The 72089-nt window shown below is 42.4% G+C and overlaps 1 long non-coding RNA gene across 1 annotated transcript; it reads right to left on the bottom strand.

Moving 5' to 3' along the window:
* Positions 1–18447: 18447 nt before the first annotated feature.
* LOC132762141 (uncharacterized) lies at positions 18448–56930 on the bottom strand. Its single transcript, XR_010909020.1, has 4 exons — positions 56774–56930; positions 24060–24201; positions 21091–21222; positions 18448–18604 (listed from the first exon to the last, which is right to left on the bottom strand). It is a non-coding gene; the product is annotated as an uncharacterized lncRNA (long non-coding RNA).
* Positions 56931–72089: the final 15159 nt, after the last annotated feature.

The raw sequence follows: 72089 nt of genomic DNA, 5'->3' as shown, positions 1-72089 counted from the left end.
AGCAAGATAGCCAGATCCTTGTTCAGAATGCCCAGAATTTGTGGCATGCTTTGTTTAAATTGTATTGAACATTCCCAGGATAGTTTTGAAAGCAATTGCTACAGTGCAAGTTGTACTGTGAGAAACAACTGCTGACTTACTGCAGCATAAAGACACTGTGGTGACATTTGTTATGCATACTGGATCTGCAGTGTTTCCAGTTTCCATAGTCTTACTTCAACCATGTTATCTATAAAAATGCAGCATTTTTAATTCACCTTCTTCAAAACCCAAGAACCACCAATAGCAACACTACTGGATAGCTGAGTGGAAAAAAATTCAATAATGAAGGCCATTTGGTTTCTTTATCCTATAGTCTCCTGGCTGCTTCTGGTTCCTACAGGTAAGTGGTAGGAATAGAAATGACTGAGTAATCAGGGAGCATATTTAATAGGATGAGATTCATCCACTGAGGTAAATTCTCTCAAGTTTCAAAGGAAATCAAGGGCAACTACCCACCAACAAATCTTACTGCATTGCATTGCATTGCATTGCATTGCATTGCATTGCTTTGCTTTGCTTTGCTTTGCTTTGCTTTGCTTTGCTTTGCTTTGCTTTGCGTTGCTTTGCGTTGCTTTGCGTTGCTTTGCGTTGCTTTGCGTTGCGTTGTTGTGTGGTGTTGCATTACTTTGCATTGTATTTTTTGTTTGGCTACTTTACTATACTTTACTTTATTTTGTCCTGTCTTTCCTCCAATATAGGGACTCAAGGAGGCTAGCAATAAACATATAAATGTAGGATACTACAGGTAGGCAGGAAAAAAATGAAATGCACAGATACAGAATCAAGATTTGGAAATCTAAAATCAAGAATTGGAACAGCTTTACTTTGCTTGATTGTGCCATGTTAATTTACTTTTAAATAAGAACTAATTACTTACTCAGAGGGAGATTTACTTTTATACTGTCAGGTAAAAGGAAGGAAGGAAGGAAGGAAGGAAGGAAGGAAGGAAGGAAGGAAGGAAGGAAAGATGGAAGGAAAGACAGAAAGAAGGAAGGAAGGAGGAAAGAAAAAAAGAAAGAAAGAAAGAAAGAAAGAAAGAAAGAAAGAAAGAAAGACGTGTGTGTGGAGGGGTTGTGTGTGTGTGTGTGTGTGTGTGTACACATTCCCCAGGATGGAAAAAATGTGTAAAGGTTATTTCATTATAACTGAGAGGTTTTTTTCATGTCACGAGCAATTTGAGAAACCGCAAGTCTCTTCTGGTGTGAGAGAATTGGCCATCTATAAGGACGTTGCTCAGGGGACACCCGGATGTTTTACCATCCTATGAGAAGCTTCTCTCATGTCACTGCATGGGAAGCTGGACCTGACAGATGGGAGCTCACCCCACTCCCCAGATTCAAACCCAGCCGGCACAAGGGTTTAACCCATTGTGGCACCAGGGTCCTAGAATGGCCTCAGACTATGATATTGGATTGCATGGTTTTAATAATTGGTTTGAATGTTTGAGATGCTTTACTGACTGGTTTTAATTAATATGTTTACTTGCTGAATGTATGTTTGTGTGGCATCGAATTGTTGCCTATATAGGTGTGAGCCACTCTGAGTCCCCTTTGGGTGAGAAGGGCAGGGTGTTAATATGTTAAATAAATAAATGTTGTTAAGATAACCACATATAGGTTCTCCTCGGGGTCACCATAAGTCTGAAAGCACACAACGACACTGCAAGGACATCTAATCACCTCCAGGCACTGTCAGGCCATTATATGCTAATCAAGGTGGTCAGCTGAAACATTCACACCTAGCTCCAGCAGATAAGAGTCCTTTGTCCCACCCTGGTCATTCCACAGATATATAAACCCTTTTCCTAGTTCCAACAGACCTCACTGCCTCTGAGGATGCTTGCCATAGATGCAGGCGAAACGTCAGGAGATGCCTCTAGACCAGTGTTTCTCAACCTGGGGGTCGGGACCCCTGGAGGGGTCGCAAGGGGCTGTCAGAGGGGTCACCTAAGACCATCAGAAAACACAGTATTTTCTGTTTGTCATGGGGGTTCTGTGTGGAAAGTTTGGCCCAATTCTATCTTTGGTGGGGTTCATAATACTCTTTGATTGTAAGTGAACTATAAACCCCAGCAGCTACAACTCCGAAATGTCAAGTATCATTTCCTCAAACTCCACTAGTGTTCACATTTGGGCATATTGAGGATCTGTGCCAAGTTTGGTCCAGACCCATCATTGTTTGAGTCCACAGTGCTCTCTAGATGTAGGTGAACTACAACTCCCAGACTCAAGGTCAATGCCCACCAAACTCTTCCAATATTTTCTATTGGTCATGGGAGTTCGGTATGCCAAGTTTGGTTCAATTCCATTGTTGGTGGAGTTCAGAATGCTTTTGATTGTAGGTGAAGCCCAGTCACTATAACTCCCAAATGACAAAATCAACCCCATCAGTATTCAAATTTGGGCATATTAGGTATTTGTGCCAAATTTGCTCCAGTGAATGAAAACACATCCTGCATACTGGATTCATAACAGGAGCATACATTCTGATTCATAACAGGAGCAAAATTACAGTTATGAAGTAGCAACGAAATTAATGTTATGGTTGGGGGTCAACACAACATGAGGAACTGTATTTATGGGTCGCAGCATTAGGAAGATTGAGAAACACTGCTCTAGACCATGGCCATATAAACCCGAAAAAACCTACAACAACCCAGACACTGCATTAGTTCTCAAAAACCTGTTCCCAGAGCCAAGTCTTTACTCTCCTTCTGAAGGTTAGGAGGGAGGGGACTGATCTAATATTGCTCGGGAGGGAGTTCCACAGCAGAGAGACCACCACTTATAATAATGTTTTGAATGTATTTTAGAATGCTTTAACCATGACTTTAAAAATATCACACTATTGCTAAATAAGATTTAAAGATAATTTTGTTTGAGATTGCTGTACTCTGCCTTGGATACCAATACATAAATATAATAAGACAAATTGGGGGCTCTGATTGGCTAAGGAGCAGTAGAAAAATGATTTAAATAAATGAAAACCCCACTTTTATCCTAGAGTAGCCCCCAGTCTTGCTTTGATTGTTCATGCAAGTCATTTCCTTTGTTTCTCTCTCTAGCGTACTGCTCAGTGTCAAATAACGTTGAGTGCTCAGCCAGGTTTGGGACCTGCAGAGTGTCATCATGCAAAACAGATGAAAAAAGAATTGGGAAGTGCAGCAATTACAGAAAATGTTGCTTAAAAGGTAATGGGAAGGGAAGCTTATTTCCAAAGTTTAGAGAAAATTGATGCGCAGGGTTTTGCTACAAGGCTACATTTTCGTCCTTTTCTTACCTTACCATGATCAGAACAGAATTGTTCAACAGGATCATAGAATCATAGAATCAAAGAGTTGGAAGAGACCTCATGGGCCATCCAGTCCAACCCCCTGCCAAGAAGCAGGAATATTGCATTCAAATCACCCCTGACAGATGGCCATCCAGCCTCTGTTTAAAAGTTTCCAAAGAAGGAGCCTCCACCACACTCCGGGGCAGAGAGTTCCACTGCTGAACGGCTCTCACAGTCAGGAAGTTCTTCCTCATGTTCAGATGGAATCTCCTCTCTTGTAGTTTGAAGCCATTGTTCCGCGTCCTAGTCTCCAGGGAAGCAGAAAACAAGCTTGCTCCCTCCTCCCTGTGGCTTCCTCTCACATATTTATACATGGCTATCATATCCCCTCTCAGCCTTCTCTTCTTCAGGCTAAACATGCCCAGCTCCTTTAGCCGCTCCTCATAGGGCTTGTTCTCCAGACCTTTTATCATTTTAGTCGCCCTCCTCTGGATACATTCCAGCTTGTCAATATCTCTCTTGAATTGTGGTGCCCAGAATTGGACACAATATTCCAGGTGTGGTCTAACCAAAGCGGAATAGAGGGGTAGCATGACTTCCCTAGATCTAGACACTATGCTCCAACTTCAAAATTAGCTCATTACAAGTACTGGTGTTTTCTCCAAGAACCTGTCCACACTGGCAAAAAACCTAAACAAACCCAAAACACTCGTATCACTACAGAAAAGGGCCTTTGGTTGCCCTTACAATATCATGGCTTGAGGGCAGTCTGGACAGTTGGAACAGATCAGATTGATTCAGCTCAGTCTTCTCTCCAGACCGAACATTGGTTTCATCACCATCTCCCCTCCTTCTTGCTGGTGGTCTAGGCATTCCTTGTTGTGATGAGCATAATCAACTGGGACATCTTGGAGCTAAGCTATAATGCCATGGTTAGATAGGGGCTTGGAAAAAGTCTAGTGGCCAGCGAAGAGCTTGGATAGAGCTCCATCATTGGCTAGGCATAGCAGAGATATGGAGTGGATGAGATGTAGGTCGCCCCAGTGGAACAGATGTACTCACAAGCCATTTAGCTAATGGTTCTAAATTTGGCACAAACATGCTAAATCCAGAGCTGCTGCAGAGCAGATTTTACACTGAGATATTTATTTATTTATTTATTTATTTATTTATTTATTTATTTTCGACATTTACATGCCACCCTTCTCACCCCGAAGGGGATTCAAAGCGTCTTACAAGATATATATATATATATATATATATATATATATACACACACACATACAATATATTATTAGCATAATACAATATCAGTATTATATATTACTATATCATACTATACCTTTATATTGTAATATTATTAGTAATATTACAAGTAATTTATATAAATAAAAATGTAATGTTTGTTTGTGGGATTAACTGAACTCAAAAACCATTGGATGAATTGACACCAAATTTGGACACAAGACACCTAACAACCCAATATGTATCCTTCACTCAAAAAATTGATTTTGTCATTTGGGAGTTGTAGTTGCTGGGATTTATAGTTCAACTACAATCAAAGAGCATTCTTAACTCCACCAATGATGAAATTGAACCAATCTTGGCACACAGAACTCCCATGACCAACAGAGAATACTGGAAGAGTTTGGTGGACATTGACTTTGAGTTTTGGAGTTGTAGTTCACCTACATCCAGAGAGCACTGTGGACTCAAACAATGATGGATCTGGACCAAACTCTACACAAATACTCAATATGCCCAAATGTGAACACTGGTGGAGTTTGAGGAAATAGAATCTTGACATTTGCGAGTTGTTGTTGCTGGGATTTGTAGTTCACCTACAATCACAGAGCATTCTGAACCCCACCAATGATAGAATTGAGCCAAACCTTCTTTGAGAGAGGTAAATACACAGAACCCCCATGACCACCAGAGTGGGCCACAGCAACATGTGGCAGGGGATGGCTAGTATAAAACATATTATAATATCATATTATTAGTAATATTATAATATTATATATATTATATGTATATACAATATATTATTTTATATATTATATTATGTTATGTTATGTTATATTATTAGCATAGCACAGGAGACAAGGTGGAACTGTCCCCTGGCCCCCTCTCTCTTCACTCTGGCCCAGAGCAGCAGGTAAACTGCCCAATGAGGATGAGTTCTTTTGTAGTGGCTGGACACCTATTAGTTCATCCCAACTATTGTAGACTGACTGAACCAATTGCTGAATGGTGGTTCAACAATATATCAACCAACTGACTCAATAGTTCTACTCAAGTTTAGCCGAGCCCCCAGTAGCGCAGTGGGTTAAACCACTGAGCTGCTGAACTTGCTGACCGAAAGGTCACGGGTTCAAATCCAGGGAGCGGGGTGAGCAAATGTGAGCAGAGTGGGAAGGTAATGACACTCCATGCAGTCATGCCGGCCACAATGTGGTGTGGCGGCAAAAAAAGCCAATGGGATTTTGGCCTGTATCAATAGGAGCATAGTGTCTAGATCTAGGGAAGTCATGCTACCCCTCTATTCTGCTTTGGTTAGACCATATCTGGAATATTGTGTCCAATTCTGGGCACCACAATTCAAGAGAGATATTGACAAGCTGGAATGTGTCCAGAGGAGGGCGACTAAAATGATCAAGGGTCTGGAGAACAAGCCCTATGAGGAGCGGCTTAGGGAACTGGGCATGTTTAGCCTGAAGAAGAGAAGGCTGAGAGGAGATATGATAGCCATGTATAAATATGTGAGAGGAAGCCACAGGGAGGAGGGAGCAAGCTTGTTTTCTGCTTCCTTGGAGACTAGGACGCGGAATAATGGCTTCAAACTACAAGAGAGGAGATTCCATCTGAACATGAGGAAGAACTTCCTGACTGTGAGAGCTGTTCAGCAGTGGCACTCTCTGCCCCGGAGTCTGGTGGAGGCTCCTTCTTTGGAAGCTTTTAAGCAGAGGCTGGATGGCCATCTGTCAGGGGTGATTTGAATGCAATATTCCTGCTTCTTGGCAGAATGGGGTTGGACTGGATGGCCCATGAGGTCTCTTCCAACTCTTTGATTCTATGATTCTATGAGGTGTCTACGGACAACGCTGGCTCTCTGGCTTCTGAAATGGAGATGAGCACCAACCCCCAGATTTGGACACGACTGGACTTAATGTCAATGGAAAACCTTTACCTATTCTAGTTTGGACAGCTTACAAATTTGTACTGTTACTTTTGGGAGTAATGATGAAAGAATCATTGTCCTCATTACCATTGACATTACTTTTTCTCTCTTCTTTCTTTGAGGTGTAAAATGTTTTGAGGGATCTTTTACACAATGATTCTTTTTCAAGTCTTTGTCTACAAATGTGGGGAGGAATAGGGGAGAAAAACCTTACAGAGTTCCTTCCCTTCATGCCCTTGCTTAGCTGTCCCATGTGCACTCTGAAAGTTTCCTGCCTCTTTTTGTTGTTGTTGTTGTTGTTTTGTAATTTGTGTAGCTTTCTACATTGTTCTCCTGGTTATTTGTTTCTCTGTCCGTTTCCTTACTGATCCCAAATTCTTTCTTGTTTTTTTTTCCAGAGGTTCTTATACCCAAAGACAAGAAGGGTTAATCTCCTTTGTGAACACTGGAGCATCTCGTGTCTTTTGTTGAATCTTTTGCGGTTTGAGAATAAACTTTCTTGTGTATAAAAGAATCCAGCACGTGTGATAAATTGGGTTTTTTAAATTAATATCACTCAAATGCACATAAATATCTGAATATTTGTGCCAGTGTCCATATATCCCAAAGATCCCATATCCTGTCTGATTTTCAAAGCTAAGCAGAGGCAGTCATGGTTAGTACCTAGATGGAAGACTGCTAATGAGTACAAGGTGCTGTAGACTCAGAAGAAGTAATTGGCAGAATCAGCTCTGAATATTCCTAGCCAAAGGAAACTCTGTGAAAGGTGCAGGGTTGCCATAAGTTAGCAAGCAACTTGAAGAAACCTACACAGATATACAAGATGTAAGTGTAGTAGTATACATGAGGAGTGGCTTAAAGAGCTGGGCATGTTTAGTCTGCAGAAGAGAAGGCTGAGAGGAGACATGATGACCATGTATAAATATGTAAGAGGAAGTAATAGGGAGGAGAGAGCAAGCTTGTTTTCTGCTGCTCTGGAGACTAGGATGCGGAACAATGGCTTCAAACTACAGGAAAGGAGAGTCCACATAAACATTAAGAAGAACTTACTGATTATGAGAGCTGTTCAGCAGTGGAACTCTTTGCCTCAGAGTGTAGTGGAGGCTCCTTCATGGGAGGCTTTTAAACAGAGGCTGGATGACCATCTGTCAGGGAAGCTTTGAATGTGACTTGAAGAAGTAAATAAATGCTTCTTGGCAGGGGGTTGGACTGGATGGCCCATGAGGTCTCTTTCAACTCTATGATTCTATGACATGTGGACCTCATCCCTCTATTTAATCACTCTTATCGTTCCTTCAGTTGTTTATGTGGAATCTGCTTTCTTACAATTCAAATCCATTGGTTCATATTCACCAGTGTGGAGCCCCCGGTGGCGCAGTGGGTTAAAGCCCTGTGCTGGCAGGACTGAAGACCGACAGGTCGCAGGTTCAAATCCGGGGAGAGGCGGATGAGCTCCCTCTGTCAGCTCCAGCTCCTCATGCGGGGACATGAGAGAAACCTCCCACAAGGATGATAAAAACATCAAATCATCTGGGCATCCCCTGGGCAACGTCCTTGCAGACGGCCAATTCTCTCACACCAGAAGCGACTTGCAGTTTCTCAAGTCACTCCTGACACGACAAAAAAAAAATGTTCACCAGTTTCTACATGACATCACTTCAGGTATTTAAGATGGCTATCACGTCACTTCTCCATCTTTTTTCCTGCAAGTTAAACATAACCAGCTGTCTAAAGGTTGGGTTGTTGTAGGTTTTTTGGGCTATATGACCATGTTCTAGAAGCATTCTCTCCTGATGTTTCACCTGCATCTACGGCAAGCTTCTAGAACATGGCCATATAGCCCAAAAAACCACAACAACCCAGTGATTCCAGCCATGAAAGCCTTCGACAATATATCTAAGGCTTGCTTTCCATACCTTTCATCAAGGATTAAAGGAGTAAGTGTACACACACCAGCTTTGATATAGTGCCCAGGCTACTTAGGATGTTACCCATGACGTACACAGCCAACACACAGATTTTCATCTTATATTTTCATGAGGCCAGGGATGTCCAAAGAGACGAAAACATTTAGTAATGAAGAGTAATGTCTTAAAGTTTGCTTGAAGAATTAGATATAAAGCCTTTATTATGAATGACAAAAGACAGGAATGGTTGCTTCAAAATACTTTTGGAGATGAGTTCTCCAGTGTCACATTTTGTAGTTGTAAGGAAGATATGGAACTGAGACTTCTTATTTGCTGCAAAACAAAATTAAGTCGTCAGTTGATGACCAACTCTGAAATAACAAGAACCAACATGAAATTGGATGAAACATTGGCCACTGTGTTTAACTTGTTATCTATTTAAGATCAAAACCTGAAAAACTTGCCAGATGGGGAGAGCAACCTGGTTGGAGACTTGGTTGGGGTATGTGTAGACCTGAAACAAAACTGTCCCAGCCTGCCCTTGAGCAAGAACATCTGACCATGAGGACAATCCAAATTACTTTGGTATTGCTTCTCTTACGGTGTTGTATTTTGGAAGGCAGACCTAGAAATTCAGCTCCCCAAGCTCCAGAACTCAAAACAGAAGAGCCTTGGCTGCCTTGCCTGCCCCAAGCTCCTTCCCAGTTTAAAAACAGGACCCTTTAAAGATGTCAGTTCTCTGTTCCCTGAGATTCCTATTCAGTTCCAATTATCAACCAGATGAAACTCATACTGCACCAAAGGAGAGAGTGTGGATCGAAAAGAGCAGAAAGAAGGTCAGAGGAGGACAGGCAAAGCTGATAATATCTAAAGCCCTGGTTTCCCCATGTGACTTGGTCTCTTCCTAGGGATGCCATGAAATGTGCTCCTTCACTGGCAGCTGCCACAGCTGTATGGTTTGGGGTGTGAAAATCCTTCTGCACCAAAAAATGTTGTATATTTCCAGTTTCTTTCAACCTACTCCTTTATACTCATATAAGTCTTTATATGATATTAAAAATAGTTCATAGACAGCATTTGTCCACAACATGGTGCAAAATTAATAGGGACTTATCTGAAAGATTTCGGGGGGGGGGGGTTGTCATGTCAGGAGCAACTTGAGAAACTGCAAGTCGCTTCTGGTGTGAGAGAATTGGCCGTCTGCAAGGACGTTGCCCAGGGGACGCCTGGATGATTTGATGTTTTTATCATCCTTGTGGGAGGCTTCTCTCATGTCCCCGCATGAGGAGCTGGAGCTGATAGAGGGAGCTCATCCGCCTCTCCCCGGATTTGAACCTGCGACCTATCGGTCTTCAGCCCTGCCAGCACAGGGGTTTTGCCCACTGCACCACCGGGAGCTCCGGGGGGGGGGGGGGTGAATAGCAAGAATCTAAATGGCCTGAAAGCACCAAATTATTATTATTATTATTATTATTATTATTATTATTATTATTTCAAATATTTGTACCCTCCCCTTTCCTACCCCTGAAGGGGGACTCAGTGCGGCTTACATCTGGCAGCAATTCGATGCCTTCCATATACACACAGATAAAACAGGAATTACCAAATAGAAAAAAAAACATTAATATAAATTAAAACCATTTAAAATAGTGCAAATTCAGTTGGTCAAATCTAATCTGAGTTCTACAATCAACGACTTGGTCCAAAGCCTGTCCATAGTCCATTTACCATAGCATTGTCATCATTTATCAACCTACTATCCAAATGCCTGGTCCCATAGTCACATTTTCAATTTTTTCCTGAAGGACAGGAGGGAAGCAGTTACTTACTTACTTTACTTTATTTATATACCTCTTTTCTCAGCCCTCAGGCGACTCAAAGCGGTGAACAACATCAATACAAAACATCACGAGACAAGTATAGGGCAATTAAAAACAATTGTAACACCTATTGACCTATTTTCACTGGGGAGCGGGTTCCACCACCGAGAAGGCCCTGTCTCTCATCCCCACCAAGCACTTTTGCGACAGAGGCGGGATCGAGAGCAGGGCCTCCCTGGAAGATCATAAGCTTTGAGGTGGGTCGTAGGGGGAAATGCATTCGGACAAGTAAGCAAATCTCATCTGATCTTGAAAGTTAAGAGTGATGATTGGTCACTACTTGCATAGTGTCAAAAAGGAATGCTGGGTGTTGTAGGACAACTCAGAGGAGGGGAGGAAGACATATTTCAAAGGAGGAGGGATGCTAACAAACACTCAGACTTTATACTAATGGAATCTGGGCTCATAAGTGATTGATCAAAAGGTTCTTGAGCTTATGGCCAGATGCTAACTCCTGCTTCTCCCCATAAGTGGGATCCACATCCCTGAGGAGAGGGAATAGGGAAGATGGTGGTGGAAGAAGAAGCCGCAGCAGTGTATGAGGGCTTGTAACCATCTGCCCTCCCCTTCCTTCCCATGTTGTCCCCACATCTCAGCTTAGTGGTCTGATCAGATGTGTCTTATTTTTCAGCTCTCACCACTGAGAAGGCCCTCTCCCTCATCCCCACCAACCACGCTTGTGACGGAGGTGGAAGCGAGAGAAGGGCCTCCCCAGAAGATCTTAGAGCTTGCATAGGTTCATAGGGGAAGATGTCATCACAAAGATAGGCAGGTCCCGAACCGTTTAGGGCTTTGTAGGTGATAACCTGCACTTTGAATTGAGACCGGAAACTAAGTGTGGTCTACACACCCCTGCACTCCTCTAGTGATGCCAATGCATTTTGCATTCTTCTGCCAGCACATCTTTGCCAACAGTGTTGATTTACAAGGAAATGTCTCTTTCAACTGATTTTTGATATCTGATGGCAGAAGGTACTTCTGTCTACTCTTAACTGACATATCTAAGTTTGACTTCTGTGGACATTAGAAATACAGGATTTAGAAGTATGTTACTTACTATAAACAGCATGGAAAGCCCATATCACATTCTCCACGATGAAATGCGTTAGGAGGACACTCTCCAATTCCACAACCACCTCCATATGTGAAACAAACACTTGCATGATTTATCGTACTAAAGAAAAAAAAGGGGGAATGAAGGCATGAAAGAACATACCACTAAGGAAAAAAGAGAACTAAAAAGAAATATCAATTCACATTCATAGCCTGCTACCTGTGATATTTGTCTCATAGTCTTGAAAACAATATCATTGTGGAATATGTATATTCATTTGCTCAAGGTGTCAGTACAAAATCTTCATTAATTGTTGGATATGAGTGAATAATCTCAGATATGATTGTAATTCTCGTTAAGTTTCTTTTCATTGTTAGCAATGAATATTTTCATCCATTTTCTTCCTTTTGTGAGAAAGTAATACAATTCCTCTTGGGAGAAACACACAATTTTTTTAAGCTATTCATATTTCTGCACAAAATTCTCAGGTGGTTGGATTGCAGAGGAAACGGTTTCTGTGCAGGTAACAACTTTTTCTGCATGGAAAATAATATTAATTTCTACCCACAAAACCAACCATGTGCTCATTTTAGGCAGAACAATTTAATTCCAAAATGCTGGAAAACTGCTTGTGCGCTAATTAAAATGTCTGTATTGTCATGCTATATTCCATGTAGAAAATGCTGTTTTCTATGAAGATCAGTAATATGTTAGCTTTAAACAGAAGAAATACACATTTTAAAATAGAACAAATGCCCAGTACTTCCGAGAGCAACTATTTTTGTGTAGAAATTAATGTTTTTATATTTAAATATTATTTTCTATGGAGAAAATGTTTTTTCTGCACAGAAAGTGCTCTTTTCTGCACAAAGCAACTACAGGATCTGAACTTCAGAAGTTCTTGTCTTGATTTCTTGACACTTGAAACCATTTTTCAAACTTTTAAAAATATATTTTGCATCCCTACTCCCATTGTCCTACTGTGGACAAACAACGCTATGAACATTGCGCACACAAATAAATAAGATGAACGCATGCAGCAACAACTCTTTCTTAAACTCTTTGCTCTCACTGTTTTTATTATTATCCTCTCTTAAATCAATGCTATTGAAGCCATGAATAGTACATTTTGGCATCATCAGTGGACTGATATCACACTGCCCCAGATTATCTCTTTCAGTGGTTTCAATTCCATCATTTGTGGAGATCAGAATGCTCTTTGACTGTAGATGAACTATAAATCCCAGCAACTACAACTCCCAAATGACAAAATTAACCCCCCCCCCCCCCACATCCCATCAGTATTCAAATTTGGGCATATCGGGCATTTGTGCCAAATTCCGTTCAGAGAATGAAAATACGTCCTGCATATCCGATATTTACATTACGAGCAAAATGACAGTTATGAGTAAAGGTAAAGGTAGTCCCCTGACATTAAGTCCAGTCATGTCTGACTCTGGGGTGTGGTGCTCATCTCCATTTCTAAGCTGAAGAGCCAGCGTTGTCCGTAGACACCTCCAAGGTCATGTGGCCGGCATGACTGCATGGAGCGCCGTTACCTTCCCGCCGGAGCGGTACCTACTGATCTACTCACATTTTGCATGTTTTCGAACTGCTAGGTTGGCAGAAGCTAGGGCTGACAGCGGAAGCTCACGCCGCTCCCTGGAATCGAACCTGCGACCTTTCGATCAACAAGCTCAGCAGCTCAGTGCTTTAACCCACTGCGCCACCGGGACAGTTATGAAGTAGCAATGAAAACAATGTTATGGTTGGAGGTCACCACAACATGAGGAACTGTATGAAGGGGTCACATCATTGGGATAGTTGAGAACCTTTGGTTTAGACAAACAATAGGATTCAGGCCAATGTATAGGGTGGGATCCCAATAAAGCTGGACAATGGCAGTTGATACAGAAACTTTGAGCACATGGCTACTTAACTAGAAAACATGAGGTAAATCTAATATCTCACTGGGGCATAACCATCTATGACTCCATGAAGGTGCTGTGATTATTTCTCCAGTACAGAACCACACTTAATCTTCTTGAAACAAAAGAAGGAAACATTGCTCCGTTTAGTTGTTGGTGTTGTTGTTTTCTACCCTTGAGTTATCTACAGTATATGACAAACCTTCCAACCCTGTATTATTCAGAAGGAGATTTGCCTTTATCTCACTCTGAGACTGAGAGAATGTTAACCTTGGCCAAGTGAGAATTCAGACCTTGGTCTTCAGACTCCCAGTCCAATATTCGATCAATTAAGATACCTGCTTCCTTTGAGTTAATAATAGTTAGACACACTACTAAAGGATGCATAGAAATGGCAAGGAAGCCAGACTGGCAAGTAAGCAAGATGTAACTTGACTCTGGGGACTTCTTATTTCCAACTCCATAAACACAGCCTAGCATGTCAGGGTACATAAGTCAAACAGGCAGCACAACCCCCCCTACCTTTCACAGCAGGACATTTTTGGGTTGCAGCGTCCAACTTGGACTGCGTACGGAGGACAGGGCCCACGATGGCAAAAACCATCAAAATAAACCAAACACTTAAATGAATTAGATATGAGTGGGAACCCTAAAGGAATAAAGAAAACAAGTCAGCATTTGTGGTAAAGAAGAAAAACAGACAAAATAACATTCGAATTGACATTTCAGGATTTCTTATTTTGAATGACCTCAAGATTAGCATTTTTTTTCTACCAAGCTCTTGCCTTGTGCATAACAAAATAACTTTTCCTGATCATCAATCTGATTATTAAAAGCCCAGCTAAAACCAAGTAATGTCCTTTCCATTTCACTAGACAAATTCTGGCAATGGTCAAGGCATGGCCTTTATTCTTTTATTATTTATTTATTTAAAAGTTTTCTATACCGATCTTCTCACCTCCAGGAGGGACTCAGATCCGGTTCACAACATGTGTTCATATACAAAATACATACCACACAATGCATTATCATTACACGTTAAAACATATTACAATACAACATCATCATCATCACAATTACACAGCCAGTCGTCAAAAACATTCATGGTCATAATACACAGTTAATCATTCTCCTTCCATGTGGACCAAAGTTGACTCAGTTGTCAAAGGCCGCATTCCATAGCCAAGTCTTTGTTAATTTCCTGAACGTCAGGAGGGAGGGAGCCATTCTAATCTCCTGTGGGAGGGAGTTCCAAAGCTGGGGAGTCACCATCGAGAAGGCTCTGTCTCTCGTCCCCACCAACCGCGATTGTGACAGTGGTGGGATCGAGAGCAGCCCCCCCCCAGAAGATCTTAAAGACCTTGATGGTTCATAGGGGAGAATCCGTTCGGACAGGTAAACAGGGCCAGAGTCGTTTAGGGCTTTGTAGGTCAAAACCAGCACTTTGAATTGTGCTCAGAAGCTAATCGGCAGCCGGTGGAGCTGGCGTAACACAGGGGTTGTATGCTCCCTGTACCCAGCACCCATTAGAAATATGGCTGCCGAGCGTTGGACTAGCTGCAGATTCCGGGCAGTCTTCAGAGGCAGCCCCACATAGAGAGCGTTGCAGTAATCTAAAGACTAGATTGTGTCCGGCTTGATATTTGTGGAATTGCTAATGGGTCACAATTTTTCAAGACCTTCCAGAACTCTCAATTTGAATATCACTGGAGTGGATGGACATCATTACCAAGAAATAAAGGAAGGACTAGGACATTCAACTTTCTTAATTTCATCTAGGGAAGAAAATAATTGTTAATTTTCTTCCTGAAAGAAGCAACTAGTAATTTCAGGACTTTTTCTTCTCACTAAGATAAAGTATTTAAACCAGGCATGGATAAACTTTCTAACTTGGGGGCCACATGGTGGGCTGGAGCAGGGTGGTTGTGAGGGAGTTCACCCCAAGTCCCTCCCTACCCTTTCTTCCCCTTCCTTTTCACTTTTGGAGGCAGAAAGTGAAGGAAAGACAGGAAATATTTGGATCTCAAAAGGGTTGATCTTGGTCAGGATGAGATGGTGGATGGGAGAGAAAAAGTGTATCATTGAGACCCTATTGCCTACTCCTGATATGTAATCCTAGAATCCTAGAGCTGAAAGAGACCCTCAAGGGCCAGCCAGTCCAACCCCCTGCCATGCAAGAAGACACAAGCAAAGTTCTCGTCTGTGGAGAAGCTTGAAGAGACAGAGATGCCACCACACTCCAAGGCAGCCTCTGCCACTCTCCACAGCTTACTCTCAGGAAGTTCTTCCTAATTTTTTCAGTGGAATGTCTTTCCCTGCCATTTGAACCCCTTGCTCCCTTGTGCCTTGGTTTCTAGAGCATCGGAAAGCCAGTTTTCCCCTCCTCACTCAATGGGACACCCTTTTAAATCTTGAAAGATGATTCTCATGTTCCCTCTCTACCTTCAATTCTCCCAGCTAAACATCCCCCAGGAGGAAAGGAGGAAGGAAGAAGAGAAAGAATGAATGGAGGGAGGAAGAGAATGATGGAAGAAAGGAAGGGTAAAAGAGAATGGAGGGAGAGAGAAGGAAGGAAAGAAAAAAGGGAAGGAAGGAAGAATGAAGGGGTGGAAGGGAAGGAAGGAGGGAAGGAGAAAGAAGGAGTAAGGAAGGAAGGAAATTTATTTATTTGTCGTGTCAGAGCAACCAGTCCATTATATTACATTTCTAACAGAACAAAGCAAACAAACAGAAAAATACAAAACTTGTGAGTTTGGTAGTTGGTTAAATGTCCTAAAAAGGTCAGTTGGTTGTTTTGCTTGCTTGCTTGCATGCTGGTCGCTTCTGTGGCGAGAGAATCAGCCATCTACGAAGACGTTGCCCAGGGGACGCCCGGATGTCTTGCAATCCTGCGAGGAGGCTTCTCTCATGTCCCTCAGGAAGGAAATGAGGGAAGGAAAGAGAAAAGGAAGGAAGGATAGGATGGCGAGAGAGAGAAAGAGCCCAAGAGACCGCATCCACCCCCAGGTTGCATCCACCCCCCCCCCCCCCGCTTTAAACACTACAACTTTGGGATGTTTTGAAATGTGTTGTGCACAAAACTGACAATTTTGTACATGAAAAAGCAGGTTTTGTGCAAAAAAACTGGATAGGGGCATTTTGCCCAGAAAGACTTTCTGTGCCAATAATAAAATTTCTGCAACTAAGTATTTGGTATTCAGGACACTCAACAAATATGTCTTTTGACCATTTTTGAAATATAGTCTAATATTCTTTCAATATCTAGTGTCATCAACATGGCACTGTTTGCTCCAGTTAAGTCAAGACAGCAATGACAGAACTTAATCAGATGTTACCCTGCAGTAGTTTATAACATGACTTACCTGGAAGGATCAGAAGCATCCATGAAAGAAAAGAAAAGAGAAGCTGAGAGTTGCTCATGGTTGTCGTTGGGTTGTTGTTTTCTTTTTGCAGAAAATTAAAGCAATATGGCATTTTTTTCCAGGGTTAGATGATTTAGATATTCATGTACCAAAAAAAAAAAAAAAAGGGGATTTGTTGCTGAAGCTGGTAGTATGTGAATTAGAAATGTTTGCTGTTTTCGTTCCTGGGAAGGACTGTTTTCTTTCATGGGCAGAGGCAAATGAAATCTTAAAAATGTGTGATGGTTATCTTGAGCAATTAGAGCAGAAAGAATTCTAGAAGATCTTGAAAACTTCAATCAGTGTTTGGTACATAGCAGAAATTAATAATTTGCTTAGTATGAAGTGTACTGCTGTCCATTTGATCTGACAACATTCTTCAGAGATCATTTTGAAGGTAGATGGGAAAAAAAAGTTAAGAGCAGCAATTAAATATGCAGTAGTTAACGGCATACTTAACCCCAAATGCACTGCCTTTTACTGAATTAGAAGGCTGCTATAATGGAATAGTTTATAATGAAATAATAGATTTTTGTGATTATAAATAAGTTGACAGACGGTATGTGAAACTTGTGATGAAATGAAAATCATGTGTAGTTCATGTTTGATCAGCCCACAAACTGCCTTGCCAGAGAAAAGAGACTATGCCACGCAGATGATCAATAAAGAACAAGTAGTTTACTCTTTGTAGTCCAGAACAACATATGTACAATCATGTGATCAGTTGCATTAACTCACATCATGTCCTTTCATGAGAGATTTAAGATCGTCTTTCTTTGTCCATGTGGATAAACTCCTTCAGCAGCTCATGAAGCAAGAGCACACTCCAAACTTTGTCTCTGTTTGCTTCTCTCTGCAGGCACTTCCATAGCTCAAGCCTGATAAATGTAACAGTATCCAAAAGTCCCAGGCTTACACAGCTCCCCAGGCATAGCCCGACCAATCAGTTTCATGCGTCTTATTTTACAGTTGACACATATGCACTAAGTGATTTCTTTAACAAAGCTTTGGTTTTCTGAAGTTAAGAGAAGTGGGAAAACTTTTTCTGTGAGTTGTTTTTCACTAATATTAAAGTTTTCTTTTAATAGAGTCAATGAATGGCTAAATAGGGGAAAGTGACCATTGTGATATGTAATTGTTTTGCGTTGGCTCATGTTTCCAGAAGTTGTAAAATTTTGTAAATTCAGATAATGGTTTTGCCCATTTTTATATGGTACAATGTGCTACAGATTTATTCCAAGGAAAGTTCCATTCAGAGTTTGTCTAATGTCTATACGAGCATAAAAACAAGACCCATCCCGAGTTGGCCTTTCACTATCTTCATGATTTTCTTACACTTTTGGTGAATATTATTTATTATAAAGGGGGAAAACCAGTTTTGCCCCACTTCACAAAAGGTTAGAAGTGCTCCAAAATTTGCTTGAAATAGCACCCATGATATCCTAACTATACACAAACCAATAGCAAGCAAGCAAGCACATCTCCACAAGAAAAATCAATTTTGTTCCAAGAATTCTGCTTATGAAGGAAGAGAGAGAGTTCTGTTTCATATTTGATCAGGCTCATCACATAATCAGGGGTTTATGGTTATTTATTGAATCGGATAAATTCTTCCGAGGGCCCATAAAGACATCCCCTTTAATACGGGAATTCTCACAATTGAAAGGGGCAATCCAGATGATGTCCCTGAGAAACACGAATTAATTCACCACAAACCAGGAAGACCCTGGTTTTTGGTGAATTCTTGGAAGGCGCAGAAGATGTGTACATTTCATGCAGGTTTTTTTATTTATTTCAAAGAGGTTAGTGAAAAACACAAATCCACTCTGCTTCAAGCTTTGCATTTCTACTGTTATGGTTCTGTTAGAATCCAAGTATATGACTTTCTGTTCACGCTTTTTAAAGAGATTGAAGATTTAGATTTGCAGATATTCCCAACTGAAACAAAAAAATGAGATGTTTAGAACTTTATTTGGGATATATATTTTTTTGAATACTCAAAGTGCTGCTAATCCCTAGGTTCAACATTTCTCTATAAATTTATTTGCTGTGTTTATATACCACCTTTCTCAGCCCTGAAGGGACTCAAGGTGGTTTACAACATTTTAATGGCAACAATTCAGTGCCAACATAATATAAAATATCATAACTAAACAATAACATTTAACCAAGGCTATGAATTAAAATAATTAAAACCATTAAACATAAGACATAAATAATATTTAAACATTAGGACAAAGCATTAAAACATCCTAGTATAAATATTAAAATCACATGATCCAAAATCGTAAACGGTAACCAATCCAATTGTCATTGCACATATTCTCTGATTATTCTTTGCACTACATTACTTTAATGGCCAAAGGCTTGGTCCCATAAACAATTCCATTACTTTTATAGGCACTTTGTAGGACTCGTATTTAATCCTAAAACTGAAACCAGAAGAAAGCTGAACATGCAATATGAATAGACTCATGATTGGGTTACACTGTTCAACGGAGAAAAAGTTGCGGGCCTGAAAATAGTTGTTCTTTTATGATTTTGGGGTGCTGAAAATGAAAATGACATTTAAAAATGTATATTGGCTCTAGTTTTTATGATATAAGCAATCACGTGATCACATATGGTTGAAAAAATGCATGTTGCGACTTACACTATGGAAGATTCTAGAATATTCTAGAAAGTTTGATGACGCAGTATTAGTGCCGTGTGCAAAAGCCAGAAAGCCCTATATAAGGCCAGACTTTTGAACAGTGAGGGTCAGTCAGTTGAAGACTGAGACAGTATCGTTAAACATCATTTTACATTGTTCTTTTTACTGTAGTTATGCCTCGCACGTGTGTAAATAAAGCACTATGGAAAAATATATCAAGGCCAATGGACTCCGTCAATGCTGTCAGACTACTGCTGGAGCATTGCGAGAGACAATCCTTTCCTTGAATACAAAAGATAAGTCAAGAGAAGCAAACAGGATATAAACTAAAGTCACGATTAAAGCGACATTTAAACTTTCAGACTTTTCAACTGCATTAGGCCTACTAATATAGTTTCTTGCTGCACAAACATAAACAATAGACTAATTAAATAAATATTTCTCATATATAAACTATTGGCAATATAATTTGACTAAAATTCACAGTTTATATACATGCAGTAAGGTTTATTTATTTATTTATTTATTTATTTACAGCTTTTATATTCCGCCCTTCTCACCCCGCAGGGGACTCAGGGCGGATTACAGTCAACACATATATGGCAAACATTCAATGCCAGTTTGACAAACAACATTTAACACACAAATACACTGAGGCTATTTAACTTTTTTCTGGCCGCCAGGGGAGCTGATGCTTTTCATTGTCCATCAGCAACACCGATGAAGTTCTTCCGCATTCCACATTCCCCGGAGTCTTTTTTTTCTTTATGGCCTCATAAATTAGTTAAATTTAGCCTCCCACACAAGGTGGTACCTTATTTTCCTACTTGACAGATGCAACTGTCTTTCGGGTTGCAAAGGTCGACAACGGGCTACACAATGGCTGGACACCCACTCCAGCCTGGGCTGGCTTCGAACTCATGACCTTTTGGTCAGAGTGATCTTAATGCAGCTGACACTCAGCCAGCTGCGCCACAATCCCAGGTTAGGTGCATTATCATAATATTAACTAATTACCTATTGTGGAGAAAATTGAAATAGCTGTTGCATAAAAAACAGAGCCAATTAACACATTTAATTATTATATTTGAATTCAGCATGTTAAATTTATTAAGAAACGGCACATTTCTGGTTTCTATCATGGAACAAATCTGGTTAACTTAGTTTAGCCTTGTGTTTAGGAAAGTCAAGGGATGCTCAGAAATTTGACCAAAACTCTAGAGTAATCCCACAGTTTTGACTAGTGTGGGCAGCAGGACTGAGTCTGATGTGGGCCAATCCATGGTCCACACAAGTCACTGTGACCATTCCCTTTCTTTGCACTAACCAGAAAAGGAAAAGGGGGTGGATCAGATACATATCGCTGCCACTACCAGAGCTTCTGTCCATTGTGTGTTCCCCATGTTGACATCAGCAGAGGTTCCACACAATGGTCAGAAACTCTCCTGGAGTTTGGGCAGCAGTAATGGTGATACTGTGGGTTGGGGACAGAGTATGTGACGATAGTTTAAACGGCCAGTGTAGATGAACCCTTGGTGGAGGTGTGCAGGCCTCACCTTCAGCAAGAAATGATGTTATCAACTGGCAGGTTATTGGTGTTTTACATGTACTTTCAGTTTTATTATGCATTAATATTTTTGGCCAATGTGCAATATCCATGATATTCACTTTTGGGTAAATAAATCACCAGGTTAACTGTTGACAACGAGACCCTGTGGATGAGAGTCAGAAAAAAATGGCTGCGAACTTTAATAAAGAAAGACTTTTTTACCTTACACAACATGCACCTCCATCGCTACATGTTCCATAGTTGTATGTATTGAATGAACATAAATAATCAGGATCTGTTGGGTTTTTACAAAAACCGCTTGTTGCTTGACAGTCTTCATCAGTGTATATTAGACTAGAGGGAGAAAAGAAACATAAGATGGTGAAAGAAGAGAGAATGAGAGCAGGTCTTCAGAACATAGAGATTATGGTAATTATCTTGAACTTCTCTGGTTGCCACATTTACCAGAACAGATTCCTCCATTTTTCATGCGTTCAGAAATATATGTCTATATATTTATATAAAAATGCTCTGTTTGTTTTGAGTGATATCATAACTCAAAAACCGCTGGACTAATTGCCAACAAATTTGGCCGCAACACACCTACTAACCCAAAGAGTGACCATCACTCAAAAATAATAATTTTATGGTGGACCTGTCCAAAAGCAACATCCTATTAGAAGAAGATACATAAAACATTACAAAAAATATTAGAGATAAATATACCCCCAAAACCAGAAATCTTCCTACTAGGAATAAACAACATAAAAATGGAAAAAAATAAAGACAAAATTTTATTCTTCCTGACAACAGCAGCTAGAATAGTATATGCAAGACATTGGAAAAAGAAAGATCCCCCAGAGGAAGAAGAATGGTTAACAAAAATATTAGATATAAGAAATATGGACAAATTGACGTATCTACTATCAAAAAAGAAGGGCACCCCATTGGCGGAAATAGACTGGAAATATGTAACAACATACTTAATAAAAGAAAAGACTATGAAAAGAATTATTTAAAGGAACATGACTGGAAATTTAGAAATAGGGGAGAGCAAGACATAAAAGAAAGAGAAAGAAGAAAAAAGGAACAAGAAGGAAAAGGACAAGGAATCTCCAAACGATACCAGGAAGTCAACGCAATACCTACAAAATCACGCACCCCCCTCATACCTCACTATTCATTTCTAATTTTCTTTTCTCACATCCTACACACAATAGGAAACCAGCGTCTCTCAACACAACGAGACCCTGGATAACAGGAAATCGGACACCCCCCCCCCCACTATACCTTTATCTCTAACCCCCCCTTTCCCCCCTCTTTTCCCCCCTCTTTGGTTTTCCCTACTTAGTGAGAAACTTTTACAAGTCTAAAAGTTTCCAGCACTATCTATCTATCTGTTTATCTGTATTTTTAAGAAAAGTAATAAAGATTATTTTATAAAAAAAAAAATAATAATTTTGTCATTTGGGAGTTGTAATTGCTGGGATATACATCCAGACAGCACTATGGACTCAGTTGTCAGTGAATGCTATAAACCAGAAGACAGCAATATCTTTAGTATAGTCTGAGCCAGGCATGTAGCCGGGGGGGGGGGGGGGGGGGGGGGGCTTGAGGGGCTTCACACCCCCCCCCCGAAATTCTCATGGTTGTTCGCAAAAAGGCCTTACTGGTGCATTATTTAAACTGTTAAGTTTACTCATATCATGATCTGATCACCATACTCAATATATCCCATATGCATAGGGGGATTGGGGTAATGATACAAAAGGTTTGCTAGGGTAGACCCTCTTTCACTCAGACTCAGCCCCCCCCCCCCGAAACTCACCCCCCGAAACCCCCCCATGAAAAAAACTCACCCCCCCCCCCGAATCGAAATCCTGGCTACGGGCCTGGTCTGAGCAGTCTTCACATGTTGATTGTTATATTTTAATTTATAGCACAACTGAATCTGGTTCTTAATCTTTATTTATTTTGTATCAAAAGCATTGCATAAATTAGTATAAAACAAGTGGTTCTCTCACAGTTAGCAGCAACTTCTGTCTCACATTGGGTGGGGGTGGGCAATGCCAGCTAGCTTGTAGAGCTTATCAACAGGTGTAGGTTTCAGACATCCTGCGATTATTCGCAGGAGAGCGACTAAATGATAAAAGGTCTGGAGAACAAGCCCTATGAGGAGCGGCTTAAGGAGCTGGACATGTTTAGCCTGAAGAAGAGAAGGCTGAGAGGGGATATGATAGCCATGTATAAATATGTGAGAGGAAGCCACAGGGAGGAGGGAGCAAGCTTGTTTTCTGCTTCCTTGGAGACTAGGACGCAATGGAACAATGGCTTCAAACTACAAGGGAGGAGATTCCATCTGAACATGAGGAAGAACTTCCTGACTGTGAGAGCCAGAGTGTGGTGGAGGCTCCTTCTTTGGAAGCTTTTAAACAGAGGCTGGATGGCCATCTGTCAGGGGTGATTTGAATGCAATATTCCTGCTTCTTTGCAGGGGTTGGACTGGATGGCCCATGAGGTCTCTTCCAACTCTTTGATTCTATGATTCTATTCTGCATATATTGTTCAATGCTATGTTCACCCACTCCACTTGGGAAGACTTGTGCCAAATAGGGCAGGCATACTCGGCAGTTGAGTAAGTCAAGGTTAGGGCTGCTGTCCTTATTAATTTTGGGTCTGCACCCCATGTGCTGCCAGTAAGTTTCTGCAGGATGTTATTGCATGCAGCTATTTTGTGCTTGGTGTTCATGCAGTGTTACCCTAAAAAGTCAACTCTCACCCTTTGCAATGTGCCAGGGCAACGCACTGGTGCCTAGTCATACTCTGAAATGTTGAAGTTTCCTAATCTGCATGCAGAGGCGGCCCTAGGTAATTTTCAATGGTAAGCAAACAGTATTTTGGCATCCCCCCCCCCCCCCAACCAATCACTGATATATATTTTCTGTTCATCATGGGAGTTCTGTGTGCCATATTTGGTTCGATTCCATCATTGGTGGAGTTCAGAATGCTCTTTGATTGTAGGTGAACTATACATCCCAGTAACTACAACTCGCATATGTCAAGGTCTATTTTCCCCCAAGAACGCCTCAAGAGCGCCCCTGGGCAAAATCAACTATACTGCAAATGATTACTTTGCGTAATGGGTTGAGCCACCCCTGTCTGCATGAATGACACTGGAGAATGCTTCCTACCTTTTACAGCAACTCCAGTCTGTGCCACATATTGAAACCCTGACAGTAAAAGGGGGGCAATCAAATCGAGGCAGGCACATTCCATTGTAGACTCTGCATACTTCCATATCCAGTAGAAATAAGTCTGAAATCTGACAGTGTCCTAAAAAAAGAAAGAAAAATTATTATTATTTATTTATTTACTGTATTTATTTATATACCACCTTCCTCAGCCCAAAGGTGACACAGGCTGAGTTCCTAGTGTTAAGGAACATGAAGCACTAGAGAATCTTACAGAGCTTCTGTTTCTTTAAACTTGCATGATAGTTGATCAACTGCACATATCTCTGGAATAGGGATGATGTATTGGAAGGGCCTGTCAGTCACATTCACCCCAAACAAGAACAAAACTGTGGCACACAAAGCTCATCATTTTAAATATAGCTAAACAAAAAGAATCATAGAATCAAAGAGTTGGAAGAGACCTCATGGGCCATCCAGTCCAACCCCCTGCCAAGAAGCAGGAATATTGCATTCAAATCACCCCTGACAGATGGCCATCCAGCCTCTGTTTAAAAGCTTCTAAAGAAGGAGCCTCCACCACACTCTGGGGCAGAGAGTTCCACTGCTGAACGGCTCTCACAGTCAGGAAGTTATTCCTCATGTTCAGATGGAATCTCCTCTCTTGTAGTTTGAAGCCATTGTTCCACTAGTCTCCAGGGAAGCAGAAAACAAGTTTGCTCCCTCCTCCCTGTGGCTTCCTCTCACATATTTATACATGGCTATCATATCCCCTCTCAGCCTTCTCTTCTTCAGGCTAAACATGCCCAGCTCCTTTAGCCGCTCCTCATAGGGCTTGTTCTCCAGACCTTTTATCATTTTAGTCGCTCTCCTCTGGACACATTTCAGCTTGTCAATATCTCTCTTCAAGTGTGGTGCCCAGAATTGGACACAATATTCCAGGTGTGGTCTAACCAATATTTGATTTTGAAACTGTTTACACTAGCATTGCTCAGCCTCATATGAGAGATGTCAGCCTGCAATTGCTACTTTTCCCAGTCAGCAATCTGACAGGGTTCAAAGGACCAAAGAAACAAAAAGAACATTGAAATGATTCTTCAATACAATGAGGTTCTTCATTCATTGGCATCCCATTCTCCCAAAGAGAAACAAATCTACTTTTTTTGATTGATGTTAAATGCAATCAAGTTGCCTTTGACATATGATGATGCTATTAATGAGAGGTTTCAAAGAAACAGGTTGAGTCTCCCTTATCCAAAATGCTTGGGATCAGAAGGCTTCCCCTCCCTGGATTTTGGAGTATTTTGAATTTTTGGAATCCCAATATTTGCATATACACAGTGAATGAGAAATGGGGGAAAGATAAGAGGGAGGGGGACTCTGCTTATGAAAGACCCTTCATAAATCCCACCTTCCATGGCTGTCAGCACACTTTTTGCCTTTTTACCCCCCTCCAACATAATGAATACTGCTGATGTGTGGTTTGAACTTTGAATTATGATTCTAGAGAACATAATTCAAATCACCATGGAAATCCATAAGTTGATCTTGAGCAAATGACACCATTGCAGGGTTGTTGTAGGTTTTTCTGGGCTATATGGCCATGTTCTAGAGGCATTTTTCCTGACGTTTCGCCTGCATCTATGGCAAGCATCCTCAGAGGTAGTGAGATCACTACCTCACTACCTCTGAGGATGCTTGCCATAGATGCAGGCGAAACGTCAGGAAAAATGCCTCTAGAACATGGCCATATAGCCCGGAAAAACCTACAATAGCCCAGTGATTCCAGCCATGAAAGCCTTCGACAATACATTGGACACCATTGCAGTTTCAGATGTTGGCAATAGTAAACCTCTTCTGAACATTTTGCCAAGAAAATCTTATGATGCGTTTATCTTACAGTTGCCATGGATTAGAAATTACTAGGGCTGTCCAACCACGGAAAAATTTGTTTCTAAATTCGATTTGTTTTTAGGGGGTTTTTGCGTTTCGTTATTTAAAAGAATTCCGAAATTTTTCTTTTAAAAAGTTCGATATTTACGAAATTTTGGAAATTACGAAACAATTTCGAAACAATAACGAATCGATTCGTTAATGGCGGACGCGATTGCGCAATACGCTAAAAAACCCTCCAAATGGGACAGGGGAACTTCTGAAGCTTCCCTCTCCCTCTGTTGTTGACTGTTGGTGTGATAATTTATTTTTTTATCACTGATAAAACAAACAACAACTATAAAACTTGCACCAGACATACGGAAATAATTACGAAATAATAACGAAACAATTTCGAAACAATTACGAAACGAATTAGAAAAATTCATTTCGTTTTTTAGTTGCTCCTGAATGGTTCAATATCGCTTCATTATCAAAAAAAATAACGAATTAATAACGAATTACGAAATTAACGAACGAAACGGCCCAGCCCTAGAAATTACGTTAAGGCACACAACGACAATCACATTCAAATAAATCAATAACAATTCTAATCCACATCTATACCTGGAGGGGTTATATGTATCCAAGAAAGCACAGAAAAGAAAAGCCAAAATATCTTCATCTTTACTGGAAATTAAAATACCGTAAGAAGCTGTAGGTCCATAAGCTTATGAATTCCAGATCCACATATTTTTTTGAGTTCAAGAAACTATTATCCATGGACTATTGAACAGATTAAGTAAAAAAATCGGAAATGCTAGTCTTCTTCCTTATGAGACAAAAGTACTGGCAGAGTCTTGGTGTGTCTATTATATAACCAAGATAGGATAGAATGGCCGTCTTTTGAGTCAATTCAGTCATGCATCCCTGCATGGCAGTTTACTGAACTAGATCTGCCTTGTGTTTCTTTCCAACTCTAAGATTCAATGATTCTACAGTTTGCAGGAGTCCTACCCATGACACTGATTGGCACTCTTAAAAGGATACCCAACCAAGGGCAAGAAAACATCCCTAGACACTTTGCTCAAAATGTCTGGCAATGAGAGGAATATGGATTTAACCCTTTCACCAGCTGGAAACGTGATGGTGCAGTGGGTCAAACCCTTGTGCTGGCAGGACTGCTGATTGCAAGGTCAGCAGTTCGAATCCAGGGAGAGCGGGGTGAGCTTCCATCTGTCAGCTCTAGCTTCTCATACGGGGACAAGAGAGAAGCCTCCCACAGGATGGTAAAATATCTGGGCGTCCCCTGGGCAACATCCTTGCAGACAGCCAATTCTCTTACACCAGAAATGATTTGCTGTTTCTCAAGTCACTCCTGACATGGGAAAAAGCCATTTGGTGCATAGGAAAGACCACGAAAAGCACATATCACCCATCTTGGTGCTCTCACCTTGCAAATTGTAAGAAAAGTAAGTGCCAAATGGCAAACTTAACAGACCATGAGAGGGTATTCAAAAAGTTTCTGCACATTTATATTTTTGTTAGAAACTGTGAGAGCATAAGTAGTAGTAATTGACCATGTCTGAGAATGTCATATGACTAGTTTGTTTGGCAACCTGGCTGACTTTGCATTTTAGAATTAGAGTTATCACACTGTGCTGAAGATGGCCTCAAAACTTATAACCTGCACCAAAGAGGAACAGTGTTCTTTCATATGCTTTTTGTGGGCAGAAGTTGTGGCGGGAGCACTAATTCATCTTCTCCTGTGTGCTCAGTATGGGGATAATTTTTTCTTTCATTGGGTCATCTATGAGTAAATTGAAATGATTGAAAATGGACAAGTGAGTGTGGTGGATGTAGAGTGCTCTGGACATCCAGCTTCAGCTATGACCATAAGGAATTAAGAAAGAACCCTGGAACTGATTCGCAAAAACAGAGGCATAACAGTTGAAGAGGTTGCAGGAAAGTTGAATGTGAATGGTGATCTTCCTGTGCCATGAAAACGAAATTACTGGGAAATCATTTCCCTACCATGTCATAGAATCATAGAATCATAATATAATCATAGAATCATAGAATCATAGAATCTAAGAGTTAGAAAAGACCTCATGGGCCATCCAGTCCAACCCCCTGCCAAGAAGCAGGAACATCGCATTCAAATAACCCCCGACAGATGGCCATCCAGACTCTGTTTAAAAGCTTCCAAAGAAGGAGCCTCCACCACACTCTGGGGCAGAGAGTTCCACTGCTAAACGGCTCTCAGTCAGGAAGTTCTTCCTCATGTTCAGATGGAATCCCCTCTCTTGTAGTTTGAAACCATTGTTCCGCGTCCTAGTCTCCAAGGAAGCAGAAAACAAGCTTGCTCCCTCCTCCCTGTGGCTTCCTCTCACATATTTATACATGGCTATCATATCCCCTCTCAGCCTTCTCTTCTTCAGGCTAAACATGCCCAGCTCCTTAAGCCGCTCCTCATAGGGCTTGTTCTCCAGACCTTTTATCATTTTAGTCGCTCTCCTCTGGACACATTCCAGCTTGTCAATATCTCTCTTCAATTGTGGGGCCCAGGACGGAACCCTGCGGCACTCCGCTCGTCACTTCTTTCCAGGATGAAGAGGAAGCATTGGTGAGCACCCTCTGGGTTCGTCCACTTAACCAATTACAGATCCACCTCACCGTAGTTTTGCCTAGCCCACATTGGACTAGTTTCCTTGCCAGAAGGTCATGGGGGAACCTTGTCGATGGCCTTACTGAAATCCAGGTACGTGGCATCCACGGCATTCCCCACATCTACCCAGCTTGTAACTCTATCGAAAAAAGAGATCAGATTAGTCTGGCATGACTTGTTTTTTATAAATCCATGTTGACTACTAGCAATGACCGCTTTTGTTTCTAAGTGTTTGCAGACCACTTCCTTAACAATCTTTTCCAGAATCTTGCCTGACCGGACGGTAGTTGTTTGGGTCATCCTTTTTTCCCTTCTTGAAGATTGGGACCACATTGGCCCTCCTCCAATCTGCTGGAACTTCTCCCGTTCTCCAAGAACTCTCAAAGATGGTTGCCAATGGTTCCGAAATGACTTCTGCTAGTTCCTTCAATACTCTTGGGTGTAGTTGATCTGGCCCTGGGGACTTGAACTCGTTTAGAGCAGCCAGGTACTCCTGGATGACTTGTTTCCCAATTTGGGGTTGGATGTCCTCAAATCCCTCATCCACTCCGTCTTGCTGAGGTTGAAGATGACTTTCTTTTTGTGAGAAGACTGAGGCAAAGAAGGTATTAAGTAATTCTGCCTTTCCCCTATCCCCTGTCAGCATTGCCCCATCTTCTCCTCGAAGAGGCCCTATCGCCTCCTTGTTTTTCCTTTTTCTACTGACATAAGAAAAGAATCCCTTTTTATTGTTTTTAATGTCCCTGGCAAGCCTGAGCTCGTTTTGTGCTTTAGCCTTGCAGACCTTTTCCCTACAGGTGTTGGCTATTTGTTTGAATTCTTCTTTGGTGATTTCTCCCTTTTTCCACTTCTTGTGCATGTCTCTTTTGTGTCTCAGCACAGTTAGAAGTTCTTTGGACATCCATTCTGGCTTCTTTGCACTTGTCCTATTTTTTCTTTTTGTTGGCACGGTTTGCAACTGCGCCTTGAGTATTTCACTCTTGAGAAACTCCCATCTATCCGTAACCCCCTTGTCTTTTAGTATCTGTGTCCACAAAATGCTGCTCAGTGTTGGAAGAGACTGCATGAGTTGGAGTTGGAAGAGACTGCATGGGCCATTTAGTCTAACCCCCTGCCATGTCTTAGTTCTAAAGGGCTGAGTAATCTGTAAGTAAGTGAAAACAGGTGAAAGCAGTTAAGGGTGGATGCATGCAAGAGATAGGTTGCAGCTGGATTTTACTGGTTATAAGGAGCTAGCCCTGAGATTGATGTTAGGAGAAAAGTGTTTGTTATATTTTATGGGGAGGGGACTTCACAGGGTGTTATTTTGGGCATTTAAGCTGTTTCTATTTTTCAGGGAGGCACCCGTGTTTTCTTTCCTGGACCTTACCTTCATGACACATGCACTCTTTCCAAAGCATTTAAAAGAGAGAAGTTCTTAAAGCTCTTTCTTACTCTAGAGGAGAGGTGCTGCAGACAGGTGCATGCACTTCAAGGAGGCTTCAAGTTCTTACCTGTTTCTGCTCTAGAAGAAAGGCACTCAGCTGCAGGCAGGCACACACACTTTAAGGTGGCTTCTTGTTCTTAAAGCTATTTTTTCCTACTCTAGAGGAGAGACACTCAGATGCAGACTGTCACCACACTTTAAGGAGGCCTGTTACCTTCTACTCTGCAGGCAGGAGCCCACACTTTCTCTCCCAGGCCTGCACGACCCACACACACTCTTTCCAAGGCATTTAAAAGAGGCAAGTTCTTAAAGCTGTTTCTCACTCTATTATTATTATTATTATTATTATTATTATTAATTAACTTTATTTATACCCCGCTAACATCTCCCGAAGGACTCGGTGCAGCTTACAAAAGGCCAAGGCCCTCAACAAAACAACAACATAACAAATACAACAATAAAACTCATAAAGCAAAACAATAAACATTAAAGCAATAACAATAAACACTAGAACAATAATACCACAACGCATTTAAAACTAAGGCTGGGCCAAATGTAATGAATAAAATTTAAGAAGTGAAATGTATAGGTTTTTAGAGGTAGGTGCGGTGTGCAGACAATCTTAAATCTCTAGCATTGGGACATGATGCTAGGAGTTTCCTATTCTGGAAAGGTGCACTGGAACAGCCACGTCTTCAAGCTCTTCCTAAAGACTGCCAACGTTGGGGCTTGTCTGATGTCCTTGGGGAGAGAGTTCCAGAGTCGGGGGGCTACCACAGAGAAGGCCCTGTCCCTCGTCCCCACCAAACGCGCTTGCGACGCAGGTGGGATCGTGAGCAGGGCCTCTCCAGATGATCAGAGAGATCGTGTGGGTTCATATTCGGAGATGCAGTCATGCAGGTAGGCGGGTCCCAAACTGTTTAGGGCTTTGTAGGTAAGCACCTGCACCCTGAATTGAGGAGAGAGGAGAGGTGTAGCAGGCAGGTGCCCGTGCCCTCTCTCTCTTGGGCCTGCACCATGCAGCAGTCATGAACTCTTTCCAAGGCATTTTAAGGAGGCTTCCCTCTTCCAAGTTAGGAAGAGCAGTGACCTTCTGCTGCTATCCTCCCTGGGCTTCCTTTAAAAAAAAAAACAACCCTCTTTCTTCCTGGCATGCTTCAATCTCCTGCTTTGGGTTCAATGCTTCCTTATAGCTTTTTCTACTTTCTAGTAGTTGGTAATGGCCATACTTCCTGAAACACTCTGTTTTGGGTTAAAACATAACTGTTCTACTTCCTGAAACTCTCTGCGTTGAGTTTAAATATAACCATTATACTTCATAAACACAAAAGCACTGTTTCTGGTAGGATGTTATCTCTGTAACACATGCCTTTGTCCATTCCCATTACTGTGAAATGTTGGGCCACTACTATTAGTGACTGGCTGGCATTCTGTACTACAGTGATGGATTTGTAACCCGAAGTTAAGAATCCATAACTTCTCTGTATTTAATAAGACCACATGGTCTTCATATACTATATCTCTTCAGTTCTAAAACACACTTCCCCCCCTATACAAACAAGTTCTGGGAGCACATCTGGACACTCGCCCCAGAAAGAACACACTTTCTGAGGGGCGTTTGGATGGGGATCCAGAAACATTCAAATTTTGATCCCTATCTTTAAGGGCTGTCTGGAAGCGCCCTGTGTTATCTGAGTCCACACTGCCATATATTCCAGTTAAAAACTCTAAATGTGGGATTTTATTCAGCTGTGTGGATGGGTCCCTAATTTAATAGCATCTGTTACTTTCATAAGCATCTTCTGCTTAGGTTTAGTAGTTTTCCTGTTGTAGGATAGTGTCTTATATGACATAGTTTGTTCATTTGCCTTTGAACAATGGTATGGTTGTTTCACCAAATAAAAAAATAATATTGAAAAATAGATTATACTTAAAAAAATATCCTCCTGCTGAGTTCCTCATTGTTTATTTTCTCTTTCCAGCTAGCTTTCATGTGTTTTCTTCATATTAAACCACAATTGCAATAACTCTGCAGTGTCATTAGTTAACTGTAATTTGGTGGTTGATGGAGTTTCTACGTTCATTGCATAGATAACAAAATTTATTTTTCTCTGAAACAGAAGAACTGCCACTGCCACTGGACAAAAAAGTCTACTTGCCATTTCCACTGTTCCAGTTATTATTATTATTATTATTATTATTATTATTATTATTCTTAAACTTTATTTGTACCCTGCTAGCATCTCCCGCAGGACTTGATGCAGCTTACAAAGGCCAAGGCATCAACACAACAACAGCAAAACAATAACAGTACAATTTACAGCAAAATAAAACATAAGCAATAAAAAACAATACATCAATTATGCAATAAAAACCAGGGCCAGGCCAGTGATGAGTACAAGTTAAAAAGTACTGGGTGTGGTGGGTGGTATTTGGATTTCTGGGCAAGTGCAATGTGCAGAGAGTATTAAACTCTAATAAAGTGCTTCTGGGACATAGTGCTGGAGATTATCCTATTCTGGAAAGGCACATCGGAATAGCCAGGTCTTCAGATTCTTCCTGAAGACTGCCAACGTGGGTGCTAGTCTAATGTCTTTGGGGAGGGTGTTCCAGAGTTGGGGGGCAACCACAGAGAAGGCCCTGTCCCTCGCCCCCACCAAATGCGCCTGTGACGCAGGTGGGCTTGCGAGCAGGGCCTCTCCGGATGAACGAAGGGATCGTGCGGTCATGCAGGTAGGCAGGTCCCAAACAGTTTAGGGCTTTGTAGGTAAGCACCTGCACCTTGAATTGGGCTCGGTAAGTAACCTCAGCCAATGGAGCTCCTTAAACAGAAGGGTTGACCGCTCTCTGTAAGGAGCACCAGTTAACATCCTGGCCGCCACCCGTTGGATCAGTTGGAATTTCCGAGCCATTTTCAAGGGCGGCCCCACGTAGAGCACATTACATTACAGTTATAATCTAAGAAGATGTGACTATAGAACAGGCTACTTGGGCAAAGAGTTTATCTCTTTCCCTTCCTCCACCTTTCCTTGTTTTATCTATCTAGTCTGTCTTTTAAATTTATGTTTTAATTGTTGAAAGATATCACTGAAGCATGAGCAAATTCCATATTTATACAATTCAGAGAAATCTCTTCTGCCTTGGATTTTTACTTATGTGTTCCCATTGTGTTTCTGGTTCCAGATTAGAAGTTGACTTCTGACTTTTTTCTACTGTCCTTGGCAAACTTTAAGCTTTGTTGTTATCAAATGCCAACTTTTCACGACTTAGAATATTGAGCATGAGTTGCAATATAAGAATATATTCCAGACCACCCAGTTCTCAACCCAATCATTCCCTTTCTCCATTTCTGTTATGGCAGTAACAGCAACAGCAAATGGCAAAATCGGGTAGACTACTACAATGTACTCTAAATGGGGTTGCCTCTGAAGACTGTTTGGAAGCTTCAAGTAGTCCAATGGGTGGCAGCCAGATTACTAACCAGAGCAGTGTACAGAGAACATACAATGCCCCTGTTATGCCAGCTCCACTGGCTGCCAATTTGCTTCCGAGCACAATTCAGAGTGCTGGCTTTGGTCTGTAAATCCCTAAATGGTTCCAGCTTAGCTGTCCAAATGTATCTCTCTGTACATTTGTTAAGATGTACAACTGTTAAGATCTTCTGAGAAGCCCTGCTCTCGGTCCCGCTCTCATTACAGGTGCAGTTGGTGGGGACGAGAGACAGGGCCTTTGCAATGGTGGCACCGTGACTGTGGAACTCCCTCGCCATCAGAAAGCCCCATTCTCTTAAGCTTCAGGAAAAATCTTAAGACCTGGCTATTTAAGCAAGCCTTTGGGGATTAATGTGACCCTTAAGTATGACGGAACAATGGCAAAGCAATTGGTACAATGTTTACAAAGCTCAGTTGATGCTAGACTTTTGATATGTTTGATATGTTTTAATTGTTGAAAGACTATTTTAATTGATATATATATATTTTTTACAGTTGTATAATATTGTGTTTTACTGATATTGGTATTATCTGAATCTGGTATTGAATTATTGCCATAGTCTGTAGGCTGCCCTGAGTGTGAGACGAAGGGCAGGGTATAAGTACAGTAAATAAATAATCAATAGTTAGCAGAACACCATTTGTAATGAAGTTGACAGGCAGCACCAGAAATGCATGGGGATCAGAGATGGATCCTTTCTGGGCAGAGCTTGGAACAATGACTTTTTATACTCTGTCCTGCAGTCTATATTGCCACAATCAATGGATGTTACTGTGAAGGAAGGAAAAATGATCAAGGGTCTGGAGAACAAGCCCTATGAGGAGTGGCTTAAAGAGCTGGACATGTTTAGCCTGAAGAAGAAAAGGCTGAGAGGAGACAGATGGCCCTGATCGATGGCCATCCAGTCTCTGTTTAAAAGCTTCCAAAGAAGGAGCCTCCACCACACTCTGGGGCAGAGAGTTCCACTGCTGAATGGCTCTCACAGTCAGGAAGTTCTTCCTCATGTTCCCGTGATCATTTTAGTCACCCTCCTCTGGACACATTCCAGCTTGTCAATATCTCTCTTGAATTGTGGTGCCCAGAATTGGACACAATATTCCAGGTGTGGTCTAACCAAAGCAGAATAGAGGGGTAGCATTACTTCCCTAGATCTAGACACTATGCTCCTATTGATGCAGGCCAAAATCCCATTGGCTTTTTTGCCACCACATCACATTGTTGGTTCATGTTTAACTTGTTGTCCACGAGGACTCCAAGATCTTTTTCACACGTACTGCTCTCGAGTCAGGCATTGTCCCCCATTCTGTATCTTTGCATTTTGTTTTTCCTGCCAAAGTGGAGTCTCTTGCATTTGTCACTGTTGAACTTCATTTTGTTAGTTTTGTCCCATCTCTCTAATCTGTCAAGATCATTTTGAATCCTGTTCCTGTCCTCTGGAGTATTGGCTCTCCCTCCCAATTTCATCCCGTCTGCAAACTTGATGATCCTGCCTTCTAACCATTCATCTAAGTCATTAATAAAGATGTTGAACAGGACCGGGCCCAGGACGGAACCCTGCGGCACTCCGCTCGTCACTTCTTTCCAAGATGAAGAGGAAGCATTGGTGAGAATCACCCTCTGGGTTCGTCCATTTAACCAATTACAGATCTACCTCACCGTAGTTTTGCCTAGCCCACATTGGACTAGTTTCCTTGCCAGAAGGTCATGGGGGACCTTGTCGAAGGCCTTACTGAAATCCAGGTACGCTACATCCACGGCATTCCCCGCATCTACCCAGCTTGTAGCTCTATCGAAAAAAGAGATCAGATTTGGCATGACTTGTTTTTTGATAAATCCATGTTGAGTATTAGCGATGACCGCATTTGTTTCTAAGTGTTTGCAGACCACTTCGTTAACAGTCTTTTCCAGAATCTTGCCTGGTATCGACGTGAGGCTGACCGGATGGTAATGTCTCTCCTGACATTTCCCCTGCATCTATGGCAGACCTCACAACCTCTGAGGATGCCTGCTGCCATAGATGGCAAAATGTCAGGAGAGAATGCTTCTAGAACATTTTTGCCATATAGTCTGAAAAACCTACAACAACTCACTGAAACCAGTGAGTTGCACAAAATCAATTCTAAAGAATTTGTGGCTAAAACCTCAAACGTTCAACATGTTGAAATTACTATATGTTGTAATATCTGTGATAGTTTAAAAGACACAGAGGTGCGACTTCCTCTCATTGTTGGGTGCTTTGTCCAAACAAATAAGAAATCTACAACCAACTGTTTACGGTTTATTTTGCATCACAATGAAGATTTACAGTCTTCTCTTCCTTATCCTCTTCTTGATGATCTCTCCTGATCCAGGTATGAATTTATTAGCTTTGCACGGGGACAGGTTTCAGATCTAAACAGAACAACCTTTTAAAATAATGCAGACAAATTCATCTAGAAAGATCTCCTTATTTTTTCAAGCCTTGTTTTAACATCCATCCTCTAGAATTTAGATCTGGCTTCTGTTAATAAGGAAGTTGTAAAGAATGTGATATTTGATTTTCTGAAAAGGGGCACTTGCAATACACAACTTTCTATTTTATATAACTTAACATTGGGATGAAGTATATAGTTTGGAAAAGTTATTTTATGGGAGTGCATCTTGCTGGTTGAAGGATTCTGAAAGTTAGTGTCAGTGGTCCATGTCCATGTCTCAATAAGTGCCAGAATCCTTCCAAAGGGTTGTTACAAGTTATGTTCCAGAAATACAACCTACAAGCATTATTTTTTTAGCAGGGGCATGACTCCTGCCATAGTCTGAACATTTTTTTTCATGTCAGGAGGAACTTGAGAAACTGCAGGTTGATCCGGGTATGAGAGAATTGGCTGTCGGCAAGGATTGTCGAAGACTTTCATGGCTGGAATCACTGGGTTGCTGTAGGTTTTTTCGGGGTATATGGCCATGTTCTAGAGGCATTCTCTCCCGACGCTTCACCTGCATCTATGGCAAGCATCCTCAGAGGTAGTGAGGATGCTTGTCATAGATGCAGGTGAAATGTCAGGAGAGAATGCCTCTAGACCATGGCCATATAGCCCGAAAAAACCTACAACAACCCATTGTCTGCAAAGATGTTGCCCAGGGGACACATGGAGACTAGGATGCGGAACAATGGCTTCAAACTACAAGAGAGGAGATTCCATCTGAACATGAGGAAGAACTTCCTGACTATGAGAGCCGTTCAGCAGTGGAACTCTCTGCCCCGGAGTGTGGTGGAGACTCCTTCTTTGGAAGCTTTTAAACAGAGGCTGGATGGCCATCTGTCAGGGGTGATTTGAATGCAATATTCCTGCTTCTTGGCAGGGGGTTGGACTGGATGTCCCATGAGGTCTCTTCCAACTCTTTGATTCTATGATTCTATGATTCTACCACTGTGTTGCAGGCTTCTTTCATATCCCCGCATGTGAAGCTGGAGCTGACGGGAGCTCACCCCACTACCCAGATTTGAACCGCCAACCTTTTGGTCAGTGGTCCTGCTGGCACAGGGGTTCAACCCACTGTGTCACTGGGGGCTTCATAGTCTGAACTGTGAGGAGAGGATTTGAAATAAAATTCCAGATTGTATTTTAAAATGAAACTTCCAAGACAGCCAGGGATCCTGGAGATAAATCCTATCTTGCCAATATGTCTCTTATAGTGAATTTAGACCCCAACTAACTGCATGAAAGTCTGCTTACAATGCAAACTAAAATCATCGAATCATGGAACTGGAAGAGACCAAGAAGAACAATCCAGTTCAACCCCATTCTGCCATGTGGAAGACACAATCCAAGTACTCCTGGCAGGTGGCTTTCTAGTCTCTGGGTTTAAAACTTCCAGAGAAGTAGATGCCATCACACGTTTAGGGAGCAGCACATTCCTCTATCTGCAGCTTTCATAGAATTGGAAGGGATCTTGTGGGACATCAAGTCCAACCCCTTTCTGCCAAGAAGCAGGGAAATCACATTCAAAGCTCCCCTGACAGCTGGCCATCCAGCCTCTGCTTAAAAGACTCCAAAAAAGGAGCCTCCACCACACTCCAGGGCAGAGAGTTCCACTGCTGAACAGCTCCTCCTACAGTCAGGAAGTTCTTCCTAATGTTCAAGTGGAATCTCCTTTCCTGTAGTTTGAAGCCATTGGTCCATTGCATCCTAGTCTCCAGGGCAGCAGAAAACAAGCCTGCTCTCTCCTCCCTATGACTTCCCCTCACTTATTTATACATGGCCCTCATCATGTCTCCTCACAGCCTTCTCTTCCGCAGGAAAAACATGCCCAGCTCTTTAAGCTACTCCTCATAGGGCTTGTTCTCCAGTCTCTTTCAAAGAAGTGGGGGTCAAAAACATAGTTGGGAAAAAAACAGAAAGATGGAAAATCACCAAATGTTCTATGAATCCACTGAAACCACAGTGCTTGATCTAACCAAAGTTCACACTCTTCATCTCAACCTCTTCACAAGCGTGATTGGTTGTGATGAGAGACAGGGCCTTCTCAGTGGTGACCCCTCAGCTGTGGAACTCCCTCCCCAGTGACACCAGGCAGCCCAACAATGTCATGCGGTGGCTTAAAAAGCCAATGGGATTTTGGTCTGCATAAATAGGAGCCTAATGTGTAGATCCAGGGAAGTCATGCAACCCATGCTCTATTCCGCCTTGGTTAGACCACACCTGGAATACTCTGTCCAGTTCTCAGCACCACAATTGAAGGGAGATGTTGAATGTGTCCAGAGGATGACAACTAAAATGATCAAAGGCAATTCAGTTACTATAGATGAGCATAAGGATACTATGACAAACTGAAAACAATGAATTGTTGAAGGATTTCATGGGTTGTTGTAAGTTTTTTGGGCTATATGTCCATGTTCTAGAAGCACTCTCCTGACGTTTCTCCTGCATCTATGTCAGACCTCCCAACCTCTGAGGATGCCTGCCATAGATGCAGGCAAAACATCAGGAGAGAATGCTTCTAGAACATTTTTGCTATATACCCCGAAAAACCTACAACAACCCACTGAAACCAATGAGTTGCACAAAATCATCCATTCTATAGAATTTGTGGCTAAAACCTCAAACGTTCAACATGTTGACATTACTATACGTTGTAATATCTGTGATAGTTTAAAAGACACAGAGGTGTGACTTCCTCTCATTGGTGGGTGCTTTGTCCACCACACTCCAGGGCAGAGAGTTCCACTGCTGAACAACTCTCACAGTCAGGAAGTTCTTCCTAATGTTCAAGTGGAATCTCCTTTCCTGTAGTTTGAAGCCATTGCTCTACTGCATCCTAGTCTCCACAACCAATCACGCTTGTGAAGAGGTTGAGATGGAGAGCAGGGCCTCCCCAGCTGATCTTAAAGCTCTTATAGGCTCATAGAGGGAGATGCGTTCGGAAAGGTAAGTTGGATCAAAACTGTACAGGCCAAGACCAGCACTTTGAATTGGGCTCGGTAGCAAACTGGCAGCCAGTGAAGTTGAGTAAAAGAGGAAGAGTATGTTCCCTGTATGCTGCCCTTTCTTCCCCATAGCCCCCACTTGCCGCAGTTCTTTTGCCTTACAGTAATCAAGTCCTCATTTCACAAAACCTTTATTTCCTACTGTTTGAGTCCAATGCTCAACCACTATTTCTACATTGGTGGCAAATTGCAACCCACAGATTTAAATACAAAGTATTATTATTTCCAGAGAAGGCAGGTAAGACTAAACCATTCCTCCCACAGACAAATTTCAGGTTATCAGAATTTCCCAAACATATTCAACTGTTCCTCACATCTATACTTATATTTATTTGTATTCTTATTTTTTTGCAGGATATACCAGAAGAATTTCAACTGAACCTGAATGTAAAAATGCAGGGGGCTATTGTACTGTCAGTTTTCCAAAGGGCTGTCAGTATCCGATGAGCCCAACTGGGAAATGTAGTACTTGGAAAGTTTGCTGCATACAGTAAGTTTCTTTTTTAAAATAATAATAATAATAATAATAATAATAATAATAACAACAACAACTTTGTTTAAATAACAGATTTATACAATGTTTTCACAATACATTTTTGAAAACATACACACACACATACATGTAGCAATAATAAAACATGGACAATACATTGAATTTGAAAGGAAAATAAAATTAAATTACATAGGGAACTGAGTATATTTGGTCAAGAGGGAGCAAGATCTTAGCAAAGGAGGCTTTCAGTCAGCTGCTCATTTTCAGACCAATGGCCAAAGAAGGAGCCTCCACAACAGTGTGGGAAACTTTTATTAAATGTTACCGATCAATTTCTATGTGACCTGCCAACCAATTTTAAGGACATGAACTTGGTGTGTAAATAAACCGAGGCAGTGGTCATCAAAGACCAATTCCTCATCTATCAAGGGTGAGACACCAGGCTACAACAAACTAATGATTCCAGAGCATCCACTCAGGGAAATTGATTATAAAATCATAGAGTTGGAAGAGACCTCATGGGCCATCCAGTCCAACCCCATTCTGCCAAGAAGCAGGAATATTGCATTCAAAGCACCCCTGACAGATGGCCATCCAGCCTCTGTTTAAAAGCTTCCAAAGAAGGAGCCTCCACCACACTCCAGGGCAGAGAGTTCCACTGCTGAATGGCTCTTACAGTCAGGAAGTTCTTCCTCATGTTCAGATGGAATCTCCTGTCTTGTAGTTTGAAGCCATTGTTCCGCGTCCTAGTGTCCAGGTAAGCAGAAAACAAGCTTGCTCCCTCCTCCTTGTGACTTCCTCTCACATATTTATACATGGCTATCATATCTCCTCTCAGCCTTCTCTTCTTCAGGCTAAACATGCCCAGCTCTTTAAGCCGCTCTTCGTAGGGCTTGTGTCTCAATTCCAGAGGATATTGAAACTGGAACTCTCACAGCTCAAGGCAATCACTGTTTACCCTTTAATAGACCTTTAAGCCAGCCCCTATATTGATACATACTGAATGAGAGTTTGATTGACCATCTGTGCTGCCCACCGCTGAGTTGTCACCTCCGGAAGCCCCATCCGCTTGTATACCAACCGTCTAAAGATTCCACCGGGGATCATATCAATAGTTAACTAATTTGCCATCACTTTCATCCCCATTGGAGGGTAATATATACTACCAACTTAGTATATTCCTGGTTGTCATTTGTACCAATATGGTGAGAACATAATAGAGCACTTTAGGCGCCTGCCGCCTGCTGCTAGATTGCACCAGCACTTTCGCCCCTTCCCCATCCCTCCGTGCCGCACTTTAATTATTGTCGAATAGAGCACTTTAGACCTAGCACTTTATGATTGTGCCCGATAGCACGTAGTGTCTGCTGTTGATTAAATACTACTATAGACAGGGCTGCATTTAAAAACTTGCACTTTAAGATCTAGCCCATTGGTGTGGCTGGAACACCACCACCATCTGTATTGCTGCTATCCATGTGGTTCCCCATCCCCATTTATGTACTGTCCCTGTTACTTCTGTGTAGCGGAGGGGGCAAAAAAGGAGGTGGGTTGGAGCCTGCGAACGAAAATGGGATAGGGAGGGAGGGGGAGGGGGAGAGAAGATGTTGGCAAGAACCAAAAAATCTAACAACGAGCAAAGTAGAAAGCAATTTCTTGACTATGGATGGCGGCATGGAGGGGGGGAGGTCTTCCACTAGCCGAGGGGCCCCCATAGAGGTCGTGGTGGGAAGGAGGAGATGCGGAAAAAGGAGACCTCAAATTCGGCCTAATTCGGAACGCTTATCCATATTAACAACCCCCAATCGGTCTCCTAAGGTAAATTGGTGTAACCAGGTGAGCGGACCCTCCGGCTTGAAGGTGGTGTTGTTGAACGCCAGATCTGTCAACGGAAAAACGACCTGGATCCAGGATTTAATCCTGGAGGAGCGGGCAGATCTGGCGTGCATCACGGAGACCTGGTTGGATGAAGCTGGGGGCGTAAATCTCTCCCAGCTTTGCCCTCCAGGTTTCTCCGTGCAACACCAACCAAGAGCCGGAGGACGGGGAGGCGGGGTCGCAGTGGTCTATAGAGATTCCATCCATCTGACCAGGAGCCCCATCCCGCAGACCACAAATTTCGAATGCGTCCACCTGAGGGTGGGTGACCGGGACAGAATAGGGATTCTGCTAGTGTACCGTCCACCTCGCTGCACTACAGTCTCCCTACCTGAGCTAGCGGGGGTGGTCTCGAGCCTGGCGGTGGAGTCCCAACAGCTCCTTGTGCTGGGGGACTTCAACATCCATGCCGAGGCAACCCTCACAGGAGCGGCTCAGGACTTCATGTCCGCCATGGCAACCATGGGGCTGTCCCAACGGATAACTGGCCCCACCCACTGTGCTGGACACACATTGGACTTGGTCTTCTGCCAGGGATGGGAGCAGGGTGGCGGTGTGGAGGAGCTGTCTATCTCTCCGTTGCCATGGACCGACCACTTCTTGATCAGATTTAGGCTCACTGCGCCCCCTAACCTCTGCAGAGGTGGAGGACCCATTAAGAAGGTCCGCCCCAGGAGGCTTATGGATCCGAATGGATTCCTGACGGCTCTTGGGGATTTTCCCGCCACCTCGGTAGGTGACCATGTCGAGGCCTTGGTCGCTCTCTGGAATGGGGAGATGACCAGGGCAATTGACAGGATCGCTCCGGAACGTCCCCTCTCGAGTAACCGAGCTAAACCAGCCCCTTGGTTCACTGAGGAGCTGGCAGCGATGAAGCGAAGGAAGAGGGTACTAGAGAGCGTGTGGCGCTCAGACCCAAGCGAGCCAAATCGAACACGGTTTGTGTCCTTTCTAAGGGCATATGCCGCGGCAATAAAAGCCGCAAAGAAAACTTTCTTTGCGGCTACTATTGCGTCTGCAAAGAACCGTCCGGCGGAGCTGTTTCGGATTGTCAGAGGTCTTTTAACTCCCCCTACCTCAGGTGGGAGCCCTGACAATTCGGTCACGCGCTGTGAAGCATTTGCTCGGTTCTTTGCAGACAAAGTCGCTTTGATCCGCTCTGAGCTGGACGCCACATTAAGTGCAGTCTCTGTGGATGTGACACAAGCACCTGCTTGTCCTATTTTGTTGGATTCTTTTCAGTTTGTGAAGCCCGAGGATGTGGACAAGATACTTGGAGGAATGAGGCCCACCACGTCCATCCTAGACCCCTGCCCATCCTGGCTTCTGAAGGAGGCCAGAGGGGGATTGGCCGAGTGGGTAACGGTGGTGGTGAATGCCTCCCTTCGGGAAGGCAAGATTCCAGCGAGCCTAAAACAGGCTATTATAAAGCCGCTGTTGAAGAAGCCATCACTGGACCCCACCAAATTCGAAAACTTTCGGCCTGTTTCCAATCTTCCCTACTTGGGCAAAGTCATGGAAAGCGTGGTGGCCTCACAACTCCAGGTATTCTTGAGAGACACGGATTATCTGGATCCGGCACAGTCTGGTTTCAGACCGGGACATGGTACCGAGACGGTCTTGGTCGCCTTAGTCGATGATCTGCGCCGGGAGCTAGACAGGGGGAGTGTGTCCCTGTTGGTGCTCCTGGACCTCTCAGCGGCCTTCGATACCGTCGACCACGGTATTCTTCTGGGGCGCCTTGCAGAGATGGGTCTCGGGGGCACTGCTTTGCAGTGGCTCCGGTCATTTCTGGAGGGCCGTACCCAGAAGGTGTTATTGGGGGACTCCTGTTCAACACCACAGCCTTTGACCTGTGGGGTTCCTCAGGGCTCCATCCTGTCCCCCATGCTGTTTAACATCTACATGAAGCCGCTGGGTGAGATCATCCGGAGTTTCGGGGTGCGGTGTCATCTGTACGCAGATGATGTCCAACTCTGTCACTCCTTCCCACCTGCTACTAAGGAGGCCGTCGAAGTCCTGAACCGGTGCCTGGCCGCTGTGACGGTCTGGATGAGGGCGAACAAACTGAAATTAAATCCAGACAAGACAGAGGTACTCCTGGTCAGTCGCAAGGCCGAACAGGGTATAGGGTTACAGCCTGTGCTGGACGGGGTCGCACTCCCCTTGAAGGCTCAGGTTCGCAGCTTGGGTGTGACCCTGGACTCGTCGCTGAGCCTGGATCCCCAGGTTTCAGCGGTGACCAGGGGAGCATTTGCACAGCTCAGGCTCGTGCGCCAGCTGCGCCCGTATCTTGGGAAGTCTGACTTGGCCACGGTGGTACACGCTTTGGTCACATCCCGCCTCGACTACTGCAACGCTCTCTACGTGGGGCTGCCTTTGAAAACGGCCCGGAAGCTCCAGCTAGTCCAGCGCGTGGCAGCCATGTTGTTAACAGGAGCAGGGCGTAGGGAGCACACAACGCCCCTGCTGTCCCAGCTCCACTGGCTGCCGATTTGCTACCGGGCCCAATTTAAGGTGCTGGTACTATCCTACAAAGCCCTAAACTGTTCCGGCCCAAAATACCTTGCAGACCGCATCTTGGCCTACGAGCCCACGAGGACCTTGAGATCATCCGGGGAGGCCCTTCTCTCGATCCCGTCTGCCTCACAGGCACGCCTGGTGGGGACGAGAGAGCGGGCCTTCTCGGTGGTGGCCCCCCGGCTGTGGAACGCCCTCCCTGCTGAAGTTAGACAGGCGCCCTCCCTTATGGCCTTTCGTAAGAGCCTGAAAACATGGCTCTTCGAGTTGGCCTTTAACTGAGTGCTATATCTTGGCAATGATGACCGGAATGGACCACGACTATGAGACTGACTATGACCCATGATATGACGAAGCGGATTTTTAGTATAAGTATATGTCAAGTAGTAGTAGCATGTTATGTATTGTTCTGATTACTGTAAATTGTCTTTTCTATGTTGTTGTTCACCGCCACGAGTCGCCCCCTGGGCTGAGAGTGGCGGTAAATAAGTGCAAGTAATAAATAAATAAATAAATACCCTCACCTCGGTTCTTTTAACCACAAATGAGGGTTCCTGTTCTTGTCCTACACCATGAAGGGGTGCCTTAAATGCACACCGGGATGTAAACCTATTTCTCTTTTCTCTCATGGTAGTCTATTTAAAGCCCACTCACCCAATTAGCCCTAGACTGAACAGTGTAGGTTAGGCAAAAAAATCCCCTCTACCCTACACTGGGGGGTGGAATTCCTACCCAACCCCATTGGCAACCCATAAAGTACACTTTTAAAGGGCAGAAGGATGGGTCAAAGATGAAGCTGGAATGGAGAGCAGGGTGGAGAACATAACTACATTGGCCCTACCCCTTTCAAGTCAAGACCAAGACTACTTTACATGCTCTTCCTTCAGTGGAAGGGAGCAAAACACCCTCCTCTCCCTTATTGAGAGGGGGGGGGGGGAGAAGCAAATCTACATGAATAAAGATTTGTTTGTCGTGTCAGGACAACCAGTCAAATTATATTACATTTCTAACAGAGCAAAGCAAACAAACAAACAAACAAAATACAAAGTGTATGAGTTTGGTAGTTGATTAAATGTCCCTTGACCAGAATCTGGCCACTTGGAGTGCTTCTGGTGTTGCTGCAAGAAGGTCCTCAATGGTGCATGTGGCAGGGCTCAGGTTGCATTGCAGCAGGTGGTCAGTGGTTTGCTCCTCTCCACACTCACATGTCGAGGATTCCACTTTGTAGCCCCATTTCTGAAGGTTGGCTCTGCATCTTGTGGTGCCAGAGCGCAGTCTGTTCAGCGCTTTCCAAGTCCCCCAGTTTTCTGTGTGCCCAGGGGGGAGTCTCTCATTTGGTATCAGCCATTGGTTGAGGTTCTGGGTTTCAGCCTGCCACTTTTGGACTCTTGCTTGCTGAGTTGTTCCAGCAAGTGTCTCTGTAGATCTTAGAAAACTATTTCTAGATTTAAGTCGTTGACATGCTGGCTGATACCCAAACAGGGGATGAGCTGGAGATGTCACTGCCTTGGTCAATGAATCGACCAGCATGAATAAAGATGACTCTTGATTTCTTTTGCAGGTCAAGGGGTTAAACAACCGGATATTCCATTTCCGGAGAAGAAAAAGGCAACTCCTGTTTTAATACAAATCTGTTCCTGCTTTATGGTCCACTTGGCCTCCAAAAATGCTCCCAAGAATCTTTTCAGAAAAATAGAAAGTTACCATATCAGTTGCTTTTACACAATGTAATAAAATTATGAATTTCATGATGATTTTTGTCCCTGTTAACTTATCATTGTCTTCAACTTGATCTCAGAATCTAGACCAAGCAAGTTGAGAACAGCTGTGGGAATAACCAAGCTAGATTCAAAAGGCAACAAATTGCAAATTCAATGGTTAGCTGGGTTGCATTGAACGTATTTCAGAGAGCTCATGTCATGAACACAGATTTAAATACAGAGAAAACCAGGCCATGGAGTAAGGCAACCTGGCCACAGAAATGTCTACAAGCTTCCTTTAAATTTGGGGCCATTTCACACTATGCATTTAAAGCACCATGCGTCTATTTTAATTACCATAGTAACATTCTATGGGCTCTTGGGTTTTGTGGTGTGTGGAGGGCTATCTTTAATTCTCAGCCAAAGAGTTCTAGTACAACACCAAATGACAAACTACAAACGATGTGTTTTATGAAACAAAACCACATTCCTTCATAGTGCTATAGTTCTGTAGTGTGAAGAGGTCTCTTGTGGCTGGGCATCATCTTTCTTACCTCCACTTATATTTCCTGATTTTCTTTTCTCTTGTTATGCATTCACAGCATGAAGAATATGGAAAGTATCCATACCAGATGTGTAACTCAACTGCATAATGCTTTTATGTTCACAACAGAGCTCCACATTGATAAAATCCACCTAGGCTGTCTATTAAAGAACTCTAATCTATTTTCCTGATACTGTATGAAAACTTGCAAGCATAGCACTCTACCTACCCCAAGAAATTCTACATCCCAGGATTTTTGTATTGCAGAGCCATGGGACTTGAAATGGTACCAAGTATTATCGAAGGCTTTCATGGCTGGAATCACTGGGTTGTTGTAGGTTTTCTGAGCTGTGTGGCCATGTTCTAGAAGCATTCTCTTCTGATGTTTCACCTGCATCTATGGCAGGCATCCTCAGAGGTTGTGAAGCCCCCCAAGCTCCCCCCCCCCCCCCCGGCTACATGTCTGTTGGGAGGGTTTCCTTCCCATGTCAATTCTGCAGTAGTTTAGAGAAGAGGTAAGAAAAGCCCTCTGCTCTTAGTCAAAAGTCATGGGTATAGCTCTTTTTATCTATGATTCCACATCCAAAACTAAGAGCAACAATATGTGTGTGTACATGTCTCACATTACTTTCTCACTCTAGATAGTAATAATGCAGGACAAAAAGCCATATGATTTATAGAGAAAAATATAGTGCAACAAGACTATATTAATATAAGGAGTGGATATAGTGGAATTATTACGCCCAAGAACAAAGGAAGCAATAATCCAATTATATTCTTTTCAGGCCTCATCTGGAGTATTGTATTCTGTTCTGGGCATCTCATTTTATTAAGGTTAGAGACTAGTTGGAATAGGTTCGAAGAAGTATAACAAGGACTTATTTAACCATGAGAGACGATGCATCACGATCCCCCCTCATACATTCCTTATTGGAATGTGTGGCTGATACTCAGAACGAGAGCACTGGTGCACTCATGCACAGCTCCTCTTCATTTCAACTTTCCAGGACAACATCCGTATGGAATATAACCCAGTGGACAGAAAGAAAGGAGAGATATTTTGCTGTTCTGCTATTCCTTATGACACTCAGATCTTGGCCTGCATCAATAGGAGCATAGTGTCTAGATCTAAGGAAGTAATGCTACCCCTCTATTCTGCTTTGGTTAGACCACATCTGGAATATTGTGTCCAATTCTGGGCACCACAATTCAAGAGAGATATTGACAAGCTGGAATGTGTCCAGAGGAGGGCGACTAAAATGATCAAGGGTCTGGAGAACAAGCCCTATGAGGAGCGGCTTAGGGAACTGGGCATGTTTAGCCTGAAGAAGAGAAGGCTGAGAGGAGATATGATAGCCATGTATAAATATGTGAGAGGAAGCCACAGGGAGGAGGGAGCAAGCTTGTTTTCTGCTTCCCTGGAGACTAGGACGCGGAACAATGGCTTCAAACTACAGGAGAGGAGATTCCATCTGAACATGAGGAAGAACTTCCTGACTGTGAGAGCCGTTCAGCAGTGGAACTCTCTGCCCCGGAGTGTGGTGGAGGCTCCTTCTTTGGAAGCTTTTAAGCGGAGGCTGGATGGCCATTTGTCAGGGGTGATTTGAATGCAATATTCCTGCTTCTTGGCAGAATGGGGTTGGACTGGATGGCCCATGAGGTCTCTTCCAACTCTTTGATTCTATGATTCTATGATTCTATTGCTTGGGCAGCTGAGTGAAGGGGAGTTTTTAACAGTGTTGCTGTAAGTTTTCCAGGCTGTATGGCCATATTCCAGAAGCATTTTCTCCTGACATTTCACCCACATCTACACCATGCATCCTCAGAGGTTGTGAGATCTGTTGGAAACTAGGCAAGTATGTCTATGGAATGTCCAGGGTGGGAGAAAGAAACCATGAAAACGAACAAAATCTGGAGAACAAATCATATGTTTTAGCCTGGTGAAGAAATGGGTGAGAGGTGCAATGATCATAATCTTCAGGATGAATTGCACACATGGAGCTTGGACCTCAGCTATGTTTTTTTTTTCTCTCAGCCATATTGTTTGATATTGTTTACAATTGTGTTTGTTTTATATTTTATCTGATGTTTTTAATTATATGTTTTGTTTGTAATTTTTGGGCTTGTCCCTTGTAAGCCGCACCAAGTCCCCTTGGGGAGATGGTTGGCGGAGTATAAAAATAAAGGAGAAAATGCCTCCCTTTCCTCCTAACCTTAGAAAAATGCATTCATAAATGTGAAGAACATTAAAAATACACACAAACATCCATAAAATATTTTTCTTTCCTAAGTTTTTATTTTTATTGAGCATTTTCCTATTTTTTTCACACAAAAAGAAAATAAAAACAAAAAAGAGGATGAGGGTAATGGAGTTCTATTATGTTGCCAAGAAAGAGGAAGGGGATTAGTGGGGAAGAGAAGGTATATTAAAGATACAACGCATGTTGGTAATGCAAACAAATGACTGGAACTCTTTACCGTTTGTGGTGGACTTGCCCAAAGGATAAAGAATTCTGAATAAAAACCCATAGAGACTTGGAAACTAATATATTCAAGAATAAAATTCAATTGAAACCAGTACTTTTTCTCCTGGGATTATTAGATAAACATATATTGAAACCTCAAGAAATAGTTTTTCTTTATATGACAACAGCAGCAAGAATTGAATATGCAAAACTGGAAACAACAAAACAGAATGAATTTGTATTGTCAAAGGCTTTAATGGCCGGAATCACTGGGTTGTTGTAGGTTTTTTCGGGCTATATATGTTTATTCAGGCCATTATATGCTAATCAAGGTGGTCAGGTGAAACATTCACACCTAGCTCCAGCAGACAAGAGTCCTTTGTCCCACCCTGGTCATTCCACAGATATATAAACCCTTTTTCCTAGTTCCAACAGACCTCACTACCTCGGAGGATGCTTGCCATAGATGCAGGCGAAACGTCAGGAGAGAATGCCTCTAGAACAAGGCCATATAGCCCGAAAAAACCTACAACAACCCAGTGATTCCGGCCATGAAAGCCTTCGACAATACAAAAATAAAGTTGTTGTTGTTGTTGTTGTTGTTGTTGTTATTATTATTATCTTTAAATATCTCAACTATCTTAAATACTGCTGCAGAAGCGGAAAGGTTGGTCAATGCTCAGATCCAACATCTTAAACACAAAACATCCTCTAATCTGGTTGCCATACCCTGAGCAACAATGAGCATGGGCTTTCCTTTCAGTGGGGGAAGAAATCAAGGATTCAAGGAGCTAAGAGGATTCTCCAGAATGTGGGAAGACTGGGTTCAGTACCTTGGACAGCCCCTTCTGTGTATGAACAAGCTCCCACTCCTCCTCTGAAAACAACTATGACTGCATCGGTGGTCTCCTTAGTGGTAAGGGGAAAAAATTGAATCCCTGAAGGAGATCCCTGAGACATTCTTTTCTCTAGGAGAGAAGAATGGGAAGAGCAGTAGAATTTGAGTGACTATCAATTCCAGCTTTGAGCAGGAATTCCTTTTGTCCCAGACTTTGCTTCAACACCTAGTATAGGAAAGTGTCCCAGGACACTGCAGTCAAGTTTAGGTGAACCCTTCCAAATAAGCAATGAAAGCTAACCACATTTTCCACTTCCTCTTGTGTACTGATTTTTTCTTTATCAGGATATTTGCAAAACATATCAAATTTCTCAAGTCTTCAACGGCTGAACATGGTGTAATACCTTGAGTGGTAGAAAAGTAGAAGCTTACCACATTCTGTTATTCTTGCTTTCTTTTATTCCCTGCAACAGAAGAAACACAGAGTGAAATATCCGCTGTTAATTTTTCCATTCCATGACTATCTTGTATCTTCTTTATTTGGGGCCCTTCCACACACCCCTATATCCCAGAATATCAAGACACAAAACCCCTTGTGCCAGCAGGACTCAACACTGACAGGTTGGAGGTTCGAATCCGGGGAGAGCAAGGATGAGCTCCCTCTGTCAGCTCCAGCTCCCCATACAGCAGTGATTCTCAACCTGGGGTCCCCAGATGTTTTTGGCCTTCAACTCCCAGAAACCCTAACAGCTGGCAAACTGGCTGGGATTTCTGGGAGTTGTAGACCAAAAACATCTGGGGACCCCAGGTTGAGAACCACTGCCATACAGGGACATGACAAAAGCCTCCCACAAAGATGGTAAAATATCAAAACATCCAGACATCCCCTGGGCAACATCCTTGAAGACAGCCAATTCTCTCACACAAGAAGCAACCTGCAGTTTCTCAAAACAAACAAACAAACAAACAAACAAAGGCAGAAAATCCCACATTATCTGAGTGTGGACTCTATCCAGGCCTAGATTGAGGTAGTTGAAGTCTCTGACTAGTGCTGTACAATCCTTTCCTTCTTTTAGCTGTCTATCTTCAAAAGATTTCACCAGAGCATACATTCCATATTTTGAAAGAGGTTCTTTGGTAAGTTATAATTTGTGAAAAACACAGCTCTTGGGTTGAGACAGGAATGTTTTCTGTATCAGGAGAAACTTGAGAAACTTGAGAAAGGAGATATGATATCCTTATCCATGTATAAATATGTGAGAGGAAGCCACAGGGAGGAGGGACCAAGCTTGTTTTCTGTTTCCCTGGAGACTAGGACAATGGCTTCAAACTGCAAGAAAGGAGATTCCATCTGAACATGAGGAAGAACTTCCTGACTGTGAGAGCCGTTCAGCAGTGGAACTCTCTGCCCCGGAACGTGGTGGAGGCTCCTTCTTTGGAAGCTTTTAAACAGAGGCTGGATGTTACATTTATTTTAAAATAAATGTAATCAATAGTAAAAAAAAAAAAAGACCATTTTCAAAAGCCCTTGCGGCCATCTCTGCCCCGGAGTGTGGTGGAGGCTCCTTCTTTGGAAGCTTTTAAACAGAGGCTGGATGGCCATCTGTCAGGGGTGCTTTGAATGCAATATTCCTGCTTCTTGGCAGGGGGTTGGACTGGATGGCCCATGAGGTCTCTTCCAACTCTTTGATTCTATGATTCTATGAAACTGCAAGTCCTTCTGGTGTGAGAGAATCGGCTGTCTGCAAGGACATTGACCAGGGGATGCCCGGATGTTTGGTGTTTTGCCATCCTTGTGGGAGGCTTCTCTCATGTCCCCACATGGGTAGCTGGAGCTGACAGAGGGAGCTCCTCCATGCTCTCTCCGGATTCGAACCTTCGACCTGTCGGTCTTTAGTCCTGCCAGCACGAGGGTTTAACCCACTGCACCACTGGGGGCTCCTGAGACAAGAAATGATGTCACCTAAGATAATTTCTAGCATTTCATAACTGTAGTTGCTTCCATCCTGTTCATCAAGATCTCTGGAATGCACATGAGAAAAAATTCCACATGATTGTTTTTCTTTGAAATGTTTCAGGGCTCTTACCAAATCTCGGTAGTTTCCAGACTTGTGTTTCCTGAACAGCATAACCATCGGAAAACATTTTAAATGTTACTTTGAATTCTGCAGTTCCAATCATGTCTAGGTTTTCTCTTTGCAAAATGCAAGCTAATAACAGCTGTAACAATGCAGAAGAGATGTTGCTTAGACAAATGCTGCTGAAATACTTCTTTCCCATAAAGAGCAATGATAACGTTTCGTACTTCGTTATTGAAAAAATGCTTTGACTTCTGCATCTACAGAAATCTCCTTACCATTTTTGTACTGTTTTCTCTTCTGACACAGTCTCCAAATCCTTCAAAAAGGAATGGGAAAGTAGACACCAGACTTATCTGCCATCCAGTTTAAATCTCCAGTTGAAAAGCATAGAATATATTGTAGTTAACATTCAGTTAAAATAGCCATAGAATTAAAGTATTTTAAAATAAATGTAATCAATAGTAAAAAAAAAAAAAGACCATTTTCAAAAGCCCTTGCACTACATTTATAAAGGTATAGCTTTAAATCCAATACAATCCACCAACAATACATAATTTTCCCTAAATAAAATTAGATATGGCTGCCTGCAGATCTATATAAATAAAAATGTAATGTTTGTTTGTGGGATTAACATAACTCAAAAACCACTGGGTGAATTGTCGCCAATTTTGACCACAAGACACCTATTTATTTATTTATTTGGGGTGCTTCTACCCCGCCCTTCTCAACTAGGGGAGACTCAGGGCAGCTTACAAAAGGCACAATTCGATGCCCAACAATTCACAAAATACAATATACAATTTACAATTTAACATCAACAGTTATTACTAGTTAAAACAATCAAATCAATACAATAACAGCAATAACATCATTTTGTGGTCAATGTTCGCTGATTTATAAATCCATAATCCATCCAGCATTGTTATTGTCCTTTCCTACTCTGGTCGTAATTGTCTTTGGTCCATCTGCCAGCTTACCCGAAGGCCTGCTCCCAAATCTAGGTTTTTAACTTCCTCCTGAAGTTAAATGTTGATGACCTAATTTCCCCAGGGAGCGCATTCCACAGGCGAGGAGCCACCACCGAGAAGGTCCTGTCCCTCGTCCCCACCAGTCTCACTAACCCAAGGAATGACCATCACTAAAAAAAAAATGATTTTGTCATTTGGGAGTTATAGTTGCTGGGATTTATAATTCACCAACAATCAAAGAGCATTCTGAACTCAACAGTGCCAAGAAGCAGGAAAATTGCATTCAAAGCACCTGTGACAGATGGCCATCCAGCCTCTGCTTACAATCCTCCAAAGAAGGAACCCCCACCACACTAAAGAGCAGAGAGTTTCACTGCTGAACAGCTCTCACTGTCATGAAGTTCTTCCTAATGTTCAGGTGGAATCTTCTTTCCTGTAGTTTGAAGCCATTGCTCCATTGTGTCAGTCTCCAGGGCAGCAGAAAACAAGCCTGCTCCCCCTCCCTATGATTTCCCCTCACATACAGTATTTATACATGGCCCTCATCACATCTCCTCTCCGTCTTCTCTTCTGCAGGCTAAACATGCCCATTCTTTATAGGGCTTGTTCTCCAGACCCTTGATCCCTTTAGTCAGCCTCCTCTGGACACATTCCAATTTGTCAACCTCTCCCTTCAATTGTGGTGCCCAGAATTGGACACAGTGTGATTCCAGGTGTGGTCTGACCAAGGCCAAATAGAGGGGTAAAATGACTTCCCTGGATCTAGGCACTAGACTCCTATTTATGCAGGCCAAAATCCCATTGGCTTTTTTTAGCTGCTGCATCACATTGTTGGCTTATGTTTAACTTCTTGTCCATGAGGACTCCATGATCTTTTTCACATGTACTGCTATCAAGCCAGCATCCTTCATTCTGTATCTCTGTGCTTCATTTTTTTCTGTCTAAAGACTTCATCACAGTAGAGAATGAATCCACTTTAAATCCGGTTGCTGCCTACTGCAGAAATCTGGAGTTTGTAGTTTAGTGAGGCTGTTAAAGTGGATTCATTCATTCTTTAGTGTGATGAAGTAGTACATGGAGTATCTTGCATTTGTCTCTGTTGCAGTACATTTTTTAGTTTTGGCCCATCTTTGTTAAGATTGTTTTGAATTCTGCTTCTGTCATCTGGAGTATTGACTATCCCTCCCAATTTGGTATCATCTACAAACTTGATGATCATGTCTTCTAACCCTTCATCTAAGCTATTTGAACACTACTTATCAAGTGTTTTGTATGTATTAGAGGATTTCCTTCCTTCCCAGGAGTGGCCCATAGGAGCAGTAAAAGTGGACTCAAAATGCTATCATTATGAAGTGTGAAAAGGCCTCAGGCAGGGTGGGGTTGATTCTAGCTCAAAAAAAAAAAAAAAGGATTAACATATGTTCACACTTCCATCATTCTGTTTTTTGTTTTGTTTTGTTTTTTGTTTGTTTTTTTTTGTCATGTCATGAGAGACTTGAGAAAGTGCACTTCTGGTGTGAGAGAATTGGCCATCTGCAAGGATGTTGCCCAGGGGATGCCTGGATGATTTGACGTCAATCATTCTGTTGAAATGTCAAGAACAGCCTCGGGGTGAAGATTGAATCCCCAAAATTTCATAATATTTCACTTTTTTTTTTGAAAGACAACAATGTGTCACAATCCCTAGGGTAGTATAAAATCTGTCTCTGATCAGCCTTGGTACCGTTGATTGTAAGGACAGAAAGAGATCCTTGTGGAACACCTGCCTTGCTTTCCTAAACTATGAAGACCTTCCACCTTTTCCTTCTTGTCATTGTTTTGCTGCTCCTTCCAGATCCAGGTAAATAATTAATTCACATCTGAATAAAATAAGGAGCAGAGTTCATTTCAGCTCTTGGATTCCCATTATATAATTGGGTTGCTGTGAGTTTTTTGGGCTGTATGACCATGTTCCAGCAGCATTCTCTCTTAACGTTTAGCCTGCATTTGTGGCAGGCATCCTCAGAGGTAAGTGGAGTGTGTGTGTTGGGGGGGGGGGGTAGATCATATCTATCTATATCTATGGCTGGATGGCTCTTTGTCAGGAGGGCTTTGATTATGATTTCTTGCCCTGGTGAAGGGTTTTGGACTGGCTGACCTTAAGCAGCATTTCTCAACTTGGGGGTCGCGAAGGGGTGTCAGAAGGGTGGCCAAAGACCACCAGAAAACACAGTATTTTCTGTTGGTCATGGGGATTCTGTGTAAGAGGTTTGGCCCAATTCTATCATTGGTGGGGTTCAGAATGCACACACACATGTATATGACAGATATAATATCATAGATTTGAAAGGGATGCCTCAAGAAGGACAATTATATGCTGCATGTTCCAGAGTAGGCAAACCAGACAATCTCTACATCAACACTGACAAAGAGACAACAAGATATACTGTTTATCCACAAGCATCAAGAAATTACATATATTACAAACCAACACTTCCTCATTACTTTATTTTCTAGATCACCAGTCTGGGCCACAGCAACACATGGCAGGGAACGGCTAGTATTTTAATAAAATACGAGAATATTCACATCCTCAAAAGCCAAAACCACAAATGTGGAGGGTTGACAGTACTGCTAGGCTGCACTCACATCTCACGGAAAGAACACTTCATTCCCACTATGCCCTTTGATCAAAATCTTGTCTATTCACTCATTGAATGACATTATTTTCTACAGGGTTCGCTCAGTGGGCCAGGAATGAAGATGAATGCAAGAGATATGGGGGGTTTTGTGTGATGGCCATTACATCTGGCTGCAAAGGACTTGAGCACATCGGTAAATGTGCGTTTTGGAAGTACTGCTGCAAAAGGTGAGTGATGGAACCATAGACTCTTAAGCTGGATCTACACTGCCATCTCATCCAGTTTCAGAATGCAGACTAACTGCATTGAACTGGACTATATGGCAGTATAGACTCAGACATTTGAAGGGCTGGAGGGAAGAGCTATCAAGTCCAACCCTATTATGGAGGCATAATATAAAACCATTCACAAAATATGGTCATCTAGTCTTCCTTTATTTACATCCAAAGGAGAGCTTATTCCTCTGTTCCACTGTTAGAATCATAGAATCAAAGAGTTGGAAGAGATCTCATGGGCCATCCAGTCCAACCCCATTCTGCCAAGAAGCAGGAATATTGCATTCAAATCACCCCTGACAGATGGCCATCCAGCCTCTGTTTAAAAGCTTCCAAAGAAGGAGCCTCTACCACACTCCGGGGCAGAGAGTTCCACTGCTGAACGGCTCTCACAGTCAGGAAGTTCTTCCTCATGTTCAGATGGAATCTCCTCTCTTGTAGTTTGAAGCCATTGTTCCGCGTCCTAGTCTCCAAGGAAGCAGAAAACAAGCTTTCTTCCTCCTCCCTGTGGCTTCCTCGCACGTATACATGGCTATCATATCTCCTCTCAGCCTTCTCTTCTTCAGGCTAAACATGCCTAGCTCCTTAAGCCGCTCTTCATAGGGCTTGTTCTCCAGACCCTTGATCATTTTAGTCGCCCTCCTCTGGACACATTCCAGCTTGTCAATATCTCTCTTGAATTGTGGTGCCCAGAATTGGACACAATATTCCAGGTGTGGTCTAACCAAAGTGGAATAGAGGGGGAGCATGACTTCCCTAGATCTAGACACTAGGCTCCTATTGATGCAGGCCAAAATCCCATTGGCTTTTTTTGCCGCCACATCACATTGTTGGCTCATGTTTAACTTGTTGTCCACGAGGACTCCAAGATCTTTTTCACACGTACTGCTCTCGAGCCAGGCATTGTCCCCCATTCTGTATATTTGCATTTCGTTTTTCCTGCCTAAGTGGATTTCTAGACTATAGTCTCCACCTAGTTGATAATTGACCCAAGATACTCATCATGGATTCTCTGTCTCTTTCTATACAGATAACATGGACAACCAGAAGTTATCTCTTTGCATCCAAGAAATATGTAATCCTGCTCCAGTTTTCAGTTAAAGCCTTTGCCTAAAAATGTTTTACTCTGTTATTAAACTATATGTTTCCCTCTTAATGAAAACAACTTGCATTTAATTTATATTTCTCCCTTTTCTTTGATTCAGAACTTGGGTAATAATGTGCAACCATTCATTCAGCTCCATCCACATGTCTTTTAGGTGCAAGGACATTAATTTGGGGCGGCGGGGGGGGGGGAGTTAATTGAAGGAAATATTATGCTGTGACCAAATAAAATGAATGGCATGAATAATTAAATTTCTTGAACAACAGAATAGAATAAATTTATTGTCATTGTACATTGCACAAACCTCGGCTCCCTCTGTCAGCTCCAGCTCCTCATGCAGGGACATGAGAGAAACCTCCCACGAGGATGGTAAACATCAAAACATCTGGACGTCCTCTGGGCAATACCATTGCAGACAGCCAATGCTCTCACACCAGAAGTGACTCGCAGATTCTCAAGTCATTCCTGAAATGAAAAAAGCACAAATTAAATGTCTTCTGTGCCATCACACCCAGACGCTATAACATTAAAACTGAGATGTGCTTCTCTCTATATCAGGGCAAATTACTGGGGGTCTTTCTTTGAAGCAATAACTCAATACTTTCAGCAACTGATGCCAGTCAAGATATGAATATCAACCAAATATGTTTATTTCCAAAGTCCTTGGCAGACTTGGCACAGCTTGATAAAGTTACAACACAAACAGTCAATTTGAGAAACCATAGAGATGTTCTTTCCACTTTTCTTTAATTACTGAGGTAACCTTTCTCCAAATGGTAGAAAAAATCCTGAGATATTTCACCCTTTGAGCTGCTATGGTTAGAAAAAACAGGGTTTTCCCTATCTAAGCACAAGGTCAGTTTTGGAGATGAAGTAATGTTCAATAGTACTCAGTAGCTATTTGTAATGGATTCAAACCCTTTGTAGGCTGAAGCCAAAGCCTAAAAGTCAGTAAGCCGGCCTCCATGTTAGTGAGGGAATGCAAGGGAAGTCAGATCAGCAGAGGGGAGGAGTTTAGCTATGCCAGGATTGGCTAGGACAGATGGGAGGAGCTGGAGCTGTCAGAGGCAGGCAGCTTCTGTCAGAGAGAGAAGGGATTTAACATCACAGAGGGAGAAGGGTTTTAAACAGCAGAAGAGAGAGATTGGATTTTAAGCTGAAGGGAGAGGGTAGTTATCGAGTGAGCTGAAGATTTCCTGAGGGAGAGTGTTTGAAGGCAGGTGGGGCTATAGAGTGGCCTGGGGAGCCAATAGAATCATAGAATCAAAGAGTTGGAAGAGACCTCATGGGCCATCCAGTCCAACCCCCTGCCAAGAAGCAGGAATATTGCATTCAAATCACCCCTGACAAATGGCCATCCAGCCTCTGCTTAAAAGCTTCCAAAGAAGGAGCCTCCACCACACTCAGGGACAGAGAGTTCCACTGCTGAATGGCTCTCACAGTCAGGAAGTTCTTCCTCATGTTCAGATGGAATCTCCTCTCTTGTAGTTTGAAGCCATTGTTCCACGTCCTAGTCTCCAAGGAAGCAGAAAACAAGCTTGCTCCCTCCTCCCTGTGGCTTCCTCTCACATATTTATACATGGCTATCATATCTCCTCTCAGCCTTCTCTTCTTCAGGCTAAACATGCCCAGTTCCCTAAGCCGCTCCTCATAGGGCTTGTTCTCCAGACCCTTGATCATTTTAGTCACCCTCCTCTGGACACATTCCAGCTTGTCAATATCTCTTTTGAATTGTGGTGCCTAGAATTGGACACAATATTCCAGATGTGGTCTAACCAAAGCAGAATAGAGGGGTAGCATTACTTCCTTAGATCTAGACACTATGTTCCTATTGATGCAGGCCAAAATCCCATTGGCTTTTTTTGCCGCCACATCACATTGTTGGCTCATGTTTAACTTGTTGTCCACGAGGACTCCAAGATCTTTTTCACAGCAATAGCCGCCTGTGAACTGGTGTGGGGGAAAACACACTGGTTGATTTTACACTCTCAAGGTCAGGGTATTCTAGTGGGATCTAGATACGCTAAGGGGACAGATAGGTTTAATCTGTCTGAGGGAATTTGCTCACGTCGAAGAACAGATACCCAGTTGGGAAGTTCAGTAAGCTTGTTAGGACTTAGGAACTGTTCAAGAAGATTGCGCAGTGCTAACCATATACGCTTTTGTAACTCAAAGAAGAATCCAGTTGTTTGTTCTAGTAATTATAAATAAACTTTGTTCTAGTTCAACTTTACATGAAGTCCTCACAGTGATTCATTCCATTAAGCCTGTTCCAGTAAATTTATAACACCTTTTTCGCCTCAGACACTTTAGTGGGAGTCAGAGGAAGGGCTGGGGCACAACAAGCTTTACCTCAGACATAACATCAAGTTAAATTCTCAAAATCTATTTGAGTGGTGGCAGTAATAACTTAATACACATCGAGCTTTGTGACAGGTGTCCAGTTGGAGCCTTAGAAAACAAAGTCCTCTACTCCGTTCCTTCAAATTGGTAACAACGGCTAAACGGTCTTTCAGTCCAGTTTACATTGTTGAACAGCTGTGGGCAATATAACAGCCGAAGGAACGTGAGAGTGTGTGTGCTAGGGAATATATTAGAAGTATTATTCCTTAGAGCTCAGGCTGATCGTTATGCTATTTCTCTCTATTTCTCAATAACTCAATTATTATTTCAGTATCTTAATATCTCTCTATATATAACTCAATAGGCTTCTCTTTCTCTATATCTATCTATAACTCAATTGCTATTCTATCTATCTATCTCAATTTCTATCTATAACTCAATAGTTCCATTATCAATACCTATTCTATCTATCTATAACTCAATAGCTATTCTGTCACTCAATTGTACTCACAATGGGTTTTTCAGAGCTCCCTGCCTGACCAACAGCACATCTGAGATTCTTTTCTCTACTGAAGGAGACAGGGAAAATTCCAAAATGGAGATCTCAACCCCAGAAAAAAGGGCAGACTCCAAACCCAAAGAGATACTTTCTAAACCAATAACTGCAGAGGGCCTGCAGCCTGGCTTTCCAGACTCTGATACTGTTTAACCTCCAGGGTGCTGCTGGGTCTAAAGCAACCCTGGAGAAATGCAAAGGAATGCTATCCCATGCAGCTAAAAGGCAATGTAAACCATGCTCCTGGAAGACAGAACATCTTCTCAGGATTTTCTTTTAAGGAAATACTGCCTAGGTAGCAGAAATGGTCAACATTTTCCAGAGGTAAAACATTCAACTTTATTTATGGCATTGCAATGGGATCGGTTGGTACCCACTGGTTGAGCACTTCGTTTTTCTCAATGTTCAGTTGGAGGCCAAGCTTTTCATATGCTTCTGCAAAGTTGATTCTATGATTCTAAGTTGTTCAAAGTGTCTTGTAAGTCTTCTTCTGAATAAATAGAGGCTACATTATCAGATGCAACCACAAGTGAGCAGTATAAAGATAGAAAGGCTAGCTCAGAGGGAGTGATAACTAATGGAAGAGGGCCAGAGCATCGCCATGGAGATGCTCTAAGCTTAGGGATACCTTCTCAGAGGGCCAGACAAAGATGGAAGCCAGCAGGAGAAAGGAGTTCTTAAGATGACACATTTCTATTTATTTATTTATTTATTTATTTATTTATTTATTTATTATTCAAACTTATATGCCACCACTCCCCTGGGGCTCAGAGCGGCTTACAAGAACAGGCTAAAATCTAACACAATTTAAAAACAACTTAAAACAATTTAAAAACAGCAATATCAAAGATCAAAGGCCTGTCGATTTTGGTTACAAGTGCAGTTCTAATCAGAAATCTATATTCAGATCACCTGCAACCTCATCACACTAGAGAATGAATCCACTTTAAATCCAGTTGCTGCCTCCTGCAGAATTCTGGGGTTTGTAGTTTAGGGAGGAGGGTTTAACATCCTCACTAAACTGCAAACCCCAGAATTCTGCAAGAAGCAGAAACCTGATTTAAAGTGGATTCATTCTCTACTGCAGTGTTTCTCAACCTGGGGGTCGGGACCCCTGGAGAGGTCATGAGGGGGTGTCAGGGGGAGTCACCAAAGACCATCAGAAAGCACAGTATTTTCTGTTGGTCATGGGTTATCTGTGGGAAGTTTGGCCCAATTCTATCATTGGTGAGGTTCAGAATGCTCTTTGATTGTAGGTGAACTATAAATCCTAGCAACTACAACTCCCAAATGACAAAATTAACCCCCCCCCCCAAAAAAAATAAATAAAATAAAACCCCAGCATATAAAGCACTTGTGCCAAATTTGGTCCAGTGAATGAAAATGCATCCTGCATATCAGATATTTACATTACAATTCATAACAGTAGAAAAATTACAGTTATGAAGTAGCAATGAAAATAATTTTATGGTTGTGGGTCACCACAACATGAGGAACTGTATTAAGGGGTCGTGGCATTAGGAAAGTTGAGAAACACTGCTCTAGTGTGATGATGTACGGACCATATGTTGTATGCATGGAGAAAGCAATTATCCTGAGTTAATCTATGCTGAAAAGGGAATGCTGACTATATAGGCTGGTACTAAATAAAACTAAACTATGAGAGAGTGAGAGCGAGAAAGAGAATGAGAGAGAAAGCAAGTGGGCGAGAGAGAGAAGGAAGAAGAAGAAGAAGAAGAAGAAGAAGAAGAAGAAGAAGAAGAAGAAGAAGAAACAATAGAATTATAGAATCAATAAATTGGAAGAAAACTCATGGGCCATCCAGTCCAACCCCATTCTGCCAAGAAGCAGGAAAATTGCTTTCAAAGCACCCTCGACAGATGGCCATCCAGCCTCTCTTTAAAAACTTCCACAGAAAGAACCTCCACCACACTCCGGTGCAAAGAGTTCCACTGCTGAACGGCTCTCACAGTCAGGAAGTTCTTCCTCATGTTCAGATGGAATCTCCTCTATATAATGTAATCTTCATAGAATCATAGAATCAGAATCATAGAATCAGCACAAGCTGATTGGTTGGGCCATGCCCAAGAGGCTAGCTGAGCCTGGGAGTTTTGGCAACAGTTACATAGAATCCTAGAGTTGGAAGAGACCTCATGGGCCATCCAGTCTAACCCCATTCTGCCAAGAAGCAGGAATATTGCATTCAAATCACCCCTGACAGATGGCCATCCAGCCTCTGTTTAAAAGCTTCCAAAGAAGGAGCCTCCACCACACTCCGGGGCAGAGAGTTCCACTGCTGAACAGCTCTCACAGTCAGGAAGCTTGCTCCCTCCTCCCTATGACTTCCCCTCACATTTATACATGGCCCTCATCATGTCTCTTCTGCAGCCAAAATATAAACTAAAACCCAATAAATTGATTCCAAGCATCTAGTTGATGGAAATAAATATCCCCACATTATATTTTCTTTAATTATTACAGATTATATATTTTATTTATTCATTTACTCTATTTGTATCCTGCCTTTCTCTACTCCAAAGGGGACTCAAGGTGGCTTTACGTATGGGAACTATTCAATGAATTTGGACAACAAACAGAATACTCACATGCACATTAAAACATATAAAATATTGAATTCACTATTAAAATCATGCCATCCTCAGGGGCATGGGGCTATTCCAATGCTCAATTGCACAGGTTTGGTTGGGATGTTTTAAGCCACCTCCTCACAGCTCTGATCTCACACCCAGTGACTCTCATCTGTTCACTAAATTGAAGGAACACACGGAAAACACTTTTCTGATGATGACAAGGTGAAAATCAAAGTGACTGGCTGAAAAAGGAAGAGGGAAACTTCTATGACCCAGGCATCAAAAACTCATCCTATAGATAATAAAATGTATTGAACAGAATGGTGATTATGTGGAAAAAAAATACTGTAATACCTATGCTAGTAAAGGGTAAAGGTTTTCCCCTGACATTAAGTCCAGTCGTGTTTGACTCTGAGGGTTGGTGCTCATCTCCATTTCTAAGCTGAAGAGCCGGCATTGTCCATAGACACCCCCAAGGTCACCTGGCTGGCATGAGTGCATAGAGCACCATTACCTTCCCACCAGAGTAGTACCTATTGATCTACTGCACCTCAGCAAGCAAGAGTCCAAAAGTGGCAGGCTCAAACCCAGAACCTCAATCAATGGCTGATACCAAATGAGAGACTCCCCGCTGGGCACACAGAAGACTGGCCGACTTGGAAGGCGCTGAATAGACTGTGCTCTGGCACCACGAGATGCAGAGCCAACCTCAAGAAATGGGGCCACAAAGTGGAATCCACGACCTGCGAGTGTGGAGAAGAGCAAACCACTGACCACCTGCTGCAATGCACCCTGAGCCCTGCCACATGCACAAGGGAGGATTTCCTTGTGGCAACACCAGAAGCACTCCAAGTGGCCCGATACTGGTCAAAGGACATTTAATCAACTACCAAACTTGCAAATTTTGTGTTTTGTCTGTTTGTTTTGTTCTGTTAGATATCTAATACAATTGATTGTATTTTAATGCACTTGTTTTATTGTATTATGAGGATGTTTTGTATCTCATCATTGTATCTGAATTTCGTGCTGTAAACCGGCCTGAGTCCCTCTTAGGAGGTGGAGAAGACCGATATACAAAAACTCTAAATAATAATAATAATAATAATAATAATAATAATAATAATAATAATTGATTTTATTTGTACCCCGCTAGCATCTCCCAAAGGACTCGATGCGGCTTACAAAGGCCAAGGCCTCAATACAGAACATAACAATACAAAACCTAAAGCAAATTAAAAACAATTGAAGCAATATAAACAACAAGCGATAAACAATACACTAAGACACAATAAAACTGGGCCGGGCCAGAGTAATGGGTACAGGGTTAAAAGTTCTGATGTGACAGGTAGTATATAAGGATTATAGGGTAAGTGCAGAGTGCAGTGTGCGGCAATCTTAATTCTAATAAAGTGCTTATGGGACTTGGTATTGGAGATTTCCTATTCTGGGAAGGCACATCGGAACAGCCAGGTCTTCAAGTTCTTTCTAAAGACGGCCAATGTAGGGGCCTGTCTAAGATCTTTGGGGAGGGTGTTCCAGAGTTGGGGGGGGCACCACAGAAAAGGCCCTGTCTCGTGTCCCCACCAAACGCGCTTGCGACGTGGGTGGAATCACGAGCAGGGCCTCTCCGGATGAACGAAGTGCACGCGTGGGTTCATAAACGGAGATGCGGTCACGCAGGTAGGATGGTCCCAAACCGTTCAGGGCTTTGTAGGTAAGCACCTGCACCTTAAATTGGGCTTTGAAAATAAACGGCAGCCAGTGGAGCTCCTTGAACAGGAGGGTTGACCTCTCTGTAAGGAGCACCAGTTAACATCCTGGCCGCTGCCCGTTGGACCAGTTGAAATTTCTGAGCCATTTTCAAGGGCAGCCCCACGTAGAGCGCATTACAGTAGTCCAATCTAGAGGTGATCAAGGCATGGACCACCCCGGCCAGATCAGCTTTTGCGAGGTACGGTCGCAGTTGGCGCACGAGTCTCAATTGTGCGAAAGCCCTCCCGGCCACCGCCGACACCTGAGCCTCAAGCGTAAGTGATGAATCCAGGAGGACTCCCAAACTGCGGACCTGTGGCTTCAGGGGGAGTGTAACCCCGTCCAACACAGGTTGCCACCCTATACCGCAGTCAATTATTAAATAAATAAATAAATTGACTGGTTGCCCTGACACAACAAATAAATAAAATACTCACATTTGCATGTTTTCAAACTGCTAAGTTGGCAGAAGCTGACCTGCGACTTTTTGGCCAACAAATTTGGCAGCTCAGTGGTTTAACCCACTGTGCCACCGGGGGCTCCAAAACCTATGCTACAATCCATGTATGTTTTATTAAAATATATTCATTTTTTGTATTAAAAAAAATCTTGTAACCTTGCTTTCCAGATAGCCACTCTCTCTCTCTATATATATATATATTATATGGAGGCAGTGTGGTGGAACGTTTTCAGCATTTGAACTAGCTTTAGAATCTTCAGTCAGCTATGGAATCCAATTGATTACACTGGTCAGATCACACACACTCAGCATTAGAAAGCCTCATTATAAGATCTCCATCACGACTTAAAGCCAGATGACAACGGCATATTATCTACTGGATGGCTTATTCATAATATTATCATATTATCTACTGGATGGCTTATTCATTAGATATTTATGAGGGTTATCCGGAAAGTAAGGTTACAAGGAACGTAGCTCTCTTAGGGAATTTTTTCAGGGAAGTTAATATCACTGCCGTGTAGCAGGAAGCCAGAGGAAGCGAACGAGCAGTGCCAGTCATCGGTCCAATTGATTACACAGGCCAGATCACACACACTCAGCCTTAGAATACCTCATGATAGGCTGACCTGAAGATCTCCATAAGTAAGAAATGACTTGAAGCCAGATGACAACAGCATATTATCTACTGGGTGGATCATTTATTAGATATCTACTACAGATACATCTCATAATCACACATTCAATTTAGTTTGATTTTATTACACAGTATGAAAGATTTTTTAACAGATTCCATTTAGAACTAAGAGATTGTTGGAAGCCAGAACTACAAGATTTGAGGGATTATTGAGGGAGAAGCAGCTGTTCGTAGAGAGAGAGCCATTGTTTTCCAGTTGCTGGGAAGTGTATTTCTTCATATTTTTTTCTATCCAAAAAAACTGTAAAGGGAAAAACAGAACAAATCAAAGATATGTTGATTTAATTTATTGTCGAAGGCTTTCATGGCTGGAATCAGTAGGTTCTTGTGGGTTTTTTCGGGCTTACAGAGCCATGTTCAGAGGTAGTGAGGATGCTTGCCATAGATGCAGGCAAAACGTCAGGAGAAATGCCTCTAGAACATGGCTCTATAGCCCGAAAAAACCCACAAGAACCTATGTTGATTTAGGTTGAACATTCCTTATTTAGAATTCTAAAATTTGATATACTGTATATTCCGGCATATAAGACGACTGGGTGTATAAGACGATCCCAAACTTTTCCAGTTCAAATATAGAGTTTGGGATATACTCACCATATAAGACTACCCCTCTTCCAATGCACACCAAATAAAAGTTTTTTAAAAGCATCAGATTTGATTTCAATATGGTAATTTTCCTATTACTGTACCTCCTTCTCAGCCTCTCAGATCTCGCTCCACCCTTCACTTACACCTTCCCGGTGAGGCGCCCCTTCACCTCACCATTGGGACCACATTAGGAGGGGAAAATGTGATAGGAGGGGGAAAAAATCCCTATTCTGATTGGCTTTTTCTGATGCTGAGCAGAATTCTGGAAAATGTAATTTAGGGTAGGGCCTTTTGAATTCTCTGGCATAGGGCTCCTCGCCTTCCCAAACTATGTTTCCCAAAATTCTGTGCTCTCTCAGTCTCTTTCGCTCAGTTTGTCCCATCCTGCCGCTTTCATCTCCCCATTTATCATCATCATAGAATCATAGAATCAAAGAGTTGGAAGAGACCTCATGGGCCATCCAGTCCTACCCCCTGCCAAGAAGAAGGAACATTGCATTCAAATCACCCCTGACAGATGGCCATCCAGCCTCTGTTTAAAAGCTTCCAAAGAAGGATCCCCCACCACACTCCGGGGCAGAGAGTTCCACTGCTGAATGGCTCTCACAGTCAGGAAGTTCTTCCTCATGTTCAGATGGAATCTCCTCTCTTGTAGTTTGAAGCCATTGCTCCGTGTCCTAGTCTCCAAGGAAGCAGAAAACAAGCTTGCTCCCTCCTCCCTGTGGCTTCCTCTCACATATTTATACATGGCTATCATATCTCCTCTCAGCCTTCTCTTCTTCAGGCTAAGCATGCCCAGCTCCTTAAACTGCTCCTCATAGGGCTTGTTCTCCAGACCCTTGATCATTTTAGTTGCCCTCCTCTGGACACATTCCAGCTTGTCAATATCTCTCTTCAATTGTGGTGCCCAGAAAGTTGAAGTACTTTGGCCACATCATGAGGCGACAGGAAAGCCTAGAGAAGACAATTATGCTGGGGAAAGCGGAAGGAAAAAGGAAGAGGGGCCGACCAAGGGCAAGATGGATGGATGGCATCCTTGAAGTGATTGGACTGACCTTGAAGGAGCTGGGGGTGGTGACGTCCGACTGGGAGCTCTAGCGTGGGCTGGTCCATGAGGTCATGAAGAGTCGGAGATGACTGAACGAATGAACAACAACAATTGACAAACTGGAGTGTGTCCAGAGGAGGGCAACTAAAATGATCAAGGGTCTGGAGAACAAGTCCTATGAGGCTTCATCATCATCCTTCTAAATGGAATTCCAGAAGGCAGGGGCAGAAATAGAAAAAGCTCTGCGTCTGGTCCTTTCCAAGTGCACTTCTCTAGGACCCGGTATATAAAGTAAGTCACGTTGGGATGGTCGTTGCGAGAGAATGAGAGACGGTCCCTAAGATACGATGGACCCTGGCAGTAAATAATTTTAAAGGTCAGAACTAGCATCTTATATAGACCACGGTAATCAGTTGGAAGCCAATGCAAATGCCGCAACACTGGTGTTATATGGCATTTCATGGGTGTTCTTGTGAGTAGCCTGGCTGCTGCATTCTGAACAATATGGAGCTTTCGGGTTGTAGACATTGGAAGGCCAACATACAGGGTGTTGCAATAGTCCAGCCTAGATGTGACCGTGGCATGGATGACTGTTGCCAGAGCCTCATCAGAGAGGTAGAGTGCCAATTGCCTTGCTTGTCGTAGATGGAAAAAGACCTGTTTGCTGGCAGCAGCGACCTGAGCTTCCATTGTCAGCTGTGAAACTAAAACGACACCCAAGCTCTTAACGGTAGGTGAAGGAGATAGGGCAGCACCATCGAAGGTGGGTAGCAAATGGGTCAGACCAATCAAGCGGCCATGCTAGAGAATCTCAGTCTTCTTCCTTTAAAGAGGAATAGCAGCCTTATGGGCTTCCCCTCACTTGTGCTGAAAATGAAACTGCGTTTGATAGGTTTCTGAGCATTACATAATTCAAACAAAATGGTATTGGGTGAGTTTTGATTCTTAAGTTTTTGCATGGGTGCCCCCCCCCCCCATGTGTTTCTTAATATCTGTTCATATATACAAAACTTATGAATGAGATACAACGTATTAACTAGAAATGAAATTATGGACAGCCCTACTACATAGGCTAGTTTTGAATTTGTTACTTACTTTCTACAGCAAATTTTCCAAAAGCTGCATGTTCCAATGGGACTCAAAGGAAAAGTACAGGGACCACCAATAGATAAAATGCAGAAGCCTCCTTCACGTTTACATTCCTCTGGATTGGTAATCTTCTTGGTAAATCCTGCAAAAGTAAAAGAAACCCAAAACAAAACAAAAACAAAGTGGAGATGAGAAACAGTCTGTCACATTATTTTGTGAAATCCAAAGAAGCCAAAATTTGTTCAGAAATAGCATTTTATTCTCGAATCTGTACCCTACCCTAACTCTGAAACTTCCATCCTATTGCTAGTTCCAACTGGAGTAAACCAATGAAAAAGCCAGTACAATGTTTTGGCTTGTAGGGCTGTGCAAAGCTTTGGTGGTCTGTATCATAAATCGGAGATTTGTATGACTCAGTAATATGAATATTGAAATTACTAATTGCACTGGGACCCCCCCCCCCCCCCCTTCCCGGAAACATTAAGAATTGAAACAAAATCTTCGGAAATGTTTTGGAGACTTTCAAGCTATGTTTTTTTCCCCCCAATGTGACATATTCTGTAATTGTCTGGGGTGGAAGAGGGTGAGGGGGCTGATTTGATTGAAAATGCTGCATGCTGGCTGTTTTCCTTGTCAGCCAATCACATGGCTTTCTGCAAAGCTGGTCTCCTAATTCTTTGTGGAGTTAGTAGGAGAGTAGTGTTTAAATTGAAAAAAAATCTTTAAAATTAGTGGCTAGAATGATTGTTCTGAAACTTGGCAGATTTTCTGACATGCTTATGTTGTCTCAGTGTACCACAATTTTAGGGCATATGTCTTGTAGTTTTTTTAATTAATTGGAAAAACTTTCTAGAAGTTAGTAGATGAACAAATCTTTTTGAAACTTTGCAGGATTGGTGCCCTGATTACATTGTCTCATTGTGCAGAAATCCAAGGGGATCTCTCTCTTTCTTTCTCTCATATATATATATATTAGGCTTGGGTAACCACGGAAAAATTTGGTTCTAAACTTGTTTTGTTTTTAGGGGGCCCTTGCGTTTCGTTTTTTTTTATAATTCTGAAATTTTCCTTTAAAATTTTTTGAAATATACGAAATTTCGTATAATTACGAATAGATTCGTTAATGGCGGACTCGATTGCGCAATATGCTAAAAAAACCTCCAAATGGGACAGGAGGAACTTCTGAAGCTTCCCTCTCCCTCTGTTGTTGACTGTTGGTGTGATAAAACAAACAACAACTATAAAACTTGCACCAGACATGCAAAAATAATTACGAAATAATTACAAAATAATTATGAAATAATTACAAAATAATTACGAAATAAATTGAAAAAATTGTTTTGAATCTAATTTACTCCTCACACTATTCCTGCATGGCTCAATATTGGATCGTAAGCTAATTTAAATACGAATTAATAACGAATTACGAATTACGAAATTAACAAACGAAACCGCCCAAGCCTAATATATATGAAACTTCTAATATTTTCCTAAAATTCAGTGGGTGAGTGCCATATTCTGAAAATTGGCAGGCTTAAAGTCATAAATATTGGCTTTAATTCTGCTAATTTCCATCCTGATAGCCACAAAAATAACAGAAAAATGAACTTCAAAATTTTCCCCATTGCCATTAATGGAATAAATTCTAAAAAACAATTATGAAGCTTCGGAGATTCAGATTACTAATCAGAACAAGACCTCTCAGAATGTTTATGAAATGAAGCAGGGGCCATCCAAATCTCTGAAATGAATTGCTAATAGGATTTCAGCCACTTTGCACTCTTCTATTGGTTTAAGTGTTAGATTACACTTCTGGAGACCAGGGTTTGATTCCCTGCCTGACTATGGAAACCCACTGGGAGACTGTGGATGAGTCCAGCACTCTCAGTCTCTGAAAATCCCAGGACGGGGTTGCCTTAGGATGAGCATAAATTGGTTCCAATTCAAAAGCATGCAAAAAAAAAATTCAACCATTTTATAACCAGATCTCTTTATTTTCTATTATTAACTGCCTTTGAGCCAATTTTAACTTATGATGACCCCTTAAGTGGGAGTCATCTTATCTTCACTGAAAAAAATATATTGTTAGTCCTAACTAGAATAAACTCATTGAATCAGTTGAGTTTGCCTTCATGTTGACTTATCAGTCAAATGTTATTCAATGAGTCTATTCTAATTAGCACTTTTGTGTTTGTATAGAGAAGGATTTCCCAACATATTATCTAACAGATGTGAGTGTATTAATTCTGTACCCTGAAAGAGCATTACTTACCTGTATCTGGAAGAAGTACCAAAGCAAGGACAAAAAGGAAGAGGCACTGTGTCTTCATAGTTCTGGAAAGCAACAAAGGTATTCTAGCAGGATCTTTCTTCTTTCAATGAAAGATAGCAAGCATGAGATGAGATAGGGAATCTCTGTTTTTATATCCTCATGGGGAATCATTTGGCACTGATGCATTGCTATATCCTCTTAGCAAAAATCTGATACTTTAGGAAACCATTTCATCATCCCCTTGGGCTTATTGCTCAACTCTGAAGGATTGAGATGTGAAAATATGCTTCTTTGATGGCTGAAGGCAGTTTTGCCTCTATCTGCTTGGTTGTATACAAGAAATCAGAAGTTGTCAATATTTCATCAGTAGCTTTCATAACCACCTGGAGGGAAACATATTTTAGGTGGTTCTGCACAGATTGATAATGCTGGGACAATCCAACATCTTGGATGCTGGATCTGCCCTGTATGGCAGCCATATTGGGACTCTCTTAACCTCCTTATTGTGTCCAATTCTGGGCACCATAATTCAAGAGAGATATTGACAAGCTGGAATGTGTTCAGAGGAGGGCGACTAAAATGATCAAGGGTCTGGAGAACAAGCCCTATGAGGAGCGGCTTAAGGAGCTGGGCATGTTTAGCCTGAAGAAGAGAAGGCTGAGAGGAGATATGATAGCCATGTATAAATATGTGAGAGGAAGCCACAGGGAGGAGGGAGCAAGCTTGTTTTCTGCTTCCCTGGAGACTAGGATGCGGAACAATGGCTTCAAACTACAAGAGAGGAGATTCCATCTGAACATGAGGAAGAACTTCCTGACTGTGAGAGCCATTCAGCAGTGGAACTCTCTGCCCCAGAGTGTGGTGGAGGCTCCTTTTTTGGAAGCTTTTAAACAGAGGCTGGATAGCCATCTGTCAGGGGTGATTTGAATGCAATATTCCTGCTTCTTGGCAGGGGATTGGACTGGATGGCCCATGAGGTCTCTTCCAATTCTATGATTCTATGATTCCTAAGACATGACAGGGAAGCCCAATGCTCAGCCATGTTGACCATGGTTCAACACTACTCAGCAACCACCGTACAGCACTCCCTTGTTTCCCCTGTCATGACTGTTACCAGCTGCGAAGTCACATCCCAACCTACATTTTCATGGGCTCCCTGGTTGACATCAGTCAGAGCACCACATCATTAAGGAGGCTGGAAGTGTGGGCAAAGCCCATCTTTCCTTTGCCAATGCTGCTCAGCAAGTTGGTGCTCTGACAACAGCCAGAGCACCCATGAGAAGTTAGGTGGTCTGTTGCAATGGAGGGGCTGCTATCCTGCATCATTGAGCCACTTGAGCCCAGGAAATGTGGGATGTCAATCAAATTGTCTGACAAGTTCCTGACTTGGACTGCTTCAACTGGAACAGGATTTAGGCTTTCTGTTAATTTGCCCAATTAAAATGTATTTTATACAGGAAACTTCTGTTTATTACATAAAGGTACATATCTATCCGGATTTCTTTGTGATGTAAACTAATATTCTTTGGAATATTTTTCCAAGTCTTCTTTTTTCCATGAATTATCTCTAGACCAGTAGTTCTCAACCTGTGGGTTCCTACAACTCTCAGAAATCCCAGCCTAAGTAAAGGTAAAGGTTGTCCCCTGACATTAAGTCCAGTCATTTCTGACCCTGGGGTGTGGTGCTCATCTCCATTTCTAAGCCGAAGAGCTGGCATTGTCCATAGACACCTCCAAGGTCATGTGGCCGGCATGACTGCATGGAGCGCCGTTACCTTCCCACCAGAGCGGTACCTATTGATCTACTCACATTTGCATGTTTTTGAACTACTAGGTTGGCAGAAGCTAGGGTTGACAGCAGAATCACGCCGCTCCCTGGAATCGAAACTGCGACCTTTCGGTCAACAAGCTCAGCAGCTCAGCGCTTTAACCCACTGTGCCACCAGGGGCTGTTAGTATTTCTGGGAGTTGAAAGCCAAAACATCTGGGTACCCACAGGTTGTAAATCACTGCTCCAGACCTTCCAAGATGTAGCTAGATTAGAGCAGTGGTACTGACAAAAGTGTGTAGCATATTACTCTGGGACAGTGTGGTGGATATGGTTGAACTCCTTTGTAGAACTGGAGCCCAATCAGTGTGTGGGACAATGTAACCAATTTGGATAAATCTCAAATCCAACTGAAAAGCAGAAATTCTGCTTTTTGTGAAAATCTGTCTGATTTGA

This window comes from Anolis sagrei, chromosome 1 (assembly GCF_037176765.1).
Source record: "Anolis sagrei isolate rAnoSag1 chromosome 1, rAnoSag1.mat, whole genome shotgun sequence".
In the NCBI taxonomy this organism is placed as follows: domain Eukaryota; kingdom Metazoa; phylum Chordata; class Lepidosauria; order Squamata; family Dactyloidae; genus Anolis; species Anolis sagrei.
Note: the sequence above shows the minus strand (reverse complement) of the source record. Positions and strands in the feature narration are given on the sequence as shown.